The sequence below is a fragment of the Acomys russatus genome, chromosome 18 (genome assembly GCF_903995435.1).
Source record: "Acomys russatus chromosome 18, mAcoRus1.1, whole genome shotgun sequence".
Classification (NCBI taxonomy): Eukaryota; Metazoa; Chordata; class Mammalia; order Rodentia; family Muridae; genus Acomys; species Acomys russatus.
Window position 1 is genome coordinate 46179056 of NC_067154.1, and position 72089 is coordinate 46251144.

The window sequence follows — 72089 nt, forward strand, 5'->3', positions numbered from 1 at the left end:
GCTCCATTGATTTTTTTTTCACTGCTGTGACAAAATACTGTTACAAAAGCAATTTAAGCAGGTGAAGATTGGCTTTGTCCCACAGTTGGAAGGTACAGTGCGCCATGGCAGCGAGGCATGCTGTGGGAGCGGGAGATGACAGGCCAGGTTGTGTCTACATTCAAGAAGCTGAGAGAAATGAATGCTGGACTCACCCAGTTCTGTTGTCTCAACCTCAACCTTTCCCCAGTCTGCTCACTTAGCCCACATTGGGGTTTAGGACGGGCCTTCCTTCCTTAGTTAAACTTTTCTTGAAACATTCTCAGTGTTTATACATGTTTATACACAGGCCTCCTTGGCGATTCTGAACGTCGTCAAGTTGACAATAAAGACTAGCCATCAGAGTTGGTTACTTTTTATTTGACCTTACGTCGAAGACCTGGGCTGTCCCCCCAGGGCCATAAGCCCAAAGTCTTGTGAGCCAGTGGCTCACCAAGACAGTTACTCTCACACCTCAATTCAGCTGTGAGAGATGAAATGTGAAACGTGTTTAATGGAAAAAAAAGAAAGAGGGAAAGAACGGTAATACTTAGTCAGCTGCTGCATAATGGGTTTGCTTGGTCTTCAGCTCTAGGCTGGTTCTTCCTGCTGTGGTAGGCCGCGACGGAACACGTTCATGCGTCTTATGTTCTGGCTGGCGTCTGAGTAACGTCTCTGGCCGCTCTTTCTAGATTACTCAGTGGATTGCTGAGTACATTGAGTATCCTTGGGCCAGGAAGGTTCTGTAAAGGTAGGTCAACGCTCAGAGCTTTTGGGTACAGGCCAGCAGCATCAAGGACCACATAGCAGGTTGGAAAGTGCTCTTCCGGTGTTACCAATGCTCCAAGCACAGCCAGGGTCAAAGCCCAGTAGACTCCAAAGCGCTGCTCATGGGAGTCGGAGTGGGAGTGAAGTCCTCTACACACCTCCCCTGCATAAGGACACACAAAGATGAATGGCAGGGCTGCTTCTCTCCGCAGACTGCATACAGGGCGCTTTGTGTTCATGACCGTTGCAATACTTCCCTTCTGGCAGAGGGAAGCCTACTTCTCCGGAGCAGCGGAAAGTAACGCTTGTTTCTGAATTGGTCGGAGTTCAATCTCAATTATGTCTGGAAACAACACACGTCCCTTTCCCCTTCTGTATGACTGCAGTGTTAACTTTCAAGCGAACGCGTGCAAGTTGAAGTTGAAACAGCCACACAACATTGACATTTATTGGGCACTCCCTGCGGAGCCTTCCTGCCAGTGTGGTCACAGAAGGTGTTGCCTCTGCACTAGGGGCTTAGAGGCTCAGTCTTTCCAGACTTCATGTACCACCCTAGAGCTAGGCTGGAGGAGCTTATTTGAACAGGATCTCATTCAAATCTGCCTACTCCACCCACACAGAGAGGAATTTCAGTTTTTCCTCAAGTAGTACAGAGCTGGTATCCTGGACCAACAAAAGATGCTGTAATAGAGCTTGCTGCCATTCATTACAGGGATGGGTGGTTCCTGGGGATTTTGTTCTTCCATACTTAACTGCAAAATAAAAGCAATCTCTTCCACATTTTTAAGTTTAATCTTTATTGCTCTTTTTTTTTTTTTTTTAAGTCCTAGTATTTCACTTGACCATGTTTCTGAATTCCTTCACACAGTCTAAAACACACCGTATATAAAACTCTCTCTGATGGAGAAGCGAGCATTGTTTCCTTCGGAATCACACAGCACAAGAGTCAGGAGACGCACCTGTTTCTGGGCTCCACACATACTCAGCCAGGGTGTGTTGCTGAGCCCGCTCTCGCAGCTGTTGTTTTATCATAAGAATACTGCTGCCTTTATGGAGGCTTAAGCCTCGTGAACTCAGAAACCTGGACTTGTTAAAGGGAGGTTCTAAGACTCTGTCTGGACTGCTGATAGTAGCGAGATAAAAATCTAGTACTGACCCCCACATACCAGCCCTGAGCCCAGTGGAGGAAGTCTCGCAAACAACACACAGTTCAGCAGACAGCATGTGCACCGGACTATGCAAAAGTAATGATTAACTGCATGCCAGTGTGCTTGTCAGGGAAGGCTATGGCTCTGTAATGTGCTTACGTAGTCTATGAAAGAAATTAGCTCATGAGAGAGACTCATAAGGATAAAAGGAAAACCTTAAGTAGAGGCTTGACAGATCCTGCTTTTCTCACAGGGCAGAAAGTTGAGCATAATGACCTCCTTCTTACAGTGCGAAGATCCGACTCTGAAGTCGGGGCAGATCATCCACTTGTTAAAACAAGACACTAACATTCTTGTTATTCCTTAAAGGAGGAGGGGATGGTGTGCACTCAGTTTGAACCTTAAACGTACTGGGATGGAGGGGAAATTATCCAACAATTATCCTAGACATTGAAGACCGTGAAACTAAAAATAATTACGAAAGTGACAGCAAAGGAGTAAATAAGAAGAGACATTCATAATTCACGATCCCTCTGGATCATACGAGCTTTGACAATCCCAAACAATTTCATCAAAATTCACAAGCGAAGCTGAAGGTAGACGCTAGCAGAGTATTAGTAACCTTGTCGTTTCTCAGGGTGTGCATCAGGAAAGATAATCTCCCAACACGGAGAGTCAAAATGAGTTTCATAATGATATTTTCCTTACTTAAAATAACATCTCCTCCTGAGTTCCCGTTGTGGTTTAGTACATTAATGACAACAGGAATCCGGGAACTGCTAAGACAGATGTAAATCCCGTGGTGTTCATTTAACTGAAGATCCGGTGAGATCCATGCATGCCCTGCCAGCTCGGGTCTTCCAGGATGCAGACATGTAACTAGACCTGGCAACCGTGGACCAAGCTTCAGTCCAGGAGTTATAAATGGCTGCTCAAGGCATCTACAGGCTGACTCCCTTCCTCCCTTCTCCTTCCCTCTCTCCTCCTTCTCTCCCTCCCTCCCCTCCCTTCTTCCCTCACTCCCTCCCTTCCCTTTTCCTTCCTCTTTCTATCCCTCCCTCCCTCCCTTCCTCCCTCCCTGCCTTTTCAACCCCTGCAGGTCAGTGAAAGAACTGAGGACTGGAGAGACAGCTTAGTGGTTAAGAGCACTGACTGCTCTAACGGGGGACCTGGGTTCAGTTCCCATCACCTATCAGGCAGCTTGCAAACCTTCTGTGACTCCAGTTGTAGCTGATGCAATGCTCTCTTCTGACTTCTGCAGACTCTGCATGCATATGCATTTCCAGACATGAAGGCAAAGCACTCATACACATAAAATAAAAATAGCTAAGTATTTCAAATGAAGAAGAAAATAGAGTAGGGCTGAGTAGGGGAAAATAGAATCATGCAGAGGAAAGTATGCTAAGAGAAACCAATGAAAGGAAAGGGAGTGTTTTGTTTTTTTGCCTGTACCCAAATTCTCTGTGAACTTGCTAAGATCTTGTTATCCAGTTTCACTTGCCCCATGGTGGTCCCACTTCTTCTTTTCCACCACATCCTGCATCTGGATTGTTCCAGTCAGAAAGGCAGACTTCTCCATGTAGACTGTCTTTATAATGACTTTCTCCTTCCTGAACTTCCTAAAAGTAGCCACTCCCACACATATTTCCCTGTGTCTTCTCCTTCTACCTATTAAAACTCAGTTTACTTTAGTCTTTATCACATTGTTGAATGAGTGCATTCTTTTCTTTCATTTCTGTTTCTTTTTCTTTTTTAGTTTTTTTAAAACACATTTTTAAAAGCTTCTTGAGGACAGTATGTATGTGTGTCTGTGTCTGTGAGTACACACATGAACATCTTGAGAACTATCTACTTGAGAGCTAGACATAACATTAGATATTTAATTAAGGGCAAAGAAAAAGTACTTTATTATTTTTAATTCAGCTCTAGTGGGTTTTTCACCCTTTTTAGTTTCAGATGACGTAGCCATCTTCATGAAAGAATAAAATAGCATCGTTATGGCTTCTGAAATAAGCTACCTTGCTACCAAATTTCATTTCCCAAAGCTCTCTAACTCTGCTCCTGAGATTACCACATTATTTGGTACATTATTTGGGCTGAGACGGGAGGACACGGGGTCGGATGCTGTCTTAAGATAACACATCTGCTCTCTCTCCTTTGTGTCTACAGTAGACAGCTGTCCTTCTGTAAAACGACTGTGGAAAGTGATACAGTATGGGAAATGAACTTTTCAGACACACGAAAACTTCTATTTTGAGTATTTGAAAAAGAAACCTAATGGATAACTTTTCACAGGCAGTTTCAGCGACAACTTTTTTTGGCACAATTGACAAATGCCACAACCAAAAATATAGCAGAGAGAGTAAAGAACTAGCTCAGTGGTTACGAGGACTTACTCTCCTTCAGAGGACTCAGGTTCAACTTACAGCTTTGGTATGGCAGCTTACAACTGTTTGTAACTCTAGTCCCAGAGGATCTGGTGTCCTTTTTTGACCTCCATGGGCATGAGGCACAAATGTGATGCACACACATACATGCAGGCAAGACACTCACGGACATAAAATAATAAAACAAAGAAAAAAAAAATTTTTTTAAAGCCAGTGCTATAGTCCAGGGCTAGCTGCTGGGATTGGCAAAGAAAAGCGCAGAGCTGAAGACATTAGTGCAAGTTGTGGGAAATATATAATGTATCAACTCTTTAAAAATTGACCTCAAGTCCAGTGTGGGTGGTGCATGCCTTTAATCCCAGCACTTAGGAGGTAGAGGCAGGCTGTCTACAAAGTGAGTCCAGGACAGCTAGGGCTGCTACACAGGTAAACCAGGTCTCAAAAATAAATAAATAAATAAATAAATAAATAAATAAATAAAAATTTAAAAAAAGAAAGAAAAAGAAAAAAATTGGCTTCAAAATTATTTTTTGTTTAGTAAGTAAAAGTGTTAAGAAAATAAAAGCAAAACCTAGTAAGCATTTCACATAAAGTTATCAGAATAAATAATAATCCCTAAAATCTGATGTGTTTTACTTTCTGGAAAATATAATCACATTATTCTCGAGATTCTGAGGGTGTTGTGAGGGAACCTAACTTATTCATGGTTGGGCATGAGGACATTTTGACCTGGCCCATGCCGAAGAGCTTTAAGCCACATTCCTCTTAGCACCTCCCTAGTTGGGAGCGTGAACCCTGGTTTATTTCAGAGTCTCATATAAGATCTTTCTACAGAAGAAGTAGAGAGAAACTCTCCCCTCTGCCCCGCAGGAAACATTTGTGAAGAGGAAAGGCAGATACAGGAAAAGTGGGCGAGGCCGTAAGAGTGCCTACAACCTAGCTCTAAGAGCTGACGGTTAGGCGTCTGTAGACTTGGCTTGGACACACTCCTGTGCAATGGAACACTGGCTGTTTAGACGTCAGAGACTTCTGCACTCACTTCTGCATTGTGTCGAATGTTTTTCAGAAAACCATCTGTTGGTAAAATGTATTTGGAAGGAACACTGGGTGTAAACGGGAATACATAACTTCACACACAGTGAGCTAACTCAGGGAGCCTGGTGAATGGTTAAGCTTGCATGTTTTTTGTGCGTTCCTATGCTCAGTGTAGTTTCCCACATTCACCTTATTTTTTTTTTCTCAGACAAAATGAACATAGGAGAACATGGGGGGGCGCTATGTTCTGTTTGAATGGTTGCACAATGTAGAAGTAAATTTTATCCTCAAAATAAGCTGTATAGTAAAACTGGCTCCATCTGCATTTCCAAACAGCAAGTTTAGCAACAGTACAGGTAATTACATCTACTTCAAGCCTAAGCACACCCTTTCCTCTATGCCAACCAGACATTAGACATGGACACTGTCTGACTGTGGACATCTTGATAGCACCATGTCCCACCCCGAACTCTGTAGCCTTGAGAAGTCTACGTATCCCCAGGATGCCCATGCCCTCTTGTGTAGGCTTGCTATTTTCTCAGGTTTTGTGATCTAAATCATAGAGTCCACTGTCCTAGATGTGAAACTCATGAGTCCCAAACAATCACCCCAAAAGCATCAACCTCATGTTGTGTTTGGTCAGTGGCTGCATGTAGTGGGGAGCAGAAACAGGAAGAGGGAAGTATGTGCGTGTGGTCACAGACCTAAACTCATTCTCTGTGTTCACCGCGGGCTAGTTCTGTATTACAAAAGGTCATAGATTCTGAAAGATGGTCCTTGTCACATAGGCTGGTGCTAACCATCACATCTTCTCCCTGTTTTAACCAATACTCATAGTTCCACTTGGAAGTACATGGATTCTTCGAACCGTCTTTATACAGTTATTAAATGTTCTTAAGTTCTTGTATGTAAATGCTGTTTATTTCTTACTTCAGCCACAACAAAAATACCCCTCCATGTATCCCACCTCTATTGCTTTTGGTTAGCCTTAAGCAAGTTTCGGGTACTGTCTTCATTCATACCACGTATCACGTGGAAGCAGCAGCAGTTCAAATTGTCAGGATTCAGTAGGATTAAATAGATAGCTGGGAGGATCAAGGCAGTGCCAGTCACGTTGTGTTGTAGTTGTTATCGCCTCATTAACTTGCTTCCTGTTAAATCTGAGGGACAAAATTGGGTCAAGCAGTTATTTGAAGTTTCAGCTTAAGGTGGGCAGAAATGCAGTTCTCTGCAAAACTGAGCTTTGATTATGAAAAGTACACACAACGCCTTCATCCATCCTAGGAGACTTGCATAGCCTTTTTGTGGCTACACCAGGTTTCAGTAAGAGAGCCCTTTGCTGTGTCAGGACAGTAGGGGCAGTATGATTCCCAAAGGGAGTAATTGAAACGAACATTTACTTTGAATATCTCATAAAACAATGTCCGTGCCCAGATGAAAAATACCGCGAACTCTTCCCAAGCCACGCCTTTTTCCTTGGGTCTGTTTGTACGTTCCCCTTTTTAGGCCATCGCCCTCATAGAATCTAGCTCTCATCTTTCTTTTTTCTCTTCACGGAATCTCGTTATGACCTTTTCTAGCTTCAATTCTTCCTGCCTTGGCACTTCTGGGTTTTGCCACTAAGCCAAGAAGGACCAACTTGTCACCAGACAGTGAAGGTATCTGTGTCTTCTGCACAGCTGGCAGAGTTACAGGTGTCAAGCCATTTCTTTCCTCTCGCTGCCACTTTCATCATTGTTTCCCAGCAGTCCTGGCCATGGAAGGTATCATCCCCTGCACAAGGCAGAGTGTGGGTTGAGGAGAGCTTGAGGCAGGCTTTCTCCCCTGTTTAGCATCAGAGATAATCTCAGGCAGCTACTGTGGCTGGTGAAGATCAAAGGGTTTGTGCCTGCCTGAGGTCAGGATAACTCTTGCTTTGCAAGCCCAGGAGCCGTAAAGCTATGTCAGCAGATGTGAGCGCATGGCTTCTCTCGCAAAAAGTTTTAACAAAAGAGAGTAAGTGAAATGAAAACTTTTCTCAGGCTGTTTCTGTATGAAATGAATTGATTTTCTCATCATTTTTCCCCCTCAAGGTAATGGAGGTTCAAGGCCATGTAAATCATGTTACTTAGTACCTCTCTGGAGAGAGGGAGTAAACCAAACTTTCACCCATTCCATGCACAAGTGCCACTTTTTCTCCCCACACTTTTGCTCACACAGACTGTGTGAGGGAATCTAGAGATGGCTTCCAGACGCTGTTAAAACGAATACTTCTGCTCAGTAATTTCCTAAACTGATTTTTTTAAACCACAGATGAATGTTCAACAATCACATTGTAGGTAGAAGTAAGAAATGAGAAATGCAACAAAACTATGCGAACACTTTTAGCATGACAATGTGTCTGAGAAAGAATCCAGGAAGGGCAAAACAACTTCAGTTCCCAGCAAAAAATTCCAAGCTAACTAGCTTACGTGAAAAGATGAACTCATTGCAAAGACATGAATATACATGTCATGGATGTTGAAGATAAGAGAAAGTTGAGAAAGTCTAGTGAATAGGCCTGTTTTTCTTTGACTTCTGGGTCCACTTTTCTCTACAGATATGCTTTGTTGTTCCGTCTCTCTATATAGGAGTTTTCTATCTCTTCTAACATATATTAGATCAATACTGCCCAACAAATTTCTATTGTGATAGGAATATTCTAGATTTGCTCTGTTGGTTATAATAGTTCACCAGTCAATGTGGGTGTGGCCATCTGAAATATTTCTGGAGTGACTAGGATCTGAATTTTTAATTGTAATCAACTTAGATTAACATTCAAATAATCACGTGTGATTCATGGCTACAATACTAGACAACAAAATGTTAATAGATATCTCTAGAAAACTCCACTGTAGTTTTCATCCCTGGATCCAATATTCCTTTTTAAAAATATAAGATTTCATAATGCATATAATGTATTTTAATCATATTTAATCCCCATTTCTTTGCTCAACTCTTCCCAGATCCAACCTTCTCCCAGTGTGTCCTCTTTTATTTTTCTTTTTATAACTCACTGAGTTCAATTTGTGCTGCCCACATATTAAGGGATGTGGGACAGTCCTCTGGAATGTGGCCAACCTACCAGGGGAGACAGATATCCCCTCTCATCCCGAACTCATCAGCTGTCAATTGATCTTGTGCAGGTCTCATGCTGAGAACCACAGTTGATATGAGTCTGTGAGTGGTAGCTCTGTGATGTCCAGAAGACATGACTTCTCTCTGGTCCTCCCAAACTCTGTCTCTTATATTTCTGCCTCCTTTTCTGTGATGGTCCTTGCACTTCGGTAGGGGAGAGTGTCATACAGATGTTTTAGTTATGCCTGAGCACTCCACAGCCATACTTTGACTAATGGTTAGTTTCGGTTATCAACTGCTGTCAATTGCGTAAAGATAGTTCTTAGATTTGGTCTGAGAGTTGTGCTAGTTTACAAATAGAGATACTGTGTTTATCTGAACATACGAAATCAGGTTGATCCCGAAGCGATGTGAGTTCCTGCATGCTTACATGATTTTGTGTATCTGCTTAAGTTCTAGGAATCACAAATGAGGGAAAACAAGACCTGTGTCATTCAGAGGCTGGCTTCACTCAGTTGATGTGGTAATACCCAGTAGCTCTGTTCTCTACCACAGGACAAGTTTTATTGTATGTATGTGCCATGAGTTCTTTATGCGTCCCTCTGTTGTTGGAACCTGTTGAAAGAGTTTACTTCCAAATTATTCACAAATAAGATATTGTTGCAACTCTTTCCTTTTTCTAAAAAATATTAAAGCCTTTGTGTCAGAGGACATTTGTTATAGACATGATGCTGACATTTGTCCTGCCAGTCAATATATTGCTTGTCCATCCGGCTACTTTGAAGAATGAATACAGCCATCTGTTTCGACTTTTGTACTAGATTTAGTTCTTATACTCATTTTTATCTAACTTTTGAGAGGGAACTCCCTGTTAATGAAACAAATATGCACAATGTTCTCATCACCAAAGGAGCTTTTGTTTTTAAACACATTACAAACATGGATCCCTTAAGTAAGAAATTTCTCTAGCATACTTAAAATATGATATTATGTAAATCAAGGAAATAAAATTAATTCTAGAATCACAACTTACATCTAACCCTTATACTTAAGTATTTCTATTTCTGTTATGTAGCTGCACCCGAAGTCCCTTCTTTGTATTAGCTGATGTCTTTAGTTTTTATTTTTGTCTTTTGTTTTGTTTGGTTTTGGTTTTTTTGAGACAAGTTTCTCTGTGTAGCTCTGGCTGTCCTGCAACTCACTGTGTAGACAAGCCTACCTCTGCCTCCAGAGTGTTGAATTAAAGGTGTATGCCACCATGCCTGGCTGACATCTTCAGTTTTCATAATGACAGTGAGAAACACAGAATATAAGCAAGATATTTCTTGATTTTTCCGTCTCACTCTCTCCTCTTTTATTCACCTCTTTCTTTTTCTGTTCTGTCCTCTTGCCTACTCTTATCACTCATCACCCTCAAGGTCATATTGCGCATGCATGTGCGCGCGCGCGCGCACACACACACACACACACACACACACACAGAGTCAGAGTGTTTTAGTTGTGATTAAGATGGCATGCTCCTGCCTCAGGACCTTTGTTCCTTCCCAGTCAAGGTTGTGCTAGTTAGGCTTTATCTACTGGAAACAGGCTAGGGTCATCTGGGAAGAGGGAAAGTAAGCTCCGACTTTTTTTTTCTTCTGTAAATCTGGGATTATCAGGTTATACCCTGGTCCCCACTTCCATTCTGACCTCCATGCTCCTGCTTAAGTTCTGCCTCAACTTCCTTCAGTGTTGGACTATGGCCTGCAAGGTGAGATAAACTTCTTCCTCTCCAGGTTCCTGGAGCAGTAGAAAAGCAAAGTAGGGCAATGCTAGTTAGTGGAGCAGCATTCCTCACATTGGAGTTCAGCGCGCCGAGACAAGGGCCAACAATATTTCATGTTGGATAGTATTTAGAGTGATAGCCTGGACTTTTCTGGATAGGCAACCCAGAAGACTGGTTTATGAACTTAGGTGGCTGCTACTCCCAAAACACTCTTGGGGACTCTGGATTAACAGAAATCTATTTGAATCTGTCTCCCTAGACCATAGAAGACAAGAGATGGAAACTTAGAAACACTGGAGACCCTCCATGCATAGCATCAGAAGAAGGCCTCCTCCCTTCAGGCCTCCAGTTCCTTTATCCACACTTATGTATGCACTAACTCACAAATGGAGTGCATCTAAGGTGTGCCCGAGCATCCAATCACATGGCATTTGGGTATTATTGACCTGGTATATACTTCAGGGAAGAGAAGGATTCTATTCCCTTCCTAAAATCTGGTCAAATATACCTCAAGCGAGTCACAAGGAAGTGGAAGGTTCTGCTCATTCGTTGGCTCTCGGTTCATTGAGACAAGGTTTCTCTGTGTTCCCTTGGCTGTCCTGGAACTCACTCTGTAGACCAGCCTGGCCTTGAACTCATAGAGATTCACCTGCCTCTGCCTCCCAAATCCTGAGACTAAAGGAGTGTGCCACCATGGCCTGGCCCTGTTTTATTTGGTGTTTGTTTTAATTTCAGAGTTATTGAAAACTCAGCCATCAGATTTCCAGCAGGGGAGAAATGCAGGTGACTGACTCTTCGTTCACTTGGTGAAGAGGGTAGAGAAAGGGCAAGGAGAGCAGCCACCCGGCTTCCGCCTCAATTCTCAGATTTCACGTTTGTTATTGTGTCTTTAAACAGGCTGCTCAAACTTTTCTTTCTTTTCTTTCTTTCTTTCTTTCTTTCTTTCTTTCTTTTTCACTATGCAGCCCTGGCTGTCCTGGAAGTGACTATGTTGACCAGGCTGGCCTCAAACACACAGAGATCTGCCTGCGTCTGCCTCCTGAGTGCTCAGATTAAAGGCATGCACCTGACAAAATACGTTTTTCCAATCTTCTTTTCATGTCTTACATATGGGGCTGGTACCAGATTTACCATTTAAAACATCAGTACATATATTTGTCCTTCCATCCATCCATCCTTCCTTCCTTATTTCCTTATTTTCTTCCTTCTTTTCTGTCTCCATCTCTCCACATTCATCCCGATGCCTTTCTGTTTTTATTAATGGATTCTTTCCAAGACAAGACATCAACATGAGAGGAAAAAAAAAAACACAACTCAATTTGTCTTTGTATATTCTTTCCTAACTCTCCTCCCCATCTCACTGCAGCTGGCCTGATGTTTAATATGCTAAGGTCTAGGAGAATGGAAGGCTTCCTCCAGAGGGAGTCATAGAGATGCTCTGTATGGCTGCCAGAGCTATCAATCAGAGGCTTCCTGAAACAGGGCCCCCCAGCCTTGTCAGGAGGGGATCTGCCTCCAGCCCTGCAGACAAGAGGCCCATGGACACCCAAACTGTTTTACTGCTTCCAGGGTTGGAGATTAAACCAAGCATTTGGAACATTTTTAAAAAATGTATAAGCCTGCCTGTTTGTCATAAAAGGTTGTCTATTGTAGAGACCCCATGAAGAGCATATTGACAAAGGACACACAACTTATTTTTCCTTGGCAACTTCTTTGTTCACTCTACTGCCTCTTTTTGTCAAAATAAAATGAACAAAAGGGAGAAAGAGGGCAAGAAATCTTGGTAGTTGCTCACATTCCTTATCGTGGTGTGCCGAGATGATTAAGATAAGGCTCAGATCTTATGGACTAATATGCATGATTTTATAAATAAGCTTTAAAAGAGTACATTCTTGTCTATTAGTTTCTTAGAATATTGAGGCATAGAGGTAAATAGGAAAACATCTTGGGTCTCAAGAACTATCTTTCCTTCATTGTTCTTTTCAATTTGAGTTGAAAGGATTAGGGTAATTTTTTCACCAATAAAACTGGCAAAGATAATATTTATATGATTATTTCTACTTGTTTGAGGAAAAGGTAAGGAAATGGACATTTTATTGCCTTGTTAATATAACTTAATGAAAATTGGAAGATAATTACCAATATATAAATCACTTATAGATGATATGATTTCTGGGGCCTGCTGTAACATTAGGTAGTAGGAGGGGGGTGAAGTGAAGAAAAATGGGGAGAATGAAACATGATTGGTCATATGGTAATTTCTAAAGTTCACTAGAGAATAATCGAAGCTACATTAACTAGTATCTTTTTAATTACATGTGTTTAAAATTTTATATGGTCAATGTGTAAAGGGAAAATAGTGGCTCTACATCTCTTAATTCATTTGTGTTTTTCTCTGGTGCCTACTATTGTGTCTCACATACACAGTTTTCAGTACTGAGGATTTAGCAAGAAACTAGAATATCTCTACTTTCAACGAGCTCAGTTTTAGGATCTGGAAAAAGCTATAAAGGTGTAGAAAATGTACATAAAATATATCAGGTGGTGATTGCAGCTATAAAAAACAGGAACAGATTGAGTGAGTGGCAGGTGGGGCTGGTTTGGGTATTTAAGACAAGGTCTTCAGAAAAAGCCCGTCTGTTCTCATAGTATTTAAGCAAAGAGGTAAGCCTCAAAAACGATCACTGTGGTACCTAGCAGAAGAACATTGTCGAGATATTCCAAGAAGAGGGGAAAATAAGTGTAATAAATCCAAGGAGAAGAGAGGGGATGCTTGATGTGCACAAGCCCCAGTGAAGACAGGCTTATGAGAGAAGAGCCAGAGCTGGAGATAAGCCCTAGGGACTTGTTGCTCATTGGAAAGCAACTGCCATTGTTTTTAATGAGATTTGAAGCCAGGAACCTGCTGAAGAGGTGGCGGCATGATCTTCCTTGTCTAAGAAGAAAAGTTCTTCACAAGGAGAAGAAACGGAAGAAAAAGTGAAAATATGAAGACCGATTCAGAGGCGTTTCTCTTGAGGGAGAAGTGACAATTGGAAAAAGTGTTGAAAAGCAATTTCTGAAGAATTTACTAAGAGCCCTCAGGATTCTCAGATAGTTTGGATGTGTAGTATGGGAGGAAAAAAGAAGGCTCCACATTTTTTACTTGGGAAACCAAATCAATATAGTTTCTATTTACATATTCATAGGTTTAAAAGAAAATCAGGGGCAAAACATTGGTTAAGAAGTTGGGTTTATAACTCTTAGAGTTTGAGGGAATTGTACAAATTAAATGAATACGTTTGAAAGTGGTTACTTAGAGTGATGTTAAAACTATCTACCAAAAGGGGAATCTTTACTAAGAGTCAATAGAGAAAGAAGGGGCCTACATGCTGGGGCTCTTACAACTTCAGTGGTAGAGATCAGGGCCCCATGGAAGACCCAGCAGTGATAGGATATCAGATACAATGCTTCTCCAAAGTAAAGCCAGTCAAGTGTTTCAGGGTGAAGGATCCATTCATTCCTTGGATCGGTCACTGCTGAGGGGCCAAGGAAGGCAAAGGCTGAAGTCCGAGTTTCAGATTTAATGGGCGCATTGTTGTTCTGCGACAGAGGACAGAAATGGCATGGATAGAGTTCATTAACACTGACAAGAAATTGTTGGCAGTAAGTCATGACAACTCACGTGAGGATTGTTGCTCTAATCGTGATGGCTCAGTCAGCAAAGCTGTGAGCTGAGGGGTATGTTCCATGTGTGTGCAGGTGGCCAGAGAGGCCATCAGATGCCATGGAGCTGGAGGTAGAGGAAGTTGTGAGCTGCCTGGTGTAAGTGCTGAGGACCAAACTTGAGTCCTCTGGGAGAACGGCACATGCTCCTTAATGAGTGGAATACTTACCAAAGTGTGAGCAGAGACTAGAGAAAATGAAATGGGAGCATACTACCCTGTCCTACCTAACCACAGGCCCTGTCATCAGGCCAAGCACGATCTGTAACAATCAGAAGCTATCGCCACAGTGCATTGGCAGAAAGGAAGAAGAGATGTCAGAAAATGGTCTGACAGCACCTGCAACACACAGTGGAGGGATGCAAGAAGTTCATGACAGACCTACAAGGGCAGATGGAGGAATTTATACCCCAGTGTCCCTATTCTTCACCTCCTGTCCCTTGATACAGAGTTATGAGAGTGAGGGCAGGTGACAGCAGAAATGCCACCACTTTCTCTTAAAGGTATAGTGATGGATTGACAACATTTTAGACATAGATTTACATAGTGATAAGAGTGTCAGGGAGATGGGTCCATAGTCGAGGAGCTGGCATTTTAAAGCTGATGACGTCAGTGTGACTCCCAGAACCTGTGTAACAAGCCAGATGTGGCGGACAGTTGTGATTCCAGCACTCCTGTGGTGAGGGGGGTGGTGCAGAGATAGAAAAATTGCCCAGAAATGTGTAGAGTACACATTACAACATCAAAAATAAGAGAGATCCTACCTCAAAAAAGTAGAAAGCAAGAAATTTCTTTTGAAAGTTGTACTCAGCCTTCTAGATGTTTTCTCTCTCTCTCTCTCTCTCCCTCTATAAATAAATAAATAAATAAATAAATAAATAAATAAATAAGAATTACTAACAGTAATCTAAAGTGAAAGTCTTATAAAAGTTTATCCACACAGTGAGATACTGGAATAATGTAAAAAAGTACAGCTATAAAGGAAAATATTGAATAAAATACTGATAAATTAATTTTGCTAGTCATATTGAAGATGATTATTGAATAATAATAAATTTCTATCAAAATAAAGATATTTTTAAATGCATTGCTTCCAATATGAGGATGCAATACAGGGGAAAATACATCTTTTTAACATAAGGGAAAGCCGCAAGCATCTGGGATATTAACTCCCTTTATCTCCAAGTAATAAAAATTTGTTTTTGAGACATGGTGTCACTGTCCCATCCTGGGTTGGCCTAGAACTCATTATGTAGAGCCATCTGGCCTTGTATTAACACTAATTATCCTGCCTCTGCCTTCTAAATGCTGGGCTTCCTGTACAGTAAGGAAATATCATGGCTTTTTTTTTACCATCTTGAGTATGAAACAGTTCACTTTAGTATGAATGCAGATATGGTCATAGATCTGTAGGTGCTCTTTGATTCTGTTAGGTTTACAGATGTGATAGTCTATTAATCTTTGAGGATGGGTACCAAAACATCCTTCGGTGGCCTTTGCCACATATTCTGCTGTGGCTCTTTCTGGTTTTGTAGTAGAAATCCCATACTGCAGTGACTGGCTGTCACATAGTCTCCCCAGGATGACTGAGTGGAAGAAAGCACCAACTCAGTTGTAGGAAGTCGGGAGCACATTGGCTTCTCACCGTTGGTGAGCCTACGATAGTCATAGATAGTAGCCACAGGTAAGAGGTGATGCTAAGAGAGACAGTCACCAGTCAAATGGCTGAAGCTTCACCTGTGGTCCTTCAGTTCAGATGGTTGATGTAAGTAATGACTGGGGTAAATTTACATCAAATATCAATTTAATAAATTGTAGTTTTGAGTTCCTCTTTACTGAACGCTAAGATGAGCATTATGAGGAAAGGCCACATGAAAATACTTTGTTTTCTAAGAATTGAGAATACATGAAGCACAAATATGATTAGATCTAATTAAATATAAAATGTTTTCATACAGACCATACATGCATTCCATGTGTTCACCAGAAAACAGAGTGTTGAATGAATCAGTGGCAACAGCACCACACTGTCTCACATAGTCCTGATCTCAGGATGGCCAAGTTCCATAGTTGTGCAATTAAAATGTATGGGAAGGTTTATGTAAATTGCATCTGTTTTAATCCTTGTAGATTTCTGGTTTCCATCTTGTGATAGGCCACGACTTAAATCATGACGTAGCTGCGTGTTTCACAAGAGACCTCCTTAAAAACTCAAGTATCAGTTTTCACATGGCACTGGAATTCTAGAGGATAATACGTTTAGCAAAAGTAAAAAGTTCCTGGCCCAGATCTCAAGACATTTTTTGCTCTGTGCTTCTATGGAAACTAGCCAGGGATGTTCCTGGCTACACATGTGAGGAATGCAGTTCTTGAAGAGATAGTTGGGATGGTGCCCAACAAAAGGATGACATCACTTCCACCTGTATGACGTAGGATCCACAGGAAATGCTTGCTTCCCTTGTGGGAGCTAGCCTTCAGGTAAATCTGAGTTTCTTCCAGGGCAGTGGTCAGCACTCACTTTGCTGATTATGTTTGCAGTTAGAATTTTTAAAAAGAAAACAAACAAAAACCCCAAACTTCAAGAACAAAACAAAGCAGAAACAGCCCCTACTCATAGCAAGCACCATAACAATTCCTGACTGTGAAAACTACATCTTACGGGGTTCCTTGCTATTGTCGCCTCTATAGAACTTATTTTTACCTTCACTGAAAATGTCCTGTTGCTGTTGGATATATTTCCTATGTAGAAGCAAACTTCCATATTATCAGAAAATGTATAGGTGGGATTGGACGTTGGTGCGCTAATCAAATTCCGCATGCGCAGATCTGCCTGAAAGGTTGGATAGTTTCTAACACCCACCCTTCACCTCAACTTTACAGAGGCCATTCATGTTCCTGGTTGCCTTTGAAGCTGGGTGTCAGATTAGTTTCCCCAGTGGGCCCATGTTGTACATGAGAGCACTGTGCTTCTAAGTCAACCCCAAGGCAAGCTGTTCGGCTTCCCAGCTGTCAGTGCAGCCTATGAAGTGATGCTGTTTCTTCTGGAAGCTCAGCCATAAATGTGCTGCTGCCCTGCTTAACTCCGAGGGGCTTGGAATTTTAGAAGTATATTCCATCTTTTTCTTCAGTACCTGTAAGACTTCTTGTAACGTTAACATTGTCTGGTGTGTGGACAGAAAAAGAAGCACCTGCTGTGACAGGTCTTTGAGCAACGTGCCCGTTTCATATACATTCTCCTCAGAATCCGGAAGATGCCCTTTGTGGAGAGGCCAGACTAGCGAGAGGGATTTAACATGTGCTCTGAGTCCGGGGACCCATCTTGTGTTCTGTAACAGGTGTCACCGTCATATGAGAACAATAACTTAAAGATGCCAGCAAGCACACTTCAGCTGTGGGCTGGAACTCACCTTCCGCCAGCCTCAGGTACCTTATTGATGGTCACCAGGTCCAGGGTAGGTGAGGAGATGGGACGGAGCTTCACTGTGTGGCACATCTTCCCAGCAAGCTCTTCCCTGCTGCCCTCCCTACTCTTCCCAACACATGCCTCCTTTCATCTGTCTCTGTCAAGCTCCCTTCATCTCCCCTTGGTTTTGCCTTTTGCCTTTCCGTTCTTCTTCTTTTTTTCTTGTTCCTTCCTCCCATATTTCCATCTTCCCAGTCTTTATCCATTACACGTTGGCTCCCCAGAAACATGACTTCAGCTTCAGCCCAGATCATCCTGTTCTTGGACCCTTTGAGAAGGTCAGAGGCATTGACAATACCCTTAGGCCAGTCTTCTAAAATCATTGACACAGTAGTAGAATCATAAATACTCTCGCGCATTGTCTGGGTCATCTTCATACAGCTCAATTGGCAGAGTCAAATCTTCATAGGAAAGCTAGGAACAGGATGCTTGATGACTGAAAGCATCAGGTACAAAGTGGTAAAAATCATGTGAGCAAACTACTGCCGAATTCCTACCATTTCTATAACACTGTAATAATTAATAGAAGGCATGTATGAAAATATATTCATCATTCTCAACTTCAAGTAACTCAAGATTATGTTTCGGAAGCAGGGAACTTATAAAGAAAAAAAATGAGCTAGAAATGTCTACTACTGGGCAGGTACGATGGCTCAGTGGATAAAGGCACTTGCCACGCAAACAACCTGATCACCTGTGGTCAATCAGCAGAACCCATAAAGGTGTAAAGAGAGAACTGACTCCTGGTGGGCACCCTCTGACTTCCATGTGTGCACTACGGCACCTGTGTGTCCATGCTCAGACCCATCTCTCTCTCTCTCTCTCTCTCAAACACACACACACACCACACCACACACACCACACCACACACAGGCACACTCACACCCTACATATCACATACAGATAAACACCACACACACATGAACACCCCATATATTACACATACAAACTCACCACACAAACACACACACACACACACACACACACACACACAATCAAAGGTAGTATTGCAACAAATTACTGGACATCATGGTGGTGATCCTCTTAGCATGTGTTCTTTTGTGAAAGCCTTGAGAAGAATTTTACAACGACTGCCCCATCCCACTAGGCTCTGCATTTTATGGGTGAGGAAACTGAAGCTTACAGATGCAGTAACTTGCTCTGGACCTCAGATGTAATATCAGACTTGAGCTAGTATAAGCCAGGGTGTGTTGATTAGTAAAGAAACGGGACTGAAGAGTATTCTTGAGATTCAGAGCTAGAAAACCACGGTGTACTTAGAAAGTCACAGAAACACACCGATTCAGAAGTGGAAGAAGCCTGCAAGACCTGGATCTTCCCTCACAAATATCGTCCTTCTGCTTGGGGGAGGTTAGAGCATCAATAGAGGGAAGAGGGAGAGTCTCTTGAAGGAGCACCAGTGGAGGGAGGAGGGAAATCCTGCTGCTGAAGGAGGCAGGCTGTGCATGCTACTTGAGAAGTGAGTTGGACAGTCAGAAAAGCTCTTTAGACATTTCTAGCCCGGGAAACATGAGTTTTGGTCTCATGGACTGTATTCCAAATGTCTCCGTCTTATTTTCAAAAAGAAACTTTCTTTAACATCTGATATCCGAGGAAAAAAGTTTGGGGAAGCGGGGGTTGGGGGGAGGAAGGAATGTTTTAAAATGTTACTATCTCTTGCAATGTGAGCTCTGTAAGTGTGATCATCTCAACAGCACCCTGGGTCCATCAGACTCGAAGTTGTCCTGACCAGTCACGGGCGGAAAGCGGTATTACCAAGGATAGAAAGCGCTGTGAATGAAAAAAGCTGTAATAGAAAGAGAAATCTACCAAACTGTAGACTATCGGAAGGGAAAACATTGCGTGTGCTAGAAAACCGGCCAGTCTCTTTCCTCAGGGTTATCCCTGAACAGAGAGTGTTTTTCAGAGAACGTGCACCCAACAGAACGAGACACAAATAGTCCCGAGGATCAACGCCGAAGTTCCTGGATTTGGTGGTCATAAATTGGGACCTTCATGTTACTTTAACACATTTTGAAAACAAGGTTCTTGTGACTAAATGGCGAAAATGAGCCAGGTAATGCTCTATTCATTAACGAGTAAAATCTAGAACTTGGAGGAGTGCTCCTTAATTATGAGATGGGCAGCGCTCCGTGCTGGGCTCTGATTGGCTGACACCAAGATTGAATGCAAAGCTTTATTTCGCTGCAGAGTCCTGGCATACTTCACACATTAAAATTCTAAGCTGTCTAAGTAGGTGTGAAACTAATTTTGTGTTTATTTTTTAAAACCCACCTATGATCATTTAGGACCATCCACTTCACTCTGGGAGGGCAGCATCCGCTTGGAGCTTGGCCCTGAGAGACAATAAAGCAGAGGATAATTTTTTAAATGCCTTGAACTAGAATATTTATAGCTTCCTGGAATAGTTGTAACTACTTATCCATTTTTCCAGCCACAACTTTTCTTAATAAGAAGGGCTTTGAAAAACCTGCTAAATCTGGGCATAAAAGGAAACAGAAGTTTTCCTAGAGCAGTGGAAATTTTTAAAGTCACATAGCGAGCCTATTGATAAAATCAGGAAGAAGCACTTTGGGATCAGACTTAAGGGAGGCTACTCACAAAACATAGGCTTTCCTCAGTGCGCCAGGCACACACCGAGAGGTTTCTTGCAGAACGGAGACGTGTGCTGTGGCTGGCAATCAAGCAGGTCCGTTTATCTTTAAGCTTTGTCTTCAAGGCCAGCCAGATGGCTCAGCAGGTAAAAGAGCTCTCTGTGTAAGCCTGATGGCCTGAGTTCTGCCCTTGGGATCTACGTGATGGAAAGAGAGAACTCATTTCTATAAGTTGCTCTGTGACCTCCACATTCTCACTGTGGCGTGCGTGTGCCCATACATCCAAATCTCTCTCTGTGTCTCTGTCTCTGTCTCTATCTCTCTTTCTGTGTGTGTGTGTGTGTGTGTGTGTGTGTGTGTGTGTGTGTGTGTCTGCCTGTCTGTTGGTCTCTTTCTCTCTTTCTCTTTCTGTCTATCTGTCTCTCTCTGTTTCTCTCTCTCTCTCTGTGTGCTGTGTGTGTGTCTGTCTCTTTTTCTCTTTCTCTCTATTGTCTGTCTCTGTCTGTCATCTGTCTCTGTCTGTCTGTCTGTCTTTCCTTCTCTCTCTTTCTGTCTCTGTCTGTCTGTCTGTCTCTCCCCTCTCTCTCTCTCTCTCTCTCTCTCTCTCTCTCTCTCTCTCTCTCTCTCTCACACACACACACACACACACCCTTTTTCAGTAGGGAACTTTGTGTGGTATTGTAGCCACTGAATGTTTTTTTCCAGAACAACAAGGAGGACATGAAGAGGTCATAAGGTCCTTTCAAAAAGGGGAGAAAAGAAAAGAAACCTACAATGTTGATAATGACGTCCAATTCATTGGCAAGCACACTGAAAAGAAGGTACACATTGTCTTCTGCTTGGGTGTAATCTAACTTCCTTGACTGCTCTTCTCATAAAAGCACTCATGAATGCCCATGCTGATAAAATACCATATTAAAAACCTGGTGCTTTCTTTTAGGCCACGGACAATCTGCCTAGTGTACATTTTAGAAATGTTATCCTCGTGTTGACCATCATTAAAAACAGATGGTATGGTCTCTTCTGCAATGAAGTTTTTAACTGTACTTTGTCACAAGGAAGTGCTTCTAATACAAAATGCCTCCCTTAGAAGATGTGTGTTCAAAAACAGTTGTTTTCTTTCTCCTAGCTAAGTGCTGAGTTAAGTAATTTGGCATGTTTTAAGAGCTTCCTCTCCTGCCTGGTGGTTTTCTCCTGTACAAACCACTATCTACCTTGGTTGTGTAGAAACTGACAAGGAAAAGACTGGTCATAGCCAGTACCTTCTGGCTGTGTTCTGCCCACACTGCTGATCCTAGTCAGGGTTCAGCAGTTACGTTTCATGATGCCCATCACTGTGGTTCAGATCACGTGCCTGTTACAGAGGGAGCAGAGGCATCTACCGTGGCCGTGAAAGGCGGGCGTTGTGGCTGAATATTTAGCCACATTGAGGGCATGACATTAGATGTGGGTTCCTCTTATATTTCAAATGTCATGAGTCACTTGCTTTATGAAAATCATTGTCCAACATTAAGAACAATGCAATGATAGATAAAATAGAAAACTTTCCTTAAAGAAGTTTAAAACCTGTAGGTGGGAGAATACACGAACTACATCGTCAACTGAAAAATGTCTATGAAGAGGAATAAAAAATCACAAAAGGAAGAAAGTCAGATTTGGAATGTTCACTAGTTAAGCTTTCACTTTTAAAATGTTCAGTATCTAATACACAGTGGAGTCATCTTGCATGTAGAATTTCATCTTGGAGCAGCCAGAGGAAACAGGTATTTTCTTCCTTTTCACAAATAGGAACTTGAATTTACCCAGTAAATAGTATACTCAAGGCATATGTGCAGCAGGGATCAGAAATCAATATTTGAACATTCACATATCAGTACTCAAAATCTATGCTGTTAATCACATGCTAACTCCTGTTTCAGATCCTATTGCCAATCCTTCTAAGCCTAAATGGCAATCGAGCTCCCTCTGCCTTTTTTCTTTCTTTCTTTCTTTTTTTCTGGTAGCCTAAGAGACCATCCAAGCGTAAGACTGGCTCTTAGAGCACTGAGCAGAGACATGAGTACAAAGAGGCAGGGAGAGCCCTGGAGGAAGCGGCCTGTGTCGATAAAGATGTGGAAGGTCGCAAATGACAACAGCCGGAAGTAGATAAATATGTATCAAGGGGAGTATTAAAGAGTGACTGTTGTTGGGAGACTTCATTGCTCAGTCGCCTTTGGAAACAAAGGAGTAGAAATGATTCTGCTGTTTTCTAGGGCTAGAGAAGGATTAGTTGATTTAGCTTCTCTTCTCCCACTCCTTCTTCTTCTACCTCTCCCTCCACCTCTCTCTCCCTCTCTCCTCCTCCTCACCATCCCCTCCTCCTCCTCCTCCTCCTCCTTCTTCTTCTCTCTCTCTCTTTCTCTCTCTCTCTCTCTCTCTCTCTCTCTCTCTCTCTCATTTAATGTTTATGTTCTTATGTGGTCTTAGGAAGGTCACAGATAATACTATCCACGAACTCTCATTGGGAGCCAGATAGAGTTGTGAGGCGATGTGTATGTTAAATTTTAGGGCGTGTCCTGATTGTGAAAACAGAACAGTCTCCAGTTGGGCATTTGTACACAGAGACCTTCTTTGCAGAGTTATATACAGGTAAAATGCAAAGTATCAGGAGTCCAAAATCTGTGTTTTGAATTTTTGTATTACGGTTCAGTGGCTATTTAAGTTGTGCACAGTTTTCACAGGGAAAAGTCATAATACTGTTTGGCTAAATCTGGGTTACAGCATAGAAAAAAGTGGACAATGAATCTGATAAGCATTTGTAAATTTCAAAGGCTACTATTCTAGAAGCTCTCATTGGAGTTCTGTATGCTCAGATCATCACTCAACCACCTTTCTAGGTTCCAATCAATAAATGAAAAATACTGGGGTCCAAAAGGAAATCAGTTTTATTAATGAGGATCTATGGGGTGGTTTGAATGAAAATGGTCCCCCATTGTCTTAATGGATTCTTGATGTATCATTTATGTTTACTTTTCTTTAACTATTAAAGAATTTTTCAATTATAAATCCTAAAAAACTTTGGCTAATATGAGAGAACAATGTTTATTCATGTTTTGGTGATTTATATCCTGTTTAAATTATGAACTATAATAGCTTATTCAGTAACTAGCTGCCAATGCTATCTTATTGATTTTAATCAATGTTTATTATTGGAAATATATTTTAATTTGAATCATTATTATCTCTAACGTAAAGGCACATGGCACCAAGTGCCGTGGAGTTTGGGATGGAAGCCATTATTCTTCCCTGCTTTTTAAATCCCTTCTTTTCTAGTACTGCCGTCTACAATCCAGGTCCAGATGCAGCATCCGGCACTGACCAGAAGTGTGACCCTTGGCAAAGGACATTCCTGTCAAGTCAGTCGGAGTGGCTGAAACCAGCTCTTCTTCTGTCCTGGTGTGCCATGAACACCCGCTCCCCTATTGTCTGGGTCCTGGTTACTGTAATCTCCCTCTCAGAATCCAGTCACCACAACTCTGGAAAGTTCCCTGGCCTACTATCTGATAAGCATTGTTCTTGTGCATAATGACATATAATTATGCTTATAATCGCATTTACACATGGTCAAAAATGTGATCTAGAATTACTGTTTCTAGTTTCTACCAAAGAAAGGAAGACCTTAGAAATTGTTATCTGCAAAGGAACATGACAAAGAATGTAAATTATTTAGGGTAGTGAGACATCAGACAAGGAATGCATTGATGCTTGTTTAACTGCAGTCATTACGAATGAAAGCATAGAAGTAGAACAAATAAGTGTGAACTCAGTGAGCTCAGTGTGTATCTTGGGAGGCTATAGCAGTAGTGACAAATTGAAGCCAAAGGCACCTCCCCAAGGAGGTGTGTTCTAGGTGGGAATCTAGTCAGATCCAAGGGAATATGACTGACAGTGATGCAAGCAGCCCTGCCCAAAGTAACATGTTTGAATCTCCTAAGGGCAATTTAGTGCTTAGTTATATGTGGTAATTGAGGAAAGAAGGAGTTTGGATGGAGGTGAGAACATGCCTTCAGTTTTAGGATAAGTACCCTTGAGGTGTTGATGATGCATAAAACTGCCAATACCTGGCAGGCAGCTGAATATACCAATGTTGATTAGAGGAAATACCAAAGTCAGAATTCTATGTATGGTGAGTTTATCCTGTGTATGGTGATTACAATCACTCAGGATTAGGTTGTTTAGGAAGATAATACAGATTAAGAAGAAAGAGCAACAGCATTTATGATGCACTGAATGATATGTCGGCAAAGACAACCATATTAGTTACTTTTTATTGCTGTGAAAAAGAAACATGATGGAACATTTCACGAGGAAGAAAGGGTTGCTTTGGCTCCTAGTTCCAGAGAGCTTAGTTGTGTTAGTTATTTTCTCTACTTCTGCGATAAAACACCAAGAACACAAAAACTTATATAAAGACGTGCTTATTTGGCTATGGTCTTGGGCTATAGGAGGCTTTCTGTGTGAAGAACAAGCAGCAGGCCACAAGCATGGCGTAAGGAACATCTCCAGAGTGCACATCTCCTGCCCCCAGCAAGAAACGGCCTCCCTTGCCCCCCCCCCACACCTGTGACATACTATGTCCAGCAAAGGCACCCAACTTATCCAAACAGTGACAGCAGTTGGGAAACAAATTGTAAGCACTTGAGACTATCAGAGACATTTCCTTCAAACCACTTCATTGGCCAGTGGTTGATTAGCTCCAGGCAGTAGGCAGCCATCATGACAATAGAGAAGGCTATTCACTTCATGACTGGAGTGATACAGAGAGGGGAAGGGAAGGGGACCAATGACAACCTTCAATGTCCAAATCCCATGATTCCTCCAATGAGAGGAATCCTATTTCCTCCAACCAGGTCTGACCTTCCAATTTTCACCACCTCCTACATTAGTGTCACCAGCTGTAGACCAATTAATTGTTCAATATGTGCATCTGTGGCTTGGGTTTCATATGCAAACTGTCCCAGCACCCAGTGCATTTGTATGAGACTCAGGAGTGAGGATAGGCAGTGTATCACCTTGAGTGGGACATTCCAGATGTGGAAAGTTGACAAAGAGTGAAAAATAATGGACTGTTGAATTCTGAGGCCAGTCTATGAAGTAAAATGGAAAACAGACAAAGAGAATAATCTTAAGAAAATTGTAATAAGATGATACCCCAGATCACAAAATAGAGAACAAAGAGTCAGACTATAAAAAGAACTGCCATAGCCCAAGACAGCACCAGCACCATAGGCACATAGGAGATGACCAAACCCTTCAGTGTTTCAGCCTGTCCATTTGAGGAATGAGAGAAGCATGTCTGACCAACTCATTTCCAGTGGCCGCATGCACCTTAAGGTCCATGCCTGGACAAGAGAGGGAAATAAAGAAATGATAAATTGAAAGAGAAGATCAATAGAGAACAAGATTGGGGGTGGGAAGATGTCAAAGGAAAGCTATCCTTTTCATTGGCACCATCTGGAGAAAAGGAGATGGGATCACACAGGGAAGAAGAAAACATGTAGCTGCTCAGCAGAGTGAACTTGAAACTTAAAGCGGCCCCCTTCCACTCAGAGTGGACGCATTTGCATGTCAATAAGGAATAATGCTGTAATCCAGAAAATAATGTAATCCGGAACAGTGTGTCCCAATAAAAAGCATCATAGGAGCCACACAGGAAATTTAACATTTCCTTTTAGTCACATTAAAAAAAAAGGTAAAAAGGAACAGTTGAGTGGAGAGTTGGGTATGACTTTCACACGAACTCTGGTGCCTCATATTTGACCAAGTCCCCTGAATGGGGCGACTTGGTGGCACTCAGAGGAAGGATAGCAGGCTACCAAGAAGAGACTTGATACCCTATGAGCACATACAGGGGGAGGAAGTCCCCCTCAGTCACAGTCATAGGGGAGAAGAGTAAGGGGAAAATGGGAGGGAGGGAGGAATGGGAGGATACAAGGGATGGGAAGACCATTGAGATGTAATATGAATAAATTACTAAAATTTAAAAAAAGAAACTAGTGTAATAATATGCTTCATTTAACTCAGAATATATAAAATATTATCATTCAACATGTAGTCCACATAAAATTGTTAGTGAAATATTTTATGGTTTCTTAGAATCTTCAAAATCTAGAATGTAACTTTCATGCTAGCACTTCTCAATCTAGACCAGCTATTAAATATGGCACCAGCCACTGCTGATTGCATAGTTCTTAACTATCAAGCAATATTGTGCTGTTTTCAATTTCGTGGGTATCTGGGGTGGAATTACTGGGAATAATTGGGAGCCAATTACCTGAAGCGTAATCAGTCTGACTCTTATTTATGCCATCAGGCCACAAAGCACAACAAGAAAATTGGAGGGAGTTACTGTTTGGTTATCATGGACTAAAATCAGAAGAGTAAATCTTGAAAAGCAGCACAAGATAAGGAGGTATTTGTGGAAAAAATGTAAAAAGGAATCTTTTACTTTGTGTTCAGTGAGAGTTTATTTTGTGGGCCATAAAAAAATAATGAATGTCCAGGAGGTGGTGGTGTATGTCTTTAATCTTAGCACTTGGGAGGCAGAAGCAGGCAGATCTTGGTCTATAAAAGCAAGTCCAGGACATCCAGGGCTACACAGAGGAACCATGTCTTGAAAAAACATCATCACCATCATCATCATCATCATCATCATATTCACCATCATCATCATCATCACCATCATCATCAAGAAAATCTATTACATATATACGACATTCTAAGAAAGTCATTCCAGGGGCTAGTAAGGTGCTCACTGGTTTAAAAAAAAAGTTGTTTGCTACACAAACAGGGCAACCTGATTCAACCCCAGGAACTCTTCAGTAAAGGTGGAAGAAGGGAACCTACTTGATAAAGTTATCCAGTATTGATCTCTACACTGATGCTATGGCTATGGGTCACACACACACACACACACCAATCATAATTAGTAGTCATTATTAAATTACAAAAAGCAAGTCATCATTAGCCCCAGGCAACCTCAAATCTTGAACAAGAAGCACCGAGGAAATACAACCTGTCTCTAGGAATGGACACCTGTAGGCACTGATTACAGAGTAAGGCTAGTCAGGCCTTAATGCTCAAAGTACAATGGTAGGAATTCTCCAATTTGCTTGGCCACCAAAGTGCCACCTTTCCAGGTTCTCTCAGCCAAATTTCATAGGGATATGTGGGTATTTTTCCAGGTCTCAGGACATACCTGATTAAACTTTGCATCCATATGTAGCTAGTGTGAGCTTCCCTGTTCCGAAGGTCACTTTGGGCCACCCTGAGTCCACTGCTCACAGGTTGCTGTCACCCTTATCCTTGCTCTCATACAAGTAGCCCAAGCTGTCTTGGTTTCTCCACAGCAGAACTTAACCACAGTTTTAAAAGAAATAAGGAACAGGGGAAACTTATTTTCATAACATTTCACTTAGCATAGCATGCAAAATAGTATGGTTTCAACATGTGACCCACACAGGAACTCTCTATTGGATGACTGAAGAGTTAGAATCAATGAGGGGCCTTACCCTCAGGTGTCAGGCCTTGATGGTGATCATGGCTGCTCAGAGGATCATCAGCTCCAGACCCTTTCCTGTGGGCAGGCATCTCTACTGAGCTCCTGGCAGGGTGACTTCTCTTTCCTGGTTTAGTCTGGTCTGGACTAAGTTACCCTTTTTACAAGAAAAAAATCTTTCAGTGTGCTACTTTTGTCTGCCCGCCTCTGCGTTCAGGAAGGAATGTACTTAATAGAATAGCCTTTCTGTGCGGACACAACACCAGCCATAGGAAAACATGTCTCCATCTTTTAAAATCTTGTGATTCCTGAAGAGGTCTTGGCCTACACATTAAGAAATTTCAATTTTTTGTGTGTTTTGTTTTGAGAGAGAGAGAGAGAGAGAGAGAGAGAGAGAGAGAGAGAGAGAGAGAGATATCTTGAAACAAAATTTAAAGCTTTACCTTCATAGAAATAGAATCTACTTACTTCTATAATGGGATTTAATACTGAAATTCCAGTGGATAAAGTTATTTTTTAAATAAAGAAACAAAAAGTACTATACTCTGCCAGCATACAATACATATTTCAGTGACCATTATAGTTCACAGATGAATTCTAGGATATAAATTACATTTGGAAATATAAATGATGTGTTTCTTTGATTTCTTTGTACCTTAGTTTCTCTTCATTTTCTATGTAAAGCAAGGTAGGTGAGCCACACTCAGGTACAGTTCAGGTTTGTGTCTGCCTTACAACAGTTCACTGCATTGTCTCATTTTAATGTCTATCTACCCATCACACTTTCAAAGATATTCAACAATATGCTGGCAACCAGAGAAACTCATGAACTCTGAGCAGTTTCAGAGGTGGTGTATAATCACACCCAATATTATGGATAAGGAATTTACTTTGGAAACAGGCTGTCAGTTGGTAATCAAAACAATGACAAATGTTGAAATGTTTCTAAATTCTAGAAGCAATCTAAACCAAATCGTCTTCTTCAGCCAGTGTTACAAACTGTTTGATAAATATTTGTGTAGTCTTATGTTAGTTTATTCATATTTTATACATGTTTTAATGCCAATATTATATTACATTTAATCACCAAAGTAATTTAGCAGATGAAAGTGATTAAGTACAGAGAAATCACAGACTGATGTGAACAATTAGAAGCTATAGATATTGTCTCTCCACTCTGGGTCTGTCCACTGCTTCTTACAGGTTAAAAGCACCCTTCTTTTAGAAATAGTGGTGTTTTCTTGACAAAGAGTTTGTCGTAATGCAATTTATTTGTCAGAGACAGACCCAAACAGACGTGAACTTATTTTGATGTGTAAATCTATTTTGTCTAATACTGCTAATTGAGCTCCCATTTTTCTCTTTTCCACCATCTGGATGCTCTCATTGGGTGAAAACATAGAGTCTAGAAAAAGAGAATTTGAAATAGACGACATTTCATTATATTGTTTTTTTAACAGTTGCCCACAATGATTTAATTTGGTCTTTTCAAATAATTATTTTAGCACTGGAGAACAAGGAATGCTATAAATGGTAATAATTGCTTCTTCTGTGTGTTCTAATTTGCAGAAGCTTCTTGATGTAATTCCCTGTGAACTAATTCACTACTTTCATTTGGTAGTAAGTGAATGACATTGCAACGGATGGAGAGCTTTGCTGAACTGCCTAGAATTGTGAGCTCACAATCAGGTCTGCTTCCTTCCAATTTGTATCCATGTTGGCTTTGTTGTGCCACAGAGCTTGCTTGGGTTTGGCAAATGTACATTTAATAACTGCCCAATAAAAGGAAAGTAGATGGAAGGTGTGGAGAGAGTGACTGCATATACCGATGGCCCAAATATGCTAAGAAGTTGTCACATCTCTTTAGCTTAGAGAAATTTTATGATATGGACTTTGGATCTCAAGGCTTCCTTCTTATTTTTTAGGATATACATGTGTGTGTGTGTGTGTGTGTTTGAAATGAATGAATTTAATTATCAAAGTGATCTTTGAGTTAAGTACAATTTCAGTCTCTGTTTTAGAGAGGAGATAATTAGATACAGAATAAGTAATTTGAAAGTACTGTGTGTGTTACAGGGTCAGTATATCAATGTTCTCAAAATATATGTGAGTATCACAGAACATAGTGAAAAGATACAAATATTCTAGAGTAAAATAAAAACATCTTAGAAGTATTTTTTTCCAAATTGTCTCACTAGAAATAGCTAAAATGATTAAAGTTAAAAATTACACCTTCCTGGTTTTGGTTTCTCTAGTGATGGGTATTCAAACTCTGAAAAAACATGGCCTAGTCTTTTGACATAAGATTTAGATATTTTACATTTTTTTCATTTAAAATTTTATTGTATGTGCATTGGTGTTTTGCCTGTGCATAGGTCTGTATGAGGTTGTTGGACCCCTGGAACTGGAGTTACAGAGTCACATCTGGAGTTGTAGGTGCTGGAAATTGAACCTGGGTCCTCTGGAAGAACAGCCAGTGTTCATAACTCCTGAGGCTTCTCTCCAACCCCAGTTATAGGTAATTTTAAAATGCCCTGTTATAAAAGATACTGAATTTAATATATATCTTTCCACTCACTGTTTTCTCCTCACCTTCTCACAAATCTTGTTGATTGCATTGTGTTTGGTTCTTTCACTTGACTCCCAATAATGTACTTAAACCTGTTTTATCTCTTCACATGCTCATCTATCTTTTAATAGCTACTGCAAACTAATATGCCAGAGTGTCACATTCAGAAGTAAACACTGGGGAGGATTGGTCCCAAGAAGCCTTTGAGTACCACACTGTGTGAATCTTCAAGTTCTTGATTCACCATGGAGAATATTTATGTATGACTCACATACCTCCCTCACAGCTCTAGAGCCCTCACACTATCTAACGCACTGTATATAACATATAAATAGTTATATATTATATTTTAAGTGGTACATAAGTAGTTGTATTGTTTAAGGAACAGTGAAAAGAGAAAAAAATGTGCATACTCAGTATACTCACAATTTTAAAAATACGTCTTTTCCCCTCTCAAGTCGGGTTGAATCTGCACCTGCCAAACCTCAGGTGCAGAGGCTATACAATTAATTCTGTATCACAAACAAAAGCTTTGTATTTCATGCTATTGGCTGCACAAAGTTGTTGTTCATTCTAATTTACTTCATGTTCACATTTATTATAAGTTTTTATTGACATTTTTCTGAAGCAACTGTCAGTGTCTCTTTTTATTGCTGTTAACATTATGATTTCTTACTATGATGTTTCAACTTCTTAGTCTGCCATTTGCCTTATTACAGAAACTCTGACTTCTTTGAGTTCTGACTGTTCTAATCTGGTTTGACTCATAGCTGGACCTGCCATAGGAATTTTGGGCTTTTTCTCCCCCTCCCTTTTTGATTAAGTTCTTTATGTCTTGAATCATGTCCCCAATTTCAGATGAGTGTCTCTTGGGAACATTTTCCTAGAGCCCATCTTCAGAAGTTTTTTCCCCCAGAAAGGTTGAGTGGAAAGTTGGGTTTCAGTGGCTTTTATATTAGCAAATGCATCTACTCAGCTTCTGTTTTGTGGTTGCCTTGCAGTGAACGCCAAGTTGGCAGGACCAACTCTCCATTCAAAGGAGTATTATGTGTCAGGACTGTTGGTTCCATAAATCCCTCGGGCTTTCCAAGGTTGGCAGGGCAGGTATCGAAGCCAGTGAGAAGTGACTTCCACGAAGGGAGAAACAGCTAAATTCACTTTTAGTGTGAGTGATAGTGGGATGAGACCAGTGTGAGTGACAGCAGGGTGAGACCAGTGTGAGTGACAGCAGGGTGAGACCAGTGTGAGTGACAGCGGGGTGAGACCAGTGTGAGTGACAGTGAGATGAGGCCAGTGTGAGTGACAGCAGGGTGAGGCCAGTGTGAATGGCAGCAGGATGAAGCCAGTGTGAGTGACAGCGGGATGAGGCCAGTGTGAGGGTTTCAGCTTCACACTAGGATGTTGGGAGTGGTCCATGGTCCTCACCAGTTTGCCTAGATGCGAGGCAAGAAGGAAGAGAGAGGAGTGCAGTTGGAAAACCATTAGTAATGAAACATCAAAGACGAAGTCAGACTGCATTATAATCCATTACTATATTTCTTGAGTGTCAGCTTGTCTGAATGTATAGTTTTATATTGTAAACCTCTTGATTACAGAACTTCATTCAATAGATCCCTAAATTTTCTAATAAATTTCTATTAAAATTTTCTTTGTTAATACAATCTTTAATTTTCTTCCTGAAAATGTAATAATTCCATTTATGTTCTTAGTTTCTGAAGCTTGTATAGAATGTACCAAGACATAGATTTTGTTTTTTCTTTCAGTTTGACATTTTTTAAAAAATGAACACTATTCAACTTTATTTTTTTAGGGGTTTGGTTTTTTTTTTGTTGCTATTTTTAAATTTTAATTTATATATTCACTTTACATCCCAATCATAGCCTCCTCCCTCCTCTCCTCCTGGTCCCTCTCTCCCATCCTGCCCCCCCCCTTTGTTTGACTTTTTTTTTTTTTTTACTAGAGATGTATGCTTTGCTTCAGTTCATAGGAAAAACAAATCCTCTCAATTTTACTGACTGTATTCCCATCTCTTCGGCAACATTGGGAAGATTGCCTACTTCAAGCTTTGTCTGTCACTTATCCAACTTTCTTCTTATATTCTATCTGTCTACCCTTTGTTTTATTGTGAGAGAAGCTGATTTTACTCTTCTAGCACTTGCATTATTGCATTTTATAATCTGTTGGTCCTATTAAAATCAGAGAAATTCTTTCAAGTTTTCCTGATCCTTTTTTTTTTTAAATAAAAAACTGTTCTTGCTTATGATTGGGATCTTACAAATCTGTTGTATGTTTGTATCTGTTGTATGTTTGGCTATAAGGAATGGTGTTGTGGAATGCAGTCACTAGTTCACAACAGACATTAACACACACACAGACACACACACACAGACATACACACACACACACACACACACACACACACACACACACACACACACAGAATTTCTCTGTGCTTAGCTGTCCTGGACTTACTTTGTAGACCAGGCTGGCCTCAAATTCACAGTGATCTGCCTGCCTCTGCCTCCCTGAGTGCTGGGATTATAGACGTGCACCACCATGCCCAGCAGACATCAAAATCTTAGTCAGAGTAGCTGTGATCATTTGTAAGAGAACCTCAACAAAGTTGGGTTGGTTTTCTTCATAGCAGGGTTATGGAGAGCCTTTATACTAGTGTTTCCCAACCTTCCTAATGCTTCAACACCTTAATACATCGCCTCATGTTGTGATGACCTCAACCATAAAATGATTTTTGTTGCTACTTCCTAACTGTAATTCTGCTTCTGTTATGATTTGTAGTGTAAATATCTGTTTTCCAATGGTCTTTGGTGACCCCTGTGAAAGGGTCATTTGACCTCAAAGGCGTCTAAATGCACAGGTTAAGATTTAGACCAGTTCCTGATTGCAGCCTTTCCTTGCCTCCTGTGTTCTACTTCCAGGAGTGCCGTTCATGCAGCTTTGGGGAAATTGACATCTGGTGTAAAACTTTGCTGTGAGGCAACTGTCCTGTAGTCACCCATGCTTCAGGAATTACTCCTCTCCCATGCTCCTGGAAATAAGCTCAATAAATTAATTGGTTCACCAATTTGGGGTGGGGATGGGGAGGGGTGCGGTGGGGTAGGAGCAATGGGTCCTTTGGATTGTCATTGGTGCCTTACCTAGCATATATAGATGTTAGTTTCCGTCTTACCAGGAAAGGCTAACACAACATCCAGAAGGCCCAATTATAGTAGCTTAGTAAAAAAAAGCTTTATTTGTCTCCTGTAGAAAGAAGCTGGACACATAATGCCTCCTTCTTTGTGTTTGTCTTTTATAGTCTCAAAGAACTGTTGCACTCTTGGGAGTCATCATATCGGCTTCCAAGCAAGAAGAGATAAATGCAAGAGGCTGAGTTTGACCTGTGCTTTTCTGTGTCTGATACAAACATATTTTTAAACACTTTCCTATTCACATATGATGAATTTGTTTTATACATGGCTGCTCAGAGCTGGGTCATTTGGCTGCATACGATCGGCCATTGGAAGGTATCTCCGGAGGACTGGAGTCAGCCAGCCAATCACAAAGTGTACTAGACATATTAGCTGAAAACTCAAAAACCTCCTCTCTTGTTCCTTTCATTGTCCCTTTTATTCTGCTGTTTCTCAACTATCTGATCATAGCTGGGACTATTTGTAAGTGACCAGATTAATAGATTGGCAATACCTTTTACATTTCACATTAACTTTTACTTTTTCTATTGTTCACATTTATGGTAAAGCCAAGGCTTCCCAAGTTTAAAAAAAATGTGTTAATTATTTATCAGTCTGACACTGTCTAATTTTATTATCTTAGATGGAGGGGCTAATACAGGGGTTGCAAATCCCACTTTTCACCTGGTTAGTGAGGGAGATGCCTTTTAATTAGATGGCCAAGTGTGCAGGCTTCTTTTGAATGAGTAAGCGTTACAAGGTTATTGACTCTGTTTACATCACTTCCAAGCTTCACTAGTTAATTATGCCACTTGCAGCAAAAACTGTATTAGAACATATTGAATCAACACTGGGCCTATGTAACAGAAGTAATAGAGGCTGAAGTGTTGGGGGAAAAAATGCTGGGTGCAAAGAAAAGCAAGCTCTGACTTCTCTGAATCTTTGCTAGAAGGTAGGAAGCAGGGAAAAGAGCACTAAAATGATATTATCACTTATAAAGCTTTGGGACACTCAGGAGACTTGTATGCCCAAGGTAAGATTTGAATGAACTGTAGACATTGAAGTGCTTATAAGTAGAGTAGCCAACGGGGCCTTCTAGAACAACACCAGGGAGTGCCAGTGCAGACCGGACTGGTCAGGGTAGTCTCCTTTTATCCTTTGCAGCAATATATTTTGCCAAATATAACTAGCTGTGTTTAATATAGGCTCTTTTTTTTTTTTACAATTCTTTTTTTAAATTTTATTTTATTAATTTATTCATATTACATCTCAATGGTTACCCCATTCCTTGTATCCTCCCATTCCTCCCTCCCTGCCATTTTCCCCTTACTCCCTTCCCCTATGACTGTGACTGAGGGGGACTTACTCCCCCTTTATATGCTCATAGGGTATCAAGTCTCTTTTTGCTAATATAGGCTCTTACACGTCAATATTTATTGGAAACGTTTTCTCAAGTTACAAATGCATTTGTACATTCACAGAGACAAGTTACTATTGAGAGAGGGAAAACATTGAAATGATTACCTTCTTAAGATTGCTCACTCACTGTCAGCAGAGGCAAGATAAGGACTAATGTCTGAGCAGCTGCTTTGTGTTGCATCCCTAAAGGCCACTCACAAAAAACATTACTTTTAGCTTCCTAACTTTCTCAGAAAGTATTTTTATTCTTTTAGAAACTGTTAGGCAAAAATGTATGGATGAATTATGTACAACATGATGTTTTGAGATATGGATTACGGATGGTCAGATCTGGCTAAAGATGCATTGACTCAGATGCTCAGATTCACACAGTAGTTGTTTGGGGGCAGAGCACCTGCCACCCACTCTGCATTTCCAAAGAAGGCAAGACTAGCAGAAAACCAGGCTGATCACAGTGACAGGTGGCTGGAGATGTCACCAGCGGGGCTTCTGCTGTTGGCTTGCTTACTTTGTGAGCAGAAGGGCTGATGCTTTCATGTTCCTGCCACAATGGGGTGGTGTAAACACCTGTCATCGATGAAACCAATGTTATTTATCATTTCAAATGCCTTCTTCCCCTCCCCTACTTTCAGGAAGTCTATGGTGACCAGCATTTTTTTTTTTTTTTTTTTTTAAATAAGAAGAATCTTTGTGGAAGTACCTCCTAAGCTGGAGCCAGTTCCAGCCTTTCCTCTTGAGACTGGGCCTATAGGTGGCAGCAACTGTTAGCTGTTGAGCTAAGGTGCCCTGTGCCAAAGGCTCTCTTGAAATACTTTGAATATTCTTCCATATTCAAAAATGAAATTTTCCCAGATAAGAAAGTCAAAGGCCAACCTTAAGCTGTGTCCTGTGAATGGTTCACACACCATAGTCTATATTACAGAGCTTAGATATGACACAGGGGCTTGACAGTCTCTCTCAAGAGGTTTATTCTGTGGTGTTCGTTGGGCTTAGTCTTTAAGGTTTGTGACTGGTGGTTCAGGTTGGCTACCTTTTCCATCCCATCACTGTGTAAAGAAGATTTGGAATCTATTATAACCTACATTACAGCCATCAACCCCTCTTTGCTAAGCATTTAATAAATGCTTGGGGTTTTAACTCGTACATCACGGGTTTCGTAGATTGTGAATGTGCCATAAAGCTATCGGATATAATTTCAGGTTTTGCAAGCAAAAAAGTGCTAGCGTGGATAAAGGAGCATATGACTTAGGAGAAATGTATCGGAAAAATACTATTACAGTTTGGGTCATTTTATTTATTTTTATTTACTTGTTTGTTTATTTTTGGGGGCATGTAATTTTATCTGGTTTTCAAGGTGAGAAACACTTGTATTCAAGAATGTTTTCCAAGTGTGTTAGGTTCTGAGGGAGCTGAGACAGTATGGACTTTAGCTGTCTGACTATAGGTGATTGTTAATCTAATCACATTAGTCATATGCAGGGTTTATATGTTGTAGCTCAGTCCATTGGGGGGGGGGGCAGTGGATTGTATCAGTCACACTTCAGCTAGCTAGACTCAGCCTTTGTGTTTCCTCATTCTGAAGATAGCTTTAAATGGTTCTTCTTTATCCAACAGACCTAAAATATAATAGACAGTAAAAGCTTGCTGCTTCAAATATAGCCTGTGGGCCATTCACCTTAGACACAATTGTTTGGATTTAACAATTTAAATAAAAGGCAAGTAAATTAAACAATTTTAATAAAGAATAATTTTGTGTGTATTATTTAGTTGGGTTATTTCTATTGTGTAAGGAAATAGATCAATCCATTTGAAAATGAAAATAAGATAGTATCACGTTTATCAACAAAGTTTCTGCATGTGCCAACAGCACAAGAGTCACTGGCTCAGAACAGACAGTCCCAAGGAATGCAGAGATGATCCAGTGGTGAAGAATTTCTACTCCTCCGTCAGAGGACCAGAGTTCAGTTTCCAGCTCCTGAGTCTGGCAGCTTACATATGACGGTGACTCCAACCCCCGGGGTATCCCACGCCATCTTCTGGCCTCCATGAGTACCTGCACTCATGTGCACATAGCACATAGCACACAGACACACACAGGCACATAATTTTTAAAAATCTCTAAAAAACAGTCAGTAAACACTTAGGAATAAATATCACTACATTATAGATATTAATTAGTTTAGGTTATTTTTCTAAAGTAAGGCATTGGCATTTTAGGTTATAAGCTTGGCAATAGCTCATGCATTTTATTTTGAAATAAGATAGGAATTGAGTATGAACTACTGAATATCATTTTCTACCAGGATTTGTTTAAGATTAAAATCAGAGGGTTAGTGCTCTCCTAAACAAGTATTAATTTGTGTGACCTTGCTTTTATTTCTTCGTTGAGTGCTTTGTCACTGTGGGAAGAGGGCAGAGCAGACACATAGAAACTGACCCATGAAAGCAGGTATTTTACATAATCTACTCAGCTGTAGTCAGTCTGTGTTATTGGGTAGAAATTACTGAGGATGCCAAGAAAAGGTATTGAAAACCAGATGAATGCCATGAGATAGGGAACGCTGACTGAAGCGCCTAGTAAAAGGTGAAGAGATGAAAGCAAGTGCTCCAGGCAGATGGACACTTTGGAGAGAACTTCCTTGTTGCCTTTGCACTTGAAAATACAGTAGGTCTCATTTAGCCTTTTAATCCTTATCTTCAGAGATAAGGGTTTCCTCAATGATTGTTTTATTATTGCTTCAAAGTTTATATAAACTGTAGCAAGTCACACCTTATAGATTTTAAAGAATACTGCCATTGTATTTGGCAAGTTAGAATTTATTATTGTTGGGTGATAGTTGTCTTCATATGTATGTACGTATGTATGGCTAGTGCTTAATAAACATCTCAGTTCCAGATCCCTTCCTTCTTGGGAGCCCACTCATCCTTTCACATCCCTGGGCTTGTTTGAGGTCACTGCTTATCCTTGATGGCCTCTTCTCTTTTACACTGAGTTGGGTACCCTGCAACCATTTAGCCCCGAGGGAAACTTGCCCAGCAAGGTAGGAAATACATTTGCCTCCCCTCTAGCAAGCTTCTTATTTTGGAGGTGAAACTATAGAATTCTACTGAGATCAATTCTTTCTCCCCAGATCACTTCCTTCTCTGTAATGTTTCTGGAACTCCACATTTTAAAATGCTTTCCCTCACTTGCCCAAACATTAATAAACATGGACTCACATGTGTCTGCATGAATGTCATACCATTATTTAAGCTGCAGTTGATAGTAATAGTATATTTTATATAAAGGGTCTCTTCTCTCCATCAGTTAGATTTGTTGTAAGGTATGATGTGGGGCACTTGCATGCTGTGTGTGTGTGTGTGTGTGTGTGTGTGTGTGTGTGTGTCTCACTGAACATGGAGCTAACTACTCCAATACACTGGCTGGGCATGAGTCTCTGCATCTGCCTGTTCCTACCCCTCTCCACCCCGTTGAAATTACAGATATGCACCAGGCTTGGCTCTAAGGTAGAAAGATGGTGGGAGTAGGTTCAGGTCCCCAACTGTAAGGTTTTAGCATAACCCATTAAATGTATGTCATTAGAAAGAATGGCCAAAATCAAGACCATCCTTTGTGGTATCAGCATAGTTGTATTAATTGAATCTAGGTCATAATTTCTAGAGTGAGTATCAGGTCCACTAGAGAAGATTTCCCATTTGCTTTGTTCTTCAGGGTTTTGCTAGCACATTAACATGCTGGATGAATGAACCACTAAGAAAGATAGAATGATTTTGCAGTGGGGAAAAAATATATTATTTCTAGTCTAGAATTCAGACTTGCAATCACACTGGTATTCTGATTTCTCATTACATTCCTGTTTTCTAGTTCACTCATCAGTACCTTAGGAATGGGACCAGAATGGCACCATTTTTTTTTTCTTCAGTGTTCAACAAATCTATCTTTATAAACCCAAGAAAGGAAGCTCTCAGGTTTTGCTCACACTGGAGTGCTCTAAGGCACTGCAAAGCTTTGCTGTCCACTTGAGCAGCTGATAATAGTCCTTTGATGTAGAGCTTTGAACAAGAGATAAGAAATAGTTATCTAGCCATAGCCTTTGCTGATAGTCAACAGGGCCTTCTTGCTAGTCAAGCCATTAGATATCATTTCCCATGGTTATCCAATCAACAGAAAACTCACCCCACATTGTCTAGAAGCCATGGAGCGTATCTTCAAATTCCAAACTTTCTTCTGCATTCATTTAATGCCTTTATTCTTTTTTTCATGTTTATTGCAAGCTATAAACACAAACAGTAGTTGGTTGTTTACATCAGCTCCATCATCTTAGGCTGCATTTTCTGAACTTAAATAGGTAGGAATTTTATACATCTTTCTTTTTGGTTAAACAGTTTCCAAACAAGAATCCAACAGCAAAGGTGTTGCTTCAGAAATTGTCAACCATAGACATTGTTTGCTTCAGAAACTGTCAACCGTAGACATTGGAAGACTTGTTCAGACTAAGAAAACTTGATAAAGCCACAGTTGTTGATGTTGAGATGAATTCTAGGCTACCTACACATGCAATCTACATTGAGAAGAGGGTAGCAGACCCTATGTGTTTGAGAGTCTCTTCTTGCACTCTCATGCTATAAAGAGCCTTCAGGGAAATGCTCAGAAATGGGCTAATACAGCCATAGAAACAGTCACTTTATCTTTAAGGGATTTTTCTTAATTGTCTAAATGCACTTATGTTGTTAATGTTTGACAGTAACGCGTAATTTCAGTGTGAGATGTCTAACTGAAGCAAGCACTTCCAACAAGACCAAGAGAGCACCTCCTCTGAGGTTGAGGTTTGGCCCATAGTTCCTGACAGGGAATAACCTGGACTGAGAGTCATGGCCACCAAGGCAAAACATGGGCTGACGAATGCATGGGGGTGTCTGCTCAGTGGGCATTTTCATATTTCTCCTGCTCTTCAATTTATACCCACTGTATCTAACAATTGCCACAAGGCCTGCCATTTCAGTAGAGACGAGCGCTATCTCAGCTTTAATCCCAGCACTCAGGAGGCAGAGGCAGGCGGATCACTGTGAGTTCGAGGCCAGCCTGGTCTATAAAGTGAGTCCAGGATGGCCAAGGCTACACTGAGAAACCCTGTCTTGGAAAACCAAGGGGAAAAAAAAAAAAAAAAAGAAATGTAGATTCCTGCTTCCTGTTGTGAGAAGAAAGAGAAGATCTCTGTTGGTTGACACTGATTGCCTGAAGGATCTTCAGAGGCATGGTGCCCCTCACAGTCTAGCAAGCATCTCTCCTTTAGTAGACTTTAATGATTCCTCTCCTTTTTCTCTGTTTGCTCTTCACATTGTTGGCAACTGGGGAGAGTCTAGTCAAAAGGCTCTTTAGGAAACATTTTTACTTTGACGAGGCTGGTTCAGACATTTTCCTGCAATCTCTGTGTAGATCTATCTGGTTTCCTCTTGCTTCTGCTGTTCCTGGGGTTTGGAGGTTGGTCACTGGTCGTTGATCTCTTCTCCCCCTCCCCCCACCTCTCTCTCTCTCTCTCTCTCTCTCTCTCTCTCTCTCTCGTGTGTGTGTGTGTGTGTGTGTGTGTGTGTGTGTGTGTATGTGTGTGTGTGTGTGTGTGTGTGTGTGTGTGGTTTTGCTCTGGGTTTGTCTCCATTTTAAGCTTGCTCACGTATTCTTACTAAATCTAAGGTACCCCACTCTGTGAAGACCCTCTGGTTCACATTGTTTGAAAGCAGAGCCAGAGGCAAGTGCATCTCTTGTCAAAGGCTGCCAGCAAAGGGTTGGACACCCTAGCAGCTGACTCTGGTCACCCCTCCTGCTGGGATGGCTGCTGGTCCCTGGAGTCTGACAATGTATTGTCATGCGGATTACGCTGATTAGCTGGAGGCAGTTAGGTAACAGGAGCTCTCTCAATGGGGTCCCAACTTGCTGTCAGGTTGACTGTTCAAACACTGGGTTTTGGGATTCCCTCCAGCATTTAAAAAAAAAATGTAATCCAGGCATGTTATTGCAGGTTCTATTTGAGAAGGGGCTACTTACTTGTCACTTGAAATATATTTTTTACAGAAAAAAAAAAAAAAGAACCAAGAAATGAGAAAATATGGCATAAAGAGGAGGCAGCGAAGGAAGAACAAAACGAAGACATGTCCCAAATGTAAAGCTTGCGTTAAGTGCACGCAAGCTTTGGGGAGCAAGGGCTCTATTTTCTTTTACATAGAAACTCTGAAAAGTGTGCATGCTTGGGGTTATGCTTTTCTAAGGAATAACTAATCTCCAAGGAGCTCAAAGGCAGCAGAGTTTAGGCCCACCCTGAGAAGGAGGATGGGACAGTGCTGGCTTAGACTCATAGGAGCCTGTTTGGCTACCCGTTCTCCAGATAGGTCAATGTGGCAGTGAAGGGAGGCTGGATCTGAGGGGAGGAGACAGAGAAGCTGTAGATTCTAGTCAAGGCTTTCCAGCCTGGTCCCTTTCCTTTCTGATTTCCTGTTCTAATCCCATCCTGGGCAGCTTTAAAGATACTTAACCCTAGGGAACTGCTTAAATTCTGGAATGTAAACATACCATACCTCACAGAGGCATCTTTGTTATATTTAAAAGAAACGAAGGCTTCTCGGAAACCCAGCAGCTCTTTCTTCTTCAGAGTCTTCCGGATTCCGCATTAATGGTGCACCACCCTGCCACAATACACTTCTGCACAGCGCTAAATCCCAACAAGCTGCAGGGTACTCCTTTTCTCTCTCAGACTTTCCCAGTAGGTAGGAGTGATAGCGCCAAAAATCAGTCTAGCCTGAGAGGCAACAAGGCAAAGCAAAGACAGAAAGGAAAAGTATGCTTTCCCTTGTGAAACTCAACTATGTGTTGCAGACTTGGGGAGTTGATATAAACTCTACACAAGTGAGGATCTTCATCAGTAAAGAGGACTTCAGAGCTTTATGAATGTTGGTACAACAACGTGTGGTTCCCATTCATATATGTTCAGTTTTATGTGCTTTTGGGGGCAGGGGCGCAGGGATGTTTGCTGGTACATGCGTGTGTGTGTGTGTGTGTGTGTGTGTGTGTGTGTGTGTGTGTGTGTGTGTGTGTGTGTTAGTAGAGATCAGTAGACAGCCTTGATTGGTACAACTCCTCACATGCCTTTTTTTTTTCTTTGAAACAAGTTCCCTCAGTGTCCTGTACCTTCACCTCGTAGGCTAAATTAACTAGCCGGTGACCTCCAGAAATCAGCCTGCTTAGAGCTTGGATTACAAGTGTGTGTCACTGCACCCAGCTTTTTTATGTGGGCTCTAAGAACCAAGCTCAGGTCCCATGTTTGCGAGGCACGCAGGGTACCCACTGAGCCATCTCCCTCTCCTAGGAGCCTCTTTTCTATATATTTATTTTAAAGTGTCTAGTTGGACGTCTGGTGCATTGTATGTAACACATGATAAATGGCATTTCCATTTGTTTTCACAAACTGGATTGGAACACCTCATAAGAATTGGGGCTTAACAGTTGAATGGAGAGTCGGGTCTGACTTGCACATGTACTCTGGTGCCTCATATTTGAATGTGCCCCCTGGATGGGGAGGCCTGGTGGCACTCAGAGGAAGGATAGCAGGCTACCAAGAAGAGACTTGATACCCTATGAGCATATACAGGGGGCGGAAGTCCCCCTTAGTCACAGTCATAGGGGAGGGGAGTAAGGGGAAAATGGGAGGGAGGGAGGAATGGGAGGATACAAGGGATGGGATAACCATTGAGATGTAATATGAATAAATTAATAAAATAAAAGAATTGGGGCTTAAAATAACTTATGAAATTTTGAAAAGTGAAGATCTTTGAAGAATGCCTCGCCTCTTAATTAATTGCTTGCAGTCATTAGAATAACATATAGGTATTGTCTTTTATTTACAGGGATAATTGATAAGCTCCATCAATGAATAGTTTATCAATAAGATTATTAAGAAAAATAGTAACAGTGAAACATAAGAATATCTGTAGGTATTTGGTTTAAACTATATATCCGTGCATCTAAAATCATGTCATTCTTACTAGATTTCCTCAACCAATCCTAAAATAGATATTTTTTTAAATTTATTTTTAATTTATATATTCACTTTACATCCTGATGATAGCCCCTTCCTCCTCCTCCTCTCCCAGTTCCTCTCTCCCACGCTCTTCCTCCATACCCTTTCCCATTGTCCTCAGAAAAGGGGACCCCCCTAATCCAACCCAGCATATCAAGTCGCATCAGAACTGAGCTAATCTTCATCCACTGAGGCCAGGACCAAGATTAGTTGACTGTTGGTCTTCTTGAAGTGTACTTGCCCCCTCAGGGTCCAAAATAGGATACTATTTGTTGACTTAGTAAAATCCCCTCTGGGCCCAATTTTCTTGCAAATGAATTTAAATTTTAAGGTAATGACACTTTCTGGAATAGTCACTTCAGGATCCCCTGTCAATTAGATGCTTTAGTATTAGATGTCTTTTTCTTCCCTCTTCTCCTGATGTCTCCCAGCTGTTAGCATGGTCTTGTGATGCTGTCAACTCCTACAGCTTCCTGGAGAAACTGTCCCAGAAACAGGTTGTGATGGGGGTAGATGGGTGTGGGTGCACAGCTATGTTTCATCTGAGCCAGTAGCTACGTGGCCCCATATTCATGCCCGTGTTATTTTTTTTCTCCCTCCCAAGTAGTTGTTAAGTTGTTAATTCTGTTTTTGATAGTCAGGTTTTAAGCGGGGGAGTGGGCAGGGGTGAGGGTGTTGGAAGTGGGGGTGGGTGCTGGAAAGGCTCAGCCTGAGAGACTGAAGAGAGGAGAGCAGGAGTGGTTGCTATGAGCTTTGCAACATGCACACGAGCGGGCACGCACACACACAAATATACGGACAAAGGGATAAATTGAAAAAGAAAGCAGTAACCCCTTGCTTGGTTCAGCAGTCTGGTCAGCCCCACAGATGAGGAAGTGCTCCTTTGTCCCAAGCTAAAAGCCTTGTTTTCTTGTTCATTGTCTTTCAGGGCAAAATCTGGGGGGGAAATTCACCTGTCTGATGCAAAGTTAAACTGCTGGCTTTAGTGTGAGTGCATGGGAACTCGGGTTTATTAATGAATACAACATACCCTCTTTGATTTGAAAGCTTTCACCCCGCTGAAAAGATTCAAAAGGCATCGCTTCCTGCACCAGCGGCATTCCTTTATCCGTCTCAGTGGTTTACCCCTACCCAGCTGCTCTATCTCATTAACAAGCATTTGACCACTGCAGCCGGCCTGGGAGTGTTGACACTTGAAAGGCCCAGGCAGGCGTGGGCAGGCCATCAGCTATGGCAACAGGAAACTGCCCCGGAGACAACACTGAGAAAACGGCAGCTGCAAAAGCCAAGTCCGGGTAGACATAAAGGGCGGCCTGTGCCCACGTTGGTCTGGGGTATCGGTGCGTGCCTGTGGATTTGAATTGGCGAGTCTATTTACTCATGCATGGGCTGTAAGTGTTGCCATCGGCGTGTATCAGACTCTCTGGGCTCTTTGACAACTCAGGACGGATTTTTATTTTGACTTACAATGTTCTTATGCATAGCCCCATGCTTCAAAAAAAAAAAAAAAATCTTCTTGTTCTACAGACAATGTAAGCTGTTGTGTATGCGCAGAGGAACGTTCACTAGGGGTGTCAGGCTTGATGCACATATCCACTCTCGTGGACATTATGTGTACGAGGAAAAACCTATATGCCTGGATTCTCATACATTTTTCATGCCACCACATTATTTTTCAAACACAAGTCAACCCGTGAAATTATCTTACAAATATGTGAGATTACTGTAATAGCTTTTGGTTTAGGCGTCAAGCCGTGACGGTTTAAGTAGAATATGTATGAATAGAAGTATTGTTCCAGTTGTATAAAAATAGCTCAAACAATGCAGCGGGAGAGTCTGTATACGCTATTATTGTTATAGTGATTTTAAATACATATTTAAATAACATTTATTACTTACCCGATGAGTTGTGGCGTTCTCAGTAGTATACTTCTGAATCCACCACTAAGTGTGTTTGTACAGTCATCAGGGGAATCTCAGATTACAGGCTACCTCCTGTAAAACCTGTGGCAGGAATTTTCCAAATCTATAAGTCCTTTTTTAAAGTGTTCCAGTGGCCAGGCAACTCCAGCATCTAATTCCCACCTTAAAGGAACGGTGTCATACTCAACATTCAAAGGGGAAAGTTCTTCATCCTGAGGTAAAAATTACCCCTTTAAAGGTACATGATACAAAAGGTAAACACTGCCCCCCCCCCAATAAGGGAAGAGTGAATGCTAATTTTAAAAAACATGAATTCAGTGAGTTCCAAGTGACATTAGGTGACTGTGTGCAGAGCAGTGAATTGTTTTCCTGCCATCTTCAGTACAATAGACAACTCATGATTACTACATTGTAGTATGTCATTACCTTAAGTCTTCTTAATACTTTAGATTTGTGCACATTTGCCTATCAGTCATCAAAAAACTCTCCTAAATTATTCATATTGTTACATTGTCTGTGGTTCTCTCTAAAATAGTTAATTACTTAGAAAGCATTTACTGGGTTTAAAATTATCCTGTCTTCACTTATTGGGGAGGGTCAGGAAAGTGGGTGTTGAGTGCAGCAAATGTTCCTCCTCTGCTTTCAGCCACTCTTTTGTCTTTCACTTACATGCTCCAGGGGGAAAGAAGACTGCAGCAGCTGGTGCCGGATGTTCATGTTCCTGACAATATGGCAAAGATAGAAATGTGCTCCTGAGGGGCATTCAGATACTTGCACTTGACTTTAAGCTTTCCCATCCCCAATGGAACTGAGTCAAATTCGCATTTACTAGGCAGGAAGATAACCAAATTCTGAAAGCAAATGATAGGAGGAGCTAATTCTAGGCAAGACAGAGCTAGAGCAAAGAGACCCAGTTTTCGGTACTTCTGACTCCTTGTCTGTTAAACAGGGAGAAGATCAGTAGTAGTAACCCACAGTGTTGGGCAGCTTAGAAAGACATATACATACATGCACATATACATATGCATACACACATATACATACACACATACACATATACATATATACACACATACACATATACACTGCAAAGATTATGGAACTTTAGGTAGTAGAATCTTACTGAGGAAGTATGTCACTGTAGGCAAGCTCTGAGTCACATTTGTAGCTTCACTCTGCTTCCCGCTCACTTTTACATCTTCATGTATGCAGCTGAGATGTGATCAGCCAGCTTCCTCTTCTGCCTCCACTGCCATTATGGATAAAGTCCATAATGGTTTCTTTTGGATAAATAAACTCTTCCTTCTGGAAGTTGCATTGGGTCATGGCATTACAGCAACAGAAAAATAACTACCTTATGCTTGATTTTCTGTTGGAATTCTTTCTTTCATTCATTTTATAGTTCAGCTTGAAAGTTTCTGTTTAGTGTGTGTGTGTCTTTAATCTACCTGTTAAATCTCAAGTTCTATCACCTTCTGTTTCTCTGATTTTGTTACATTGTTTCCTCCCCATTTTCTCAAAGTTGTTGATGTTCCAAGAGAAATTATTTTGAATTATTTGAAAAATTATTTTGGGGCCCACCCACTGGGAGATTATTCTGCCTTTTTGGTGGTGGTGTATCTCCTTGGTTTTTTTTTTGTTGTTGTTTGGTTTTGCTTTTGGTTTTTTTTGTTGTTGTTGTGTTTGTTTGTTTTTTTTTTTTTTTTTACATTTCTTATTGTCTGAAGTTGATGCCTGCACATTTGAAAAGACAAAGACTTATCCTGGTCTTTGTAAAATTATTTCTTGGGCTGATTTCTTTGCCAGTCTGTGCATTCCCATTTTATGCTCAGGTCACCTGGTATGGCCTTAAGTGAAACTACTGGTGGAGTCCTCAGACAGGCTAGCATGATGGCTGCTTAGCAAGTTGGAAGCCTTATATGTGGGACTCGTGGTGTAGGATTGGCATCTCAATCTACTAGGGTTGAACTTGTTCATTAGATCTGCAATGCTAAGCCTAGAGAGAGTGTGAGAGGAAGCTCTCTGACATCTGGTTTTTCAGGGCGTATGTGGAGCCCAGATGGCTAAGTTTGTGAGTACTGGTCAGGAACTGGGATCAAGACTTTACCTAGCAGAGCTGGGCTTGTGGCTAAGTTCATGGAGGCTGGCCGGGATTCTATATCCTCAAGTCTTTCCTTGAAACTTGAGTTCAGAGGATTCTGTCCAGAGTTTGAGTTCTACTGGGATGAACCTGGACTCTGGGTAAGCAATAAGGCAATGGTCTGGCCTGGGAAGGCCTAGCATCTGTGCCCACAAGATAACGAAAGAAAGAAAGAAAGGGAGGAAAGAGGAGAAGAAAAAGAGAAAGGTGCTAGGTAGATCCCCAGAGCTTCCACTTCAGACTCCAAGCTAGTGCTTGCAAACTGAGCCTCCATTGCATGTCCAGATCCACTCCAGTCTCCTTAAGCAACCTCTGGTTCCCCTCTCTGCACCAGACTGGCTTTATAGAAGCCAGGTACATTGATCTGGCTTAGGAGCCAGTGTGTGTATACCAAACTGGTTCTTTAACCTGAAAGTAGGGCTGTGGTCATTGGTAAAACACTGGTTTGTATGAGAGATTGGATTTGATACATAAAACTTCAAACAAACATAATTTCTGCTGATGGGACTGTTACTTGTGTGTATAGGTGCTAATCTAGAGCTGTTTGTAATGCCAGCTGCAACACTATGGGAGGCTAGTCTGACATTAGGGAAGCTGGGAAGCATTGGTCCATAAGGCTGCTTGGGTCTGTGGAGCCCTTTGGTGTGTCAGCTGAGTCTAGCTGATCAGGAATGACCTTAGGGAAGTGATTCATTTCTTCTCTCTAGTTGCTTGATCCTCCATTATACTCTCCTGGCCTTGTCTTTATGCTGGTAGCAGAGTTTCAAGAAAGTTAAAGGACTATCCATGGCTTCTTTAATCCTAAACTGGGAAGTAGAACAATGCCATATTTGCTACAGGCTAATATAAATTTAAAGAATGGGAAAATGGGCTGTAAGTCTTAGTAGAGGGAGTTGCAAAGACCCACTGTAAAGGAAGACAATAATTGAGTGACTTTTGAAATTAACCTATCATGTCTTACAAGGCCTCAACTTTGACTTTTTTTTTCTTATCATTTTCACTGGGTTGTAAAGGACAAATAAAATATATATATATATATATATATATATATATATATATATATATATATATAGTTTCCTTTGATGTTTTGACACACATGTGAGCATGTGTGTGTTTGTGCATTTATGTGTATGCACATGTGCACAAGAATGTGTGTGTGACCAGGAAAGTGGGACAGAGGGGAGGGCATCCTATTGGGACTCTAGATGAGAGAAGCATGGGAGAATAGCAAAGTAGAAGGATCCAGAGGGTCTTAGAAACCTACAAGAAGAACATTATGATAGGCAGATTTGGGCCCAAGGGTCCCGCTCAAACTATGGCACCAGTCAAGGACAATACAGGCCATAAACTTCAAACCCCTACCCAGATCTAGCCAATGGACAGGACATTCTCCACAGTTGAGTGGAGAGTGGGGTATGACTTTCTCCCATATTCTGGTGCCTCATATTTGACCTTGTCCCCTGGAGGGGGAGACCTGGTGGCACTCAGAGGAAGGATAGCAGGCTACCAAGAAGAGACTTGATACCCTATGAGCATATACAGGGGGAGGAAGTCCACCTCAGGCACAGTCATAGGGGAGGGGAGTAAGGGGAAAATGGGAGGGAGGGAAGAATGGGAGGATACAAGGGATGGGATAACCATTGAGATGTAACAAGAATAAATTAATAAAATTATTTTGAAAAAAAAAGAATGTGTGTATATGTGTGTTGTGTGTGTGTGTGTGTGTGTGTGTGTGTGTGTACATACACATACTGATCAGGCACACTAGTTGACATATCAAAAGGATTCATGGACAGGTTCAGCCCAAATCACTGACGTATGACCAAAAATCAACAGAAATACCACTCAAATTGTGATTTTAAAAAGCCAATTGCCACATATCACTGGGAATTTTTGGTTGCTGGGTCTGAAATTATTGTGGTATTAGATAACTGACATATAAGATCTGATCTTCTGTTTCCAGAATATGTGACCTTAACCACCTCATGACCTCTCCCAGAGGACTTATACTCCTATAGAAATCACAAAAGGAAGTGAAGGAGTGAGTATGTTGTAACAAGTGAAATAATATGAGTGTAATTTGGTATTCTCAAAGAAGGAAGTAATTGACAGTGTCATGGAGGGCTGTCATCAGAGCTGGCTCTAGGTGGAAACATCTGGGTGGACAGAGAAGAAAATGCTTTCTATGCCAGAACTGCATAGTGGAGGGGAAAGCAGAATTGTAGGTTGGGAGCATCTCGACCAAGCAGAATTTATGGGACATAATAGATAATTGGCACTATAACCTCAAGATCTTAAGCTGTATGGGATATCTTCAGTGAAAGTTGTAATGTAGGGGGCTGGAGATATAGTTTGGTAGTGGAGCTCTTGCCTGGCATGCATGAGATCCCAGACTCCACCCACCCGTGAGTGCATGCCACTGCCACAGAGAGTTCTAGAAGGACTCTCAGAGAAAATAGACCAGGGAGCCAAGATGCTTAGCACTTAGAAGAAAGCAGGGGTAAAGTAGGAATTTGGAAGGGTTCTGATTTGGTTTGAGGTAGGGGCTTGTTATGGAGGTAAGGCTTGAACTTGGCCCCCAAGTTCCAGCCTCTGGAGCATTGAGAACAAATATGTGCATGCCTAGCAATGCTCTGTTTTGTTGATACAAAAATAGATATTATGGAAGGAGGAAGGGAAAAATAGTAACATCTAGAAAAGATAGCCAAATAGTTGATCCTCTAAAAATGGGGCAGTTTTGAGAACTGATATTAAAACGATGTTGAGAACAATATGTGGCATTAGATTCTCCCTTGTCATCTAGGGGGAGTTGACACCTCAGAGAAAGAAAGTACACTGTGGGGGTTCTCTGGAGTTGGTGTTTGACAAGGCAGAAAATCTGGAAGGAACATAAGGAAAGGTACTAAGATAGAGCTGCGTAGGCTACCGAGCTCAGTGCGGTCACCTTGGTAACCACACAGGGTTTACTGAACACGGCTAGCATGCCAGGTACAGTAATTCTACTGGCTCCAGTGAAAGCAGATCTCACTAGGGCAGTTCCCACACTCCTAAGCTTCTACCGAGAGAACGTCTGTTTTTGAGAGGCCAACCCCGAGTCTTGTTCAACACACCCAGCACCGACGTTTTTCTCACCTGCGAGAGTGCATTCCCTGGAGACGACCCTTGCCCCTTCAGAAGGTCTCAGGACAGTTTTATGGTGGAATGAAATAATGATGACCACAGCTGCCTCAGTTTCGTGCTTGGGATTGACAGGTGTCTATAGCACGCGCTCTCCTCATCTCTGCAACTGGAAAGCGTATCGAATGTTTCCAGCATGTTAGGCTATGCGATTCTGGATAAAAACTAGATTTTACAGTGAGCTGTATATCTTTAATAATTCATGTGCTAAGTGAATGAGAAAAATAAAGCAGAACAAAACACTCTGTGTGAACTATTTTAGGAGATTTAGTTGGTGCAGCTTGAATTGGGAAGGGGAAACCACATTCTTTGTTAAATGTAAACTATCGTGAAATACTGCTTCTTGAGTTGTTATCCCCCACCACCCCACTTAAAAAAAAGGCAGAGTCAAGGACGTTGTGGAATCCAGTGCCTCAGACAGTGGCAATTTTCTATTGGGTGGTGGTTTTTCAATTAAACTGCTTCCCAGGCCTCAGTCATCTTGACGCTGAAGATCAGTTGGCTGAGATCGTGAATCACCTTGCTCCAAATGGATCAAAAAGGCTTCTGAATATTTTCCTCAAGGGCCCTGGGCAACTCTATATCTTGCCACATACCCTGGATGTTTACTCAGATAAAAGCTTCAATCAGGGCTGGAGAGATGGCTCAGTGGTTAAGGTCTGCTCTTCCAGTGGTTCTGAGTTCAATTCCCAGCAATCACATGGCAGCTCACAACCATCTAAGATGAGATCTGGTGCCTAATGCAGGCAGAGCATTGTATTCATTAAAAAAAAAAGCTTCAATCAGGCAAAATAATCATTTGGTGCCTTCTCAGGTTCTTTGTCACCATAAAATGAGTCCTGTTAGCTGATCTCTTCTTGGTAAACTATTATGGATCTATTGGAGCAAATTTGTAAAGCTGATTATATAAAGCCAAATATGGTGATCAACATATGTGCACATTTACAATATTTATAAAGTATCATTGATTTAGGGGGTGAGAGTGTCATCAGTTTTCTAAGTAAAACATAACAAAAATGATTTTCTTCAAAGGTACCTAATATTAAGTGAATTTCAAAAAAGCTCTCAGCAGTCATTGGAGTAAGTTTTCAGTACGCTGCTTGGCTGACATCTCAGACTCACTGGTGTGTTGAACTGGGTAGACATCAAAGCATGGTGGTCAAAGGCCCTCACCTTTCCAGCAAGGAGCAATCTGTGAATAGGGGAACTAGTTAGAGTCCAGTTGAGTCCAGTTGAGGTTTGGAACCTGGGCATCGACATTAGCTCCCTGCCCTTGCCCGTGGCTGTTCAACTCATGGGACAGGTGCCTCTTAATAAGAAAACTAGAGTGTTTCAGACACCAGCTGTCTGATACCAGGGGTGACATGTAAGCCAGTTAAATGACATAGGCTTTGTGCTCCTAGAAAATTCCAGAAGCTCAACTGCTTGTATCCATAAGGTACATTGTTGGATGCATAGGTCACTCCAAAATGGCAAAGGTGTTCCTAGGGTCATGAATCTGGCTTTACCACCTGCGATTTGTGTAGGTGACATATGGGTTTTCATGACAGGTGGACATGTTTATGGCAGAAGGAGAATGTAAATTGTCCACTGTGCAAACAGTGACCTGGATCTTCCTTCCTTAGCAGGAGGATTATGGTCATCAGGCCTCCACTGTGGGAATTCCCTTGTAGTTGCTCTGTCCTATCCTGCTTCCTTCAAGATACCAGGCAATGACAGACAATGCTTTGCACAGTACTAGTTGCTTAATTGTCACTTACGTGTTTGTTCTATGCTTCCATTTTCAAACCTCAGATCATGACTAGGTTAAGTGTGCTGACGTGGCCCGTAATAAATAGATATTGGAAACTCCTGTGTAAAAAACTCTGCAATGATTCTGTAGGGCATGCACTTAAAGAAAAGTTCATGGGAGTAGGAGTAGAAGGAATTCTGTTAAAAGACTAAAAGGTGATGGACCTCAACTGAGCTTTCATTCTCAAGTGAAGATGGGACCTTAAGTGTCCAGAGTAGGCTTCTCCACAGGTCTGCAGCTTTTCTGCCATTTACATTAGTCATTTTGGCAGGGCCATGCAGAAACTCTTAAGTGTTCAGTGTGTGTCCAACTTATGCATTTGATTGTAGAAACTATGGGGACTCAAGTTGCAGTTGATTAAGGAATGACATTAGAAGCATTTATACCTCTACTGTGTAAAACATACGTGAACTAGCATTTAGCTCTAAAATAATACTTGGATTAATTCTTCCTTTTGGATGCCACTGAATAGAACAAGATAGACTGTCATAATATCCAAGAGCAAAATCTATCAAGTCTCCCCACCCCCACCCCGGCCTTGGACTTATGGCCATATAAGCTTCAGGAAGGGAATCTTTGATTTATGACCTTGAACTTGACTGCTGTTTTCCATAGTGTGCTTTATAAGACATGCCAATATCCTCATGTGGCTGGAATCACATCTCAGAGCAGGCCTCAAGGCTTTCTCCTAAGTATGATTTTCTAATATATACGTATGAATGTGTATAAAAAACCATTTAAATCAAAGTCATGAAGCCAGGTATGGTGGCACACACCTTTAATCCCAGCACTCAGGGAGGCAGAGACAGGTGGGTTGCTATGAGTTCGAGGTCAACCTGGTCTACAAAGAAAATCCAGGACAGCCAAAGCTACACAGAGAAACCCTGTCTCCAAAAAGGAAAAAAAAAAAAGAAAAAAAAAGAAAAAAAAAAAAAAAAAAAAAAAAAAAAGAAAAAGAAAAAGAAAGAAAGAAAGAAAGAAAAAAGGTCTTAAAAAACTGGGCATGGTGGTACAGGCAGATCTCTGTGAGTTGGAGGCCAGCCTGGTCTACAATGTGAGTCCAGGACAGCCAGGACAGAGAAACCCTGCCTCGAAAAACCAAAACCAAATCAAAGTCATGAAACTCTAATCCATTGGAAAGAATTTGATGATGAGCCAATATTTGGTAGTTGGGAGCAACAGTAATTTTCTGAGAAATACCAGGTACACACACACACACGAAAAAAATGGGAAAAGGCTTCATAGAATGACTCTGGCTCTTTCTCTCTTCTTGCCTAGGATGGGTTTTCAGAACCAGAGATCCCCATGCCTAGCCACTCTGCTTTATTGTTTAGGGATACAGGATCCTTAATAATTCACCAGAGCAACTTAAAATGCTTGGAGTAATTCCCAGGAGAGGAATGGGGTCAACGAGAAAGGAGCGAGTAAAGTCATATTACTCAAACGCAAAAGGTACAGTCTCTCCAGCTCTAGGTGAGGGGTTGTGGTGGTGGTGGTGGGGGTTGTGGGGAGCTTTCTGACCTCAGCCCGAGGGGTTTGCTCACTACCAGCAGATCAGATTATTTGCTGTTGTATTGATTCTGTCTGCTCCTAAACATGCTGTTTAACATCTTTACACTTCGACTCCCAAGTCTGTGAGCTGGAGAATGACAAGTTCCTTCTCGGGATGATGATCAAAATTAAACAAGACAAAGGATTTAGTTGAAAACATATTTACATTATGGCCTGGAGTCTGCATGAATCCAGTAGACCGAAGCTGTATCACCACTATTACCAGCACTATGAGACGATCCATCTCATGACATTTATGTACATCACCCCACTTTTAAGATGTTAACATAAAGACAAAAGAATTAACAACTGGAAGACACACACACACACACACACACACACACATATGTATAACTACAGTTTGTAAAACACATATATAACATATATAAAGATACTATATAGCTTTAAAATATATGATACATAGCTCATCTTTATAATATTATAATATATAAACACTTATAAGTATAATCTTTATACAACATCATATATATTTATAATGTAAAATATTTTATATATTTGTAACATTAAAATGTACTTGTACACACACTTATATACTGTATTAGCTATGACAACATATGATATAATATACTAAATATATTTTATAAATACATATTAGGTATAACTGAATCTATCAGTTACAGTTTTTTTTTTAGTTCTTGGTGAGAATTTACTCCAACAGTGCCCATATATATATTTTTTCAAAGTACTAGTATATCCAAGAGAGCTTCACTGAGGCAGATTATCAATTACAGATTTCTTATGCCTGACTCAGAAGTGCTGATATATTATGCATATCCTTTATTTTTGTCACATGGCAAAATGAACCTTGACTGTAGGCCATTACTGGCATACAAATACTAATAAGGGACCAGCAATGTGGTTCAGTAGGTAAAGGTGCTTCTTGCCAAGCCTGATGACCTGAGTTCAGTCCCTGGAACCTGTACACTAGAAAGAAACCCAATTCCTGAAAGTTGTCCTCTGACTTCTGCATGTACACTGTGGTGTGCATGCTTTCTTCTCCAACCCACAAAATAAATAAATAACTGAGGGGGTGTGGCTAGCTCCTGGCCTGGTGCCATGTATTTATAATTTTCTTTTATCACCCCTTCGTAAGATTCAACAAACTTCAGATGAGCAAGCCCCTCACCAGCCGGCGATGGGTATTTGACTTTATTGTTGGAGCCAAACCAGGGAGGACAATGAAGGAGGTTTTGGTTTTGGTTTAGTTGCAGCTGGATTGCTATCGTCTAAGTGTCTTCTAGCCAACAGACAGCACACACATGGCTTTGTTTATAGCAGGCTGTGGGAAGGAATGCAAGCAGTCAAGCCATCTCTTCTGCAACAGCTTAGCTACGGAATCATCTCTATCAGGTGGAAGATGCGTTAGGGGAACTTCGAATTGTTCTGGAATGTAGGCAAGTTGACTTATGAGTGTGTTATATGTGTGTGCGCATGCACAAGCCTGTGTGTGTGTGTGTATGTGTGTGTGAGCACGAATATGTGCAGATGCATGTGCGTGCATGCGTGTGTGTGTGTGTGTGTGTGTGTGTGTGTGTGTGTGTGTTAGGGGTGCTGGCTAGTTAGGCCATGTGCTTTCTCCTGGGAAGGATGATGCAGGGCAAGCAGTCCATGTACTTTTTTCTTGAAGTAGGCATCATCACTTTAGAACTCCTGTGCCAGTTCAGAGAGCTGGAGTCACACTTACCCTACTGATGGATACTCTTGCTGCTTCCTGCCATATGTGGGCAATGCCTGGCCTGTTCCAGTTGCACCACTCTGATGGTATCACACTTTCACCCTTCACTCTGAAATAAACAGTCCCCAAAGCTCAAACAGATAATGCCCAGAGCTTTCCCCTGGGTCCTCTTTGAGTTAAATCAATTAGGGGTAGGCCATATGCTCACCATATGTATGTCAACTTGCCAGAGATTCGTAAAAGAAAGAGAGAAAGACATAAAAAAAAATCACAAATCACTTGAAAACATACAAACTGAAAAAGAACTAATCAGTCAACTAGTTAAATCTCTATTTATATATGTCAGGGGTTGGTTAAAATTAGACAAGATGACATACCCCCGATTACCATAATATATTGTACTTCCATATTTTATAACTCTCATATGCAATTAATTTCTTGAGCAGTATAGGAAATCAATCACTCTTTATCACGTTTTCTTCACCTGTTTACCCACCTGGAAAAAGTAAAATGATTGCAAGTGAATCTTAGCAAGGTTTAGCAGAGTTCATCAATCTGCAATACACGCAGTGTCTTACAAAGATTCCAGCTGTCCTTCGTTTCCTGTAGGATTGGAAATCCAGTCCGCTCAATCCTGATGGTGGAACAGTAGAGTTAGGACCTTCAGAATAGCTCTCTTTTTCTGATTTCTTCATTCTGTGACCATTTTAATTCAATATTGATCCTTTAAATGCACCCGTATGGCACTTGTCACAGCAGAAGTTCCACACCTATTTGGAAGATGGAAACCTCAAGGAAAAGAAACGTTATGAAAAGCAGATCTCCTGACTCGTAGACATTTTGTGACACTGTGGGCACTGCTAGCAGCCTTCCCCCTGAGAGGTTCCTACGCCTTCCACTACGCCTCCTTTGTGGGTACACACTGCTGTTATCTTGGCATTGACCATATCTACCCAGTTCCCTTCACACTTCCTGGGTGTGCTTGGTCCTCATCCATATGTTGTGTGAATTCGCCCTCACGGTTCGCTCTTTCTTGCGTTGTTCAAGCTGCTCCCGTTACCCAGGTCATTTTTCTACCAATCTCTGCTCTCTAAAGTCCTCTCTTCTAAGTGGGATTGAGGGTAAATGCAATAGGTGGTAGAGACCTAATTTGGTTTCTGAATAAGTTGAAAACAAACACCAAATATCTTAGGTAGGGCTTTTTTGTGTGTGGTAGAATTATGTTTTTCTGCCTTTTAAAACTTATTTCATCTTATGACTGTGGGTGTTCTTCCTGCATGCATGTACATATACCACATATGTGCCTGGTGCTTTTGGAGACCAGAAGAGGGCATCAGATCCCCTGAAACTAGAGTTATAGAAGGTTGAGAGCAGTCATGTGGATGCTGGGAATCAAACCCTCGTGCCCTAGAATTATGCTCTTTATAATCTTTATAATCTGTATAAAACATAATAAAATGAACTTTTAATATAAATGAATTGTATAAGATTATGTAATTGTATATACTTAGATATAATTGTATATGTAAACCTATATAAATGAACTTTTCTTTGTGTATGTTCATGCTACATGGCCATGTGTTACATAAAGGCATTTCTGTGCAGGTATGTAAATGTGCTTTGAGCACCTTGTCCTCTGTGCCCTCTACTCTCCCTTTCATGGCCCTTCCCTCCCATTATTCCCCTTGTTCTCCTAGACGGCTTCTCTTCTACTTTAATATCATATATACATACATTATTTAATGTGTCTATATCAATGTTGTGTCTATATAAATGTTAGGGACCACAAGTGAGAGAAAACAAGATATTTATCTTTCTGTGAATGCCAAGCTTTGTTTAAGAAGATTATGTGCATTAATGTTCATTTTTATGAAAGTGACATAATTTCAAATTTTATGGCTGAAAAACTGTCATTGTACGGTGTGCCATACTGTCTTCATACATTCTTCTGTTACTAGGCACCTAAGTTGGTTCTATAACTTAGCGATTATGCATAGTGCTGTAGTGAACGTGGCTGTGCAGATGCCTCTGTGATATGTTGGTTTAGAATCCTCTGGATAAACAACCAGGAGTGCTGTAGCTATGCCGTCTTCACAGGCTCTTAAGTTCAAAGTATATTAACATTCTACTTCATTCCGAAAGAATGATGACAGTAATTAAGAAAACAAATAACAGGCTGGAGAAATGGTTCAGTGGGTAAGAGTACTGGCTGCTCTTGCAGAAAACTCAGGGTTAGTTCCCAGCACCCACAGGGTGATTCACAACCATTGGGAATTCCAGTTACTGGTGATTCAATGCCCTCCTCTGTCTTCCAATGGGCACTGCATGTACGTGATGCACAGACATACACACAGGCAGAACACCCATACACATAAAATAAAAACAACTAAATATTTAAAACAATGAAGATGACAAGGATGTGGACAAAAGAGACCCTGTCTATTGATGAGCGTGTACTAGTCTAGCCACTGTGGTGTTTCCTCAAACAAAACAAAACAAAAAACTAGACATAGAACTGGATATTTAAAAAACAAATGCTGGTCTTTCAGAGAACCCAGGTTCAGTTCCCAACATCCATATCACACTGTTTATAACTGTCTGTAACTCCACTTTCAGGGGATCCAACACCCTTTTCCAGACTCCTAGGGTGCCAGATGTGTGCATGGCACATGTGCATCTATGTGGGCACTCAGTAAAAATAAAACCATCTTTAAAAGAAAAAATCTTTAAAAAATAATCTACTCTATGACCCAGACATGAGTTCTTGAATGCAGGCTGTGAGTTGTGCGTGGAGGTCTATTACAGGGAGTTGAAGTACTAAGAATTTAGAGTAGAGATGGACTCAACTTGGAGAACTTTTGACCTTTGCAGAGATAATTTTAGAGCATCCTTATTGTTCCTCTCCCCTCCCTGCCTCCACTGCCCTCTTTGGCAAACTTTTCCCATTTTCTATTCCTTCAAAACAGTCAAAGTTAGTAGCAATTCTCCCACCATCTTCAGCTTTACTGGCTTTGCAAAGGCTGAGACAGCAAGGGCATCCTTCTTCTCCTCTCTTGGCTCTATCCAGGAGCAGAAGCAGCTGGCACCACAACACATTCTTCTTTCTTAATGAAAACTTTAAAAGGTTGGTTTATTTTATGTGTGTGAGTGGTCTGTGTACCCGGTGTGTTCCTGGTGCCCTTAAGGCCACAAGAATGTGTTGTATCCCCTGGAACTGGAATTATAGGTAGTTGTGAACTTCATGTGGATGCTACAAATGGAACCTGGGTGTCCTTAATCACCGAGCCATCTCTTCTCTAGCCTCACAAACAAATTTCTAATATAGTCTGCTGTGGGTTAGAGACCATTTTAGGGCAAAATACATATACACACATTTTCTTTAGTTATCAAACATTTTGGAGGAAATAAAATTTTTCCCATCTAAAAGGAAAGAAACATGGAGAAGTTAAGTAAATGGTCCAAATTATCCCTGTAGTCAGCGGCGAGTGAGGACTCAGCCTTAGTCAGTCTGGCTCAGTGTCAGGTTTTAACTGTGCCACATCATCCTCTGCTCTGAGCCTAGATCACCAGGCCACAGGCCACAGTCAGTTTTCCTTCTACCTCTGAGTCCTGGCTGGAGTCTTTCTGTTTGTTTGTTTGTTAGTAATAAATGTTCTCCTATCTCTGTTTTTTTTTTTCTTTTATTTGTGTTCTTTCTCAACTAAACAGAGTCCTGTTTATGATACAGCTAGTTTCTGAACACTAGTTCGGGTTGTTTGCCTTTCCTTGTTACTTTCAGCCTTGTGAATTATCCAGGTTCCCCTAACTTGGAACTTCCAGTCCTTTCAGAATTCTTTAGACATTTTGTTGGCTAACAAACGCCTGCAGCTCTGGGTCGCTCTATCCACTAGTAACTTGCACAGTGAAATCTACTCAACTTGAGATCGGTTCTTCAGGTAGAAAGCTGTCTTCCTGGTCATTTGTTTCCCATGCAGAAATCCGCAGTGACTATCTGCACTGACGGTGTCTGCACAGCAGTTTTTGCATATCTGAAACTCACCTTTTTGCATCCCGAGGAAGACAAGTTTAGCTGCTTTGTTAGGTACACAATTATAGACTGACCCTTGGGGCCAGGGGCGTAATACATTTCCTTTCCTTTCCTGTTGACACTGGAGCAAAGTCTTGTATGAACACGTATGTCCCATTCATTTGAATTTTAACGGAGACTCTTCAGTTAGAGATGGAAGTAGCATCACAATAAGTCACAACTAAATTATGGAAATGCTTATACAGTGATAATTCTAGGCAAGAAAACTGTGATAGGGTAAAAAAAAAAAATAAGATGCAATTACATGAAGGAAATTTTAAGAAATTCTATCCATGTTGGGAAGGAGACTCATATGTTCTTAGGGAAAGAACCACTTATAGTTGAAGGAAAAGTGAGTGGAATCGGAGTATTCCACTGCAGCTTATTACTTGGTGTCGTAGCGGAAGTAGACAGAAAAGATGAAGCTAACCCTTGAGACTCGATGGGCCCTCATGGAGTTCTTGGAACCCTGCAGAAAGGATGGGCCATATGGTAGGAAGTGCCTTTGTGACAATATGGGCTCAGATGAAATTTCAAGGATTATAAATCCTCTTGTTTCCTCTCATAATTCGATGAACAGCTGGTACCAGGAAGTATACCATTGCACGACTAAGTGCCTGGATTTCTTTCTTTCTTTCTTTTTTAAAATATCTTTTTTTTTTTTTAGCATCCATGTTTGGCTCCTGGAAAATGGAACATGGAACTCCTCCAGGATGATCATTAATCTGCCTCAGTGGGGCAGTCTTCCCACACAGGGGCCATTCATAATGGTCTGCTACAGTGATCTGTCACAGCCTATGGGGGAGACAGAGCAAGAGGTTGTACAACAGAGGAATATGCACACATTGGAATTCTGGTTTAAGTAAAAAGGAGAAAAGGGAAGGAAAGATCCCATGTCATCTGTCTACATAGTCGAGAAGAGGCCAAGTGCTTAATTATATGCCCATGGCGAGGTCTTACACAGGCACGAAGGGGAAAGAGAGATCCAGTGGAGAGAGTAAATCAGTGGTTTTGGAAATGTCCCAAGTTAAATATTCTCCCTGTGAAGCAGTTGAAGACAATGGGGCTCCTGAGAGCAGTGCTAGGCTAGGAGCGCAATGCCTGCTCGTGTGTCATAGGTAGCACAGAGAGGCTCAAGTAAGATAGGAGATCAAGTGTGAGCATGTTCACACTTCCTTCCTGTGATGGTTGATGAATGCTCTGCATTTTTTCCCCAGTCCCAGTTTCACCCATTTATTGTATCACTTGATGGTGCAGACATGCCGAGGGACTGTACCCGTTAGAACTTGGGCCCATCTGGAAGAGGAAGAGGTGAATGCCCGTTGGGTTGGTTGGATGAGTGAGTGTATGCATGACTGAGTAATTGTTCACAGGCCTCAACACTCTCTACAACCCGCCAGCTTGCTAGCATAGAGTCTAGTAGTGTTTAGCATGCCCCTCTCCTTGAAACATGACTGTAAAAGGATGGAGCAAAGCAGTAGCAGGTAACGTGGGCGGAGAAGACTTAATACAAGAAAGACAGAGGGGGAGGATGGGAGACCTATAGCTTTATTTAAAGCCGAACTTTGCTTAAATAGCCTGCTCTTACCTGATACATCAGTTTGTTTAACTTTTATGTTTTGCATTTGCTTTGAACATTTTAGAAGGAACCAAAGAGTCCACGGTAAAGCAAGAGTCACGCGCGCAGGTGTTAAGAAGAGAAAACTGGAAAACTGTTGTTATCAAATGGAATAGTCAGTATTACTTGGTCCCAAACTCCTCTCAAGGTAAGATGGCACTAATGTCAGCTCAGTTGCAGCAAAGACAAAAAAGGAGTGGCTACTGAAGGGACGGTGACATGAGAGGCAACCTCCTTTTAACATCTCAGGGGAAGGAGCTCACCGCGGGGCAGGATCTCAAGGCTCCCGGACAGCAATTGCATTGTGCCAGTAGACAACCGGAAGTGAGCACAAAACAGACCCGTCCTCAGTATAAATACACACAGACTTAACCAATGGCCGGACTTCTGCCTTTGAGTGGCCAGTGAAGTGCTATTGGGACACAGGGCAAAACGTTGTAGTGTGACAGAAAACAGAGCCTTATTGAAGGAGAAATAATAAATTCTTTTGTTTTGTTTCACTCTGGGGTTTGTACAGCTACTGTGATGTCATAACGGAGTCCAGAGTGGGAAAAAAAGCAGCTCCTGATTTACCTGAGTCAGAGACTTGCAGTCAGAAATTCAGCTGAGCGCTGAGGGAAAGGACAGGCACAAGAAAGAGCCACACGAAAGTCAGTCTCTCTTCTCTCATGGACTGTACACAAGTTGTCTGTCTGGTCACCACCAGAAGCTGTGAGAGAAAGCACCAGAAAATTCCTGCTTCGTGCATTGGGCTAAAAAGACAGAGTCAGATACTCCTGCCTGACCCACTGACTCCTCTGCAAGGTGTCTAATGTGGGCTTGGAGAAAAAAATAAAATGTGATCCTTAAATCTATACAACCCAGGAGCATATCCCATGATAGCGTAGGAAGAAATTCATGTTTAGGCACACCTATATACAGATTATGTACAGAAAGGAGCGAAAACGTGACTTTCCCGAGAGAATGCTTTACAGACAAGTGTAAGAACTGCTGTTTATTTTGTTGTTATTTCTATTCTTTTAAATTCTGAGCATTTTTTAAAAAAGTCTGGATAATTTAATTTTTCCCCAGAGTTTTCTTCGAGGTTAAAAAAAATTCTGAACATTAAAAAAAAAAAGTTTGCTCCATTGAGGGCATTATCATAGTAAAATTTGTATATATAATTTTATGTGTTTTCTTCAATTCTAAATCTGGAACCTCAGTTGCTGTGTGCATTCTGATAGGTTCGCTCTAAGCTGCTTATTGTTCCTTTAATACATCAAGATCTGGGGGTGAGGGACGGGGGAGGGGGGGGCAGTGCTTTTCAAATTGAACTTTGCGCTCAAGAGAATCAAACAAATTTGGCGAGCGCATGCTTTTTTTTTTTTTTTTAAATATGGTTTTCAAAACCTGCCTTAAAGCATTCATGAGTTTTGTGTCTCATTACACCCCTTGTGAAAGCACCGCGGGCCTCCAGAAAGGACGCTTTTGGCTCCTTACAGACGCTGGGCAGCCTGAACACCCTCCTGGGAGATTGATGAGTCCTGCTAACCTTGGTGGAAACGCGGAAACAAAGTGACTCGGGGATTACGAGGAAGTCAATGTCGGCACCAGGATTAGAATTCACACTTGCCTGCTTTCTCAGCCCAGGGACCAGCTCCCCTATGGATCCTAGCTTTGTCTCCCTCTGAGTGAGGAGGGGACAGGGTGTTTCCACATGTGGAAAGACCCCTGCTATTCTCAGGCCTCTGCCTTGTAGGAAGGCCCTTCCTTTTAATAAATTGCAGAACCAGGGGGAAGTAACTTTGAGGTGATTTATTCTAATCTCCTCACTTTATAAGTGAGAAAAGGGCCATAAAAATGCTAGAAACAGTAAGAATGCCCAGCTTGCGGTAACACAATAGGGAAGCAAATTGGTGCGGTGCAAAGCCCCGCCTGGGGAGGATTTGGAGGCCTGGCTTTGAAGCTCGGCTTTGCCTTTGATTGAACTCCAGTTTTCGTTCTGTCTGAGGAGAAAGCAACTTTGTCTTTGGTGTTTTCTAACAGTCAAATGTGCAAAGCAACTAAGCTCTTGGGGGGGGGGGCGCTTCTTAGATCTCTTCCCCACCTGTTTTCATCTTCACGGCAGTTACACGTGTACAGTTTTTTCTTTATAGGAAAAATGACCCTCAGATGGTCCCACGGAAATATTTTATCACAAATCAGTAGGGTTGTATAGGACTTCGATCCTGGAATTTTCTTGAACTCACTACGAGGAACTGGATTCTAAACGCAGCTCTTGATGGCTTCAGGCTGTGAGCTCAGAGTTGCCCAGAGCTGTCGGTGGTCTCGTTCTCCTGTGTTAAAATGTGAAATTCCCTCAGAGTTCAGGGGACCAGAAAAAGGGAGTGCTCGCGCTGAGTGCAGTCCCTGGCACGAAGTTCCCGGAGGTGTTGAGTGCGAAGGAACGCAGTCACCTCACCACTCTCTAGTCCTTGTCTTTTTAGCTAGCCCTCCCTCACCCCCATCCCTCCACACCCACCCATCCTGGACCAGCTTCCGTTTTCCTAATTAGACTTTCACGTTCTTTGTCCTCTTCGGACTCACTCAGCATACTTTGCCTTATTTCCACTAAGAGGAGCCAGGCAATTCATCTTAATGAGTCTGAGCACCCGGGGCCAGGTCACCTTTGACTCTTCTCTTCAGCTCTGAAGGAGGGGTTGTAGGCCAAATGCCTTGAGAGGATGGTTGAAGCTCAGGGCACAGGGGACATCTGCGAGGGGGAGAAGAGTCGCCGGCTTTCTGTCTTCTAGAGAGGTTGCCTTATGCTGCATCTTAACAACAACAACAGTAACAACAACAACAACAACAACAATCTTTGTGCTCCGGAAGGAAGGATTTAGGGTCGTCAGAACTGGAGAGAAAACATTTTCTGTTTAAACAGGCTTCGGAGCGTAATGGGATTGTTATGATAATAATGATTTAGCATCTGCTTAAGTGCTGTGTCCCCGGCTGAGCCCCTTCTTTACAATGCCCCATTTAACTCTCAGCACAGCTTCCGGAGAGTGGGTCTGTACCACAGCCATCTTGCAGATGGAGGACTGGGGTGCGGCGGGGGGTGGGGGGTGGGTAGGGGTGGGGGTGGGGGTGTTCTAATGCTGAGTTCTGCTCGGAGCCCTTGACCGAGACGATGGCTTTTTTTGTCTCATCAGCTTTTCTTCCAGACCCTGGGGTCTCCCACCGCTGATCCAAGAAGGTCAGCTTCATGGTCTGCACACACTGCCCTCAAAGTCTAGGTCAACAGTGTGGACTGAGTCTGTAATTCCATGACACGTGTGTTTCCCTGCCCCCACCCACACTAGGCACCACAGTCTGCTCAACTGCAAGGATGCTCCGGGCTGATGCCAAATGAACAGATCTGAGGGAAATAGTTGAAAGCACTAGTCTGGGACAGCAGTGCTGTTCACTTCAGATTTTGGAAGAGGAGGAGGATCAGTTGGTCCACGCCCCCAGAGGAAACAATCTTTTTCAGAGAGGTTTTTTTTTGTTATGTTTTGTTCTTTGTTATCTAAGTTTTTACAGGTGGACAGTTGGATGCTGGTCTAAAGAAGTCTGAGGTTTCTCAAAGGCCCCTTCACTGTGTGTTTCTGCTACCAGCCAAGTCTGTCTCTCTTGGCATGCCTGAATTCTTTAAAAGCACTTAGTGGGGTAGCATGGTAAACACCTCTAGTGATTTCTCCAGCCTTGCCCACAGATTCGAGAACGTTTTATGCTGCAGATGTTCTTAATCCACTTTTCTACTTCTGGGACGACTCTGGGGCAACTCCTACCCCCACCGCTCATAGTCCAGGCACCGACCATCAGACTGGAGCTGACCTCTCCAGGAAGAAGTTAAGTTGAGGAAGGAGACACGGAAATCCTCTTGGGGTTTAGAGAGATCCATTATTACTTACCATGTAATAAAAGGGCAGCATGTTCCTTTGGTCTTCCGCCAGAACCTGCTAGATTTAAAAATGAAAGGAATGTAAAGAATGCTTTTTTTTTTTTAAATCTATGAGAGTGTCTCTTAGCTACACATGCCCTTGTAGCCTCTTAGCCTTTCAATGTCAGGGCAAAGAGAGCTTGCTGAAGGAAGGAGAACAGAAGGCTGACCCAGGCAGGCAGCGAGGGGTGGTGGTACTGAAGGGAGATTTACCAACGAAATGGACCTTTTTGTTTGGCTGGTTTGTTGTTGTTGTTGTTCTGACAGGCCTCTGACACTTTCTGCCTTCAAAATTAACTAAGTAGCATTTGAAATTAAGTTCTTCCAGAATGAGGGGCATGCGTGTTTTACTCTTCTTTATGCCTGGTTCCGAAATAGTGTGCATTGAAACAATATTGGTATTGGGTGCTGTATAAAATAGATACTAATTGCCCATTTTCAATATGAGATCACGTAAGAGTGACTGGCAAGCGGGTAGTAGGCATTAGGCTCCTTCCTCCCCTAGCTGGCGGCTGACACCTGCTTGACTGGGGACTCCAGTCAAGTCACAGGTGTTGTGTAACTTGACTGTGCTAAGTAAGGGGCAGAAAAGGGGGGTTGGGGGACTGACAGTCTCAAGCCTCAGATTGTTCCTGCATGAAGTTTTGTGCCCTAGGCTCTGGCCTATAGGAGGAGAGGAGAGAAATGCTCCCTATCCAAGGGTTGTAGAAACCACTGTCTTGCACCAAGTCAGCACCCTGGCCATTTTGACCTTTTTGCTGTGCTGGTTAGCTTCTGGCATAGGTTTCTCTAGTTTCTCCCATTTGTTATTATCTTGTTTCCAACAACACAATAACTGTAGTTAACAGCAGAAGAAGATACGGTTCCCTTGGATGAAAACACTTGGCTTTCCCCTCAGCTGCTTTTAGAAGGATGCAGTTCTCCTGAGGCTCAACTTGGAAGGGAAATCACAGTTGATGAAGGAGACAGCAGGTTCTTCTTGTTCATGCTTAGGACTTTGCGTTTTAATAAGATTTAATAAGCTCAGTTCTTATCCTCAGAAAGCTGCGAGCTATACCTTAAGCTCATATTCTGTCTAAGTTCCTCAACAAGTTTGTATTTAGGAATATTAATGTAAAAATGGAAGAAATTGACTTCATCCCCCATCAAGACAGCCAAATACCTCTCCAAAATAAAAATGACTAGCATTCCTGTAGGGCATAAGGGTTGACTACTCAGATATTTAAACAGCTGTAGTCACATCTGTTCATATTGCTACCATTCCTTCCATCCCTAAACAAGATATAGATTAGTCTACTCATGCTCCACACAAGTGAAATCATATAATATATAATTAAGATCTTTCATGAGTGGCTTTCTTTCATGTACAGATATATTTTTGAGATATATATCCATATTATAACATATATAAGAGTACATCCTTTTTTTCTTTCTTTCTTTTTTTAGTTTTTCAAGACAAGGTTTCTCTGTATAGCCTTGGCTGTCTTGGACTCTCTCTGTAGACCAGGCTGGTCTCGAACTCACAGCGCCCTCCCTGCCTCTGCCTCTGCTGGTATTAAAGGCGTGTGCCACCATGCCCGGCGAGTACATCCTTTTCAAGGCCAAATAAATGTCTACTCTATGGAGTATATCTCATTTTGTGTATTCATTTTGTCCGTTAAGACTTTTGAGTTGTTTTCACCTTTTTGATTTTATGAGCAACCCCACTATTATGGGTTTTTCGCCTAGACACGTTTCCAAATTTCCTAGTAGATTTTTCAAAGTAGATTGGTGGATAATTTGATATGGTGGTTAATTTACATTGTGACTTTATTAGGATCTAGAATCCATATGGAAATTTGCCTTTGAGTGTGCCTACAAAGGTATTTATAGAAAGGTTTAATGAGTGAGGAAGAACTACCCTAAGTGTTGTTGGCATCATCCCTTGGGCTGGAGTCCTGAACTACATACAAAGAAGAAAACAGCTGAGGCATCTGCTTTCTTCTCTTTCTGCGTCCTGAAGCAGGTACAAAGTAAGCAATGCCTGCTCTGTTCTAGCCAATGGACAGGACACTCTCCACAGTTATGTGGAGAGTGGGGACTGACTCTGACATGTACTCTGCTGCCCCATATTTGACCACCTCCCCTTGGTGGGGAGGCCTGGTGGCACTCAGAGAAAGAATAAGCAGGCCACCAGGATGAGACTTGATAGGCTGTGACCAAATAGTGGGGGAGGAGGTTCCCCCTCGGTCACAGACCTAGGGGAAGGGAATAGGGTGAAAGCAGGAGGGAAGGAGGAACGGGAGGATACAAGTGATGGGATAACAATTGAGTTGTAATCTGAATAAATTAATTAAATAAAAAATAAAATAAAATAAGGAAAAAAAAAGTAAGCAGCTGCCTCACGTCCATGCTGCCTTTGTTAGCCCTCAGGCAATCCCACTAGCCTGCCTAGCAACATATTACATCATCACCTGCCACCGCTTGGTGTGTGCTGGGTAAAAGGACCTACCTGCCACCTTAGCTCTGTTTTGAACTCTCTGTTCTCCTCCTGTCCCCATGTGTGCTCTCTCTCTCTCTCTCTCTCTCTCTCTCTCTCTCTCTCTCTCTGTCTCTCTGTCTCTGTCTCTGTCCCTCCCTCTCTCTCTGTGTCTGTCTCTGTCTCTCTGTCTCTGTGTCTCTGTCTCTGTCTCTCTCTCTTTCCCTTTCTTCCCCCCCATCTGTCATGGGCACCCCTTCCTCTCCCTCCCTCCCTTCTTCTCTCTCTCTGCCCTCATGACCCACTCACTCTATCTTTTCCCAGGCTCCTCTCCCCTTTCCCACAACAAACCTCCTTTATACCAGATCGATCTGTTGCGTGGCCTCTAATCCCTCAGGGGGTACACCTTAGCAGGGGCTCACCATGGTGCCCCGCCTCCCCATTATACAACAGGCACAATCTCTCGCTATGATGAACTGTCTTCTCCCCAACTGCAAGCTGAAACAAATCCTTCCTTTAAGCTGCTTCTGGTCTGGTATTTGGTGACAGACATGGGAGGTCAATAATTCATTTGTTAAGTCCGTGCATAACCTTTTAAGGGCTAATTTCCGAAGTAGCCTCCATCATTGGCATAGCAACTAGTGTTTTAAGGGCTTTGGTTCCTGTGCACCTTTACCATCTCTCACTGTTATTCAATCCTTTGGTTTTAAACAACCCAGTAAGAATGAATGAGTATCATTGTGGTTTGGACGTTGTTATCTGATAATGACATCAAACATGCTTTTATGTTTATTGATGGTTTATATTTTCTTTTGGAGGAAATCTGCTTAGATCCTTTGCTTACTGTTAGACTTGAGCTGTTTCGTTTTGTTTTGTTAATAGTGGAATTATCAGGCTTCTTAACTTATTCTAGTTATTACAGTAGGTGACCATATTTTTTTTTAAAAAAAAGTCTTATTTTTATTTGTTTTCTTTAAACTGGTCTGTTTCTAATTTGTACAAAAGAATGGCCAAATTTAAAACAAAACAGGAAAAAGTAGATATTGAAGGCTTCCCAAGGGTCATGTTATGCTACTTTATATTTTCTGAGTTTATTTTTCTCTTCCTCAATCTAGAAGAAATCGGGGAATATGCTTCCAAAAGGGTACAAATAAACAAAGATCCAGACATCTCAACAGAACCAGAAGCCAAGAAATCAAAAGAAACCTTCAAATGATTGGGGAAAAAACCTTGATCCCCATTAGAAGCAAGCTCATGTGTGTGCCACAGTGGGAGCCTGGGAGAGACCAAAGGGCTCTGACCCTGTGCCCCCAGCATCACAGGTGGGGAAACAGCACAAAAGGCGACTTGGATGAGATGTGGCTTAGGGCATTTTACAGAGCCAGGTTGTAAATTTGTCTGTTTATGAGTGTCCTGCAGGTGTTCCAGGCATCTGTGAGCAAAGCTGAAGCCAGACGGAAGCAGAGCTGATCCATCAAAGCTCTTCTTATCGCCACCACTTATTAAAGAGAGGCAGCACACAAGTTCACTGTGCAATGCCTCCTCTTCCACATATGTTTTCATGTTATTGAGCGGAAATGTGTGCACATATATGAGGTTATGATGACCCTGCCATTTTCTCAGAACTTGTTTTTCCTCCTTTAGTGACAGTATGACTGTTAGAGGGGCCTTTGAGAATAGAAGAGAGACCTCAAGCCTTTCCCCCTAGGAGTGGATTTAAAGCAGATGTTGCCCATTACTCTTGTCCCAGCTTACTGAGAGGGAACAGTGAGTGACATTTGCGTTACCTCTCTACACCAGCAAGTATTAGCTGAACAGGGGAAATTTCTGATTTCTCACTAAAATAGCCTACCTAGGAACATGAAATGTCATAACCAGGAGTTCACACAGCATTAGGGTGACTAACGGCAATATATGGCACTAAATGCCTTGAGTGACAAATGGTGGCTTCACTGGTCTGAAAAAAAAAAAAAAAAAAAGAAAGAAAGAAAGAAACCACACACATACCAACTCATGTTTTGGATTAGATGGCTTATTTTAGGTCAAAAAGGGGAGCGGCGTCAAGGGATTTGAATACCTTTAATTAAGTGCTCACTTTTGCAGAGTTATTTTTTTTTAAGACCCTACTTACTCATGCTTTAACCCTGCTGTCTGCCAGGTTACCTACTGCCACTGGTAAGACCTGTTATAAAATGCCAAGAGTGCTCTGTAGAACACCTTGCATGGAAATTCTCTGATCCTTTAGATGTAAAGGGTGCCGCTGCATGCAACCTCTGCATCCGATTAGCTAGTAGGATCTGACTTTCTTCTGTGTGTAGTGGTCACTATGGAAAAGACAAGTGCCCTTGAAGCTCTCACCAGTGTAGCTTGTTTCCTTTTTACATGGCAAAAAGAAATTTTGCTTACATTTGTTGTGCTTGTAAAAATACTTCTCAGCAAAGAAAAGTCATTTGTAGAAATGGGAATGATTCTCTTTCTTACTTATGTATTTATTTTATTATTTATTAATTAATTATTTAATTGATACACATAGATTCTGTAGTCAATTAGAGTTCATATGGCTATCACATGGGGTTGGATCCTGAATGTGATCGGAGTCTGGTGTGTTTTAAGGAGAAAAGAATGGGTCTGCTTTTTCTGCAAGGCCTATTCATAGCCTTGGTTTCTTATCCTGCCAAAAAGGTGGTATATTAACATGTAGGTGATATGGTGGTTCTTAGCTTGGTCCTAAGAACTCATTGACTTGGGCCATTAGTTATATTGCTCTGTGCTTTCTTCTCATTGGTTAAAAAGGAGACTATATTTCCCCCTACTGGCTTTTATAATGTCCAAAATTTTAGATTCTGACAAAGTCATCAATAGTGGCACTCAGATGAGTACCTTGCATGCTGACTTTCCATACAAAATGTGAGCACAGTGAAACAGTGGCATAGATATTATGAATCTAACCAACTACCTTCTGGTTGTAATTGAAGCCTGTTTTATAGGAGGGAATTCATGTCTTGTCCTATAAGCCCTTGGCTATAAGGGTCATAGGCCCTAATGGAAAAGCTACAGCAGTTGTCGTTAAAGGGATGCAATGTGCCTCTCAAATTGCCATCTAAACATTGTGTTTATGCTCATAGAATAGTGTTGCTGTCAGACTTGTTCAAAGAAGCTTTCTTTGGTAGTGGGCCATGGTAACTGTAGAGACATATAACTGGACAATATGCTGAGAATAAGTGACTGTTGCATACTGTGTTCATTAAAAGAGACATCTGTATCATCCTCTCCAAGGCTCAGAAAACATCACAGAACAGTGAGAAAGAATGTAAGAGCCAGAGGAAGGACCATCTTTCTGGCATGATATAGTTGATATACTTTTAGAAGACCTACATAAGATCGAGCTTGTCAACATTCCATCCTGAAGTGGGAAGAGAATGGTGGGGGCCATGCCCCTCCCTGAAGATTTATAGAGAGCTGATGGTTACTGGGAGAAGGAGAGCCTTTTTATTCCTGTGTTACAGACACAGATACCTTACCCATGCTCCCATAAATAACTCCTTATCATGGGCTCCGCTGCTAAAGGTGCTTGCCACCACACTTGATGACCTGATACCCGCAGTCCACTTGGTGGGAGAGAATCATGTCTCAGAAGTTATCTTGTGATGTCCAATTGTGCAATGGCATTTGGACACGTGGATACATGTGACTAAATATAATTTTAAAATGAATAAATATAATTTTAAAAAACCCTCTTTCCACATTCCTGTAAATTAATTAAACTCACTGGGTCATACACACACATACACACACACACACACACACACACACACACACACACACACACATACACGACATTTAAACAGTAGTGGGATGAATTGGGGAAAGGAGTGTGAGAGGCCACACTCACATTCGCCATTACAAGATGGCGCTGACATCCTGTGTCCCCAAACTGGTAAACAAGTAATCTGCGCATGTGCGAAGGAACTTTCCACTTGTTGTGCTCTGCCTCTCCCGTGGCGTCATATCGCCTGATGAGTAACAGCCAATCAGGGACTGACACATCCTAAGCGGAGAACAGTTTCCTATATAAGGGATGGGTTTCTGCTGTTTGGGATCTCCATTTTACTTGTCGTAAGCTTATGCTCTCCCTCTTAAGACGCATTAAAGCTTTACTGCAGAAGGATCCTGTGTGTGCAGCGTCGTTCTTGCTGGCGAGACGGTAACGCGAGTCACAAAGGAGAAAATTGGGGGAGTGCGAAGAGAACAAGAGACAGTAACTGACAACATATATCTGTATACATCTGTATATATTATATATATATATACACATACACATATACTGACTTTATATCCATATCTACACATTCTTACCTACTCGATACCTATATGAGACTATGTACATTATGTTAATTCTACTTCAAGATCCAACTGTTACTTTGAAAGTGCCTTAAAATTTTCAGATGAGAGGATAGGCAATGCACAGCAACATGTGGTTGGATAATAGAATGAGCTGCACAAATCAAAACCTGATTGTGGTGGCTTAAATAGGAATGGCTCCCATAGAGTCCTGTGTTTGAATGCTTGGTCCATAGGGAGTGGCACTACTAGGAGGTGTGGCTTTGTTGGAGTAGGTGTGGCTTTGTCAGAGGAAGTGTGTCACTGGGGGGTTGGGCTTTAAGGTTTCAGAAGCTCAAGCCACCCCCAGTGGGCTACTGTGCTCCTGCTGGCTGTAGATCCAAATGTAGACCTCTCAGCTCCTCCTTCAGCATCCTGTCTGCCTGCATGCCACTAAGCTTCCTGTCATGACGACAACGGACTAAACCTCTGAATGATAAGCCAGCCTCAATAAAATGTTTTCCTATTTAAGAGTTGCCATGGTCACGTCCCCTGGATGGGGAGGCCTGGTGGCACTCAGAGGAAGGATAGCAGGCTACCAAGAAGAGACTTGATACCCTATGAGCATAT